The 72,089-nt window shown below is 47.3% G+C and overlaps 2 protein-coding genes across 2 annotated transcripts; one reads left to right on the top strand and one right to left on the bottom strand.

The window, feature by feature from the left end:
- Nucleotides 1-5,267: 5,267 nt before the first annotated feature.
- Nucleotides 5,268-7,212, top strand: LOC144134521 (solute carrier family 22 member 7-like). The gene has a single exon (XM_077667429.1). It carries the CDS (start codon nucleotides 5,284-5,286, stop codon nucleotides 6,991-6,993), a length of 1,710 nt encoding a protein of 569 aa, XP_077523555.1. The 5' UTR covers nucleotides 5,268-5,283; the 3' UTR covers nucleotides 6,994-7,212.
- Nucleotides 7,213-12,233: 5,021 nt separating this feature from the next.
- Nucleotides 12,234-71,733, bottom strand: LOC144133434 (uncharacterized). Its single transcript, XM_077666527.1, has 3 exons — nucleotides 70,433-71,733; nucleotides 16,557-16,816; nucleotides 12,234-15,387 (listed from the first exon to the last, which is right to left on the bottom strand). Exons 2-3 carry the CDS (start codon nucleotides 16,812-16,814, stop codon nucleotides 14,413-14,415), a joined length of 1,233 nt encoding a protein of 410 aa, XP_077522653.1. The 5' UTR covers nucleotides 16,815-16,816; nucleotides 70,433-71,733; the 3' UTR covers nucleotides 12,234-14,412.
- Nucleotides 71,734-72,089: the final 356 nt, after the last annotated feature.

Genomic DNA, 72,089 nt, shown 5'->3' with positions numbered 1-72,089 from the left:
CTGACCCTTAGAACCTACGTCTCTATAGAAAATGGAGTGCCTCTAAGTTATGATGCTCATGATATTCGTATTTTTTTCTATACTTCGTCTCTGTCGGAACGTTTACATGAACTCGACAACGTCGGGTCGGGTCGGTTTTTCGGAATGAAATTCGCCTGTCGAGTTCTTGTAAACGCTAGCGGGTCGGGCTCAGTCAGCCCAACTGCAAGAGATGGGTCACTCCTTCGTAGATGGCAATTAATTCTTTTCAAGCTTGGGAGCAGAATTATATTCAACGGAGAACTGAAGAGGGAGCAGGTTTCCTATTCGCGCCGTCGCGCCTACGAGGGCGTGTTGCAGATGACTTGACTCGCTGGTGTCGCATTCATGTGAACGTGCGGTCGTCGAGTCGGGGGGACCTTGCTCAGCCCGACGTCTGGCTCGACCTCCGAAGCTTGTGACTTTCAGTCCGTTGTTCAGCACATTACCTTCAGTTCATCCATTGCTTTGTATTAACGACGCCTGGTATGGCACTTTATTAACCTCGGACGCAAAATGGCGAAAGGTGTGGTGTGGTTGCGGCTGGTTATTGGCCTCACAAGGAAAATTACTTAAACCAGCAAGTGAGATTGATTAGCAACATCAAGTAATCCTTCTAGTGGAGAGATTATAATGTGGAAATGAGATTTGAGTTTTCTGAAGTAACAAGTCATTGACCAGAAAAGAGGTATTCGGAGTGGACAAATAAGAAAAAATTAAACGAAACGAACAGGATACTTTGTCATGTGTTTGCACCTTTTTATTTTCTTTTTTTGCTCTTGTAGAGCAGATACGTGTCTCCAGCAATACAAGGTATATCAGAAGAAGCAAGAAGAAACATGAATGCTACATTGTTTCATTTTATCTTATATGTTTCAGTGTTTTTAATTTCCTTCGTAGTAATGATTACAGCGTATGCAATTGACCTTGATCTGCCTTCGCTCGTTTTTCCTTGTCTCTTGTACTGGGCTTGCTACAACGGAAAACCATGCACCGAGGCACACGCGTATTCCCGCTCCGGTCACGTGATAACCGTGAGAGGTGCACGGCACGCCATCCACACCCATCTGTCGTGGCACTGACGAGGATCTATCTCACCCGCTCTCTCCCAAACCCTTCATCTCGGCAAACAGGTGTGTGCAAGTTGTCTTTCACCGCAGCAACCGACAACGCTGACCACGTCGTCAGTGGCTAGACAGGGCGCTATCCCTGAGTCTGTTTGAAGGACGAAGGCATCTAAGAAACTAGGGTGCCCATTAAAACACCGCAAAAGACACGGACGCAGACAGAAGGGAAGGACACAGGGTGCCTCAACGCGCGCCGCTACCATCCGCCGCCGTGAGGAGGCGCGCACGTCGAGACGCGCGGGCAGCGCCTCCTGCGCGCAGCGGGAGACCTCACGATTGCACGTCGTCGGCCTTGTCACACGCGTCGCGCACGCCGCGTGACGTCCTGAGGAGAAGGCAGGCTAGTGAAGGAGGGGGAGGAGGACACACGTTCTTGTGTCGGCGCGCACGACGCGGATGTGTACGGGCGCCGACAGCGTCGGCATGGAGCTCTTGAGTCTCCTCTATTTGGTCCACGCTGTCGACCAAGCCTACTCCTCCGCGCCCGCCAACATCTGTGCGTTGATCGCTTCCGAGGGCGGAGCATGTGAGGTACAGTCGGCCAAATCTGTAGGTGGCTTGCGCGACGGCCGCTTTTTCTGCGCTCCTGCGCTTTACGACGAAGCAAACTCGCGGAAAGCTCAATATTAAGAACAGGCTTAGTGATCATATGCTTAGATTTGATTTTTTCGCAAGGTTGCTCAGTCATAAGCTGCAGGAGCACGGAAAACGCTGCCGTCACGCACGCCAGCTAAAGATTTGGCTGGTAGCGAGGTGATGGAAGTGGTAAAGCAATATATCTACTTAGGGCAGGTAGTGACCGCTGATCCGGATCATGAGAGGGAAGTAACTAGAAGATTAAGAATGGTTTGGAGGGCATATGGCAGGTTCTCTAAGATCATGAATAGAAGTTTACCAGTATCCCTCAAGAGAAAAGTATACAACACCTGTATCCTACCGGTACTCACCTACGGGGCAGAAGCATGGAGGCTAACGAAAAGGGTTCGGCTTAAGTTAAGGACAACACAGCAAGCTATGAAAAGGAAAATGATCGGTGTAACGTTAAGAGACCGGAGGCGGGCAGAGTGGGTGAGGGAACAAACGCGGGTTAATGACATCCTAGTCGAAATCAAGAGGAAGAAATGAGCTTGGGCAGGGCATGTAATGCGAAGGCAAGACAACCACTGGTGCTTAAAGGTAACGGAGTGGATTGCAAAAGAAGGCAAGCGTAGCAGGAGGCGTCAGAAAGCTAGGTGGGCGGATGAGATTAAGAACTTTGCGGGCATACAGTGGACGCAGCTGGTAAAGGAAAGGATTAATTGGAGAGACATGGAGAGGCCTTTGACCTGCAGTAAGCGTAGTCAGGCTGATGATGACGCCGGAAGATCCATGATGGCTTCCTATGCATAGCCCGTCTGTCTTGTCCGGAAACAGTACGGAATTTTCGCTAGCATTGCTAGCTGTCTGGGCAAATGAAATGGAAAAGGTAGTGACCAGCACAGTGTGTTGTCATGATTTGCTGGTTTTGCAATGACAGGCACTGCTGATGCGAGAAAAATCAGGGGTCGAATTCGCAACTCTGTTCTCGCATTCGAACAGTGCGTGTGGTTTTGATTCTTTGGAGGCAGCTGCATAGGTTCCCGGCGAAAAAAAAGTCAGTTTGACTATGCGTGCAGGTTAGTTAGTGTATCAATAACACATCTGTTGGGCCTAGTTGGTGCATGGTGATACAGATGAACGATGTGCGCAAACTGTAGTGTATAGTATATAGTATATAGTGTATAGTATGGCGAACACAACTGGGAACGCGAAGTAAAGGTTGGTACAATATAACAATTCCTTTATTTCGATTTTGTTTTGTTCTAATCGTGTGCTGCAGCGGCTGACGGATCCCGGGAGGTAGCGCGGGCGTGACGACGCTTGAGTCGAGGAAGAAGGGCTAAAAGAATAGAGAAATGAATACAATAGAAATTGAATATACTCATAACTGCGGACCCTAGGCTACTTTGATCTATACGTGTTTTTTTAGTGTTATATATTTTATAAAGGCAGGTATAGATCAAGTAAGCTCAGGCTGTGCAATTATGAGAAGTTATGTTATATAGTCATTCCATTACAATTATATTCTTTTTCGATGCCTTGCGCTGATTTCAGTTCGCTGCAGCAAAAAATGAGGCGCTCCGCCCCCAAAACTGTTCGTTAGAACGGTCCACGGTTGCAAGGTTTCTTGGTCTCCTTATTCCGTATACTCATTGTTACCATGATTTTCCCCCCAAAAAGTTCCGAAAACATATTAAAGAATTTGCGCTTTCACCGGAAGACAGCATAGCCAACATGAAGTAGCGGTCAATCTTGAACGAAAAAAGTAATCGCACCATAAATTCCAAGCACAAGCATTATGCGCCGTATTAGTACTCACGGCCATTTTATTAAACGAAAAAATAAACACAAAATGACGAAATAAAGCCTGAATTTGCCTTTAGAGGTATTGATACAGTCAGTTAGGTCTATATACTGGTCTACGTCTATATACAATACGTGCACTGTATCTCATTCCATATCACCGAAGAAGTGAACTGCTTATGAAATTTTTAGGGGTACACTTACTTATCTCGACATTAAAAAGTGGCAGCTAATAAATTTCACCGCACATATAGCAATATAAAACGCCAAGTGCCCTGAAGATATGTCTTAGGGCTTATACAGTTTTCTATTTGATCTGAATGAGCACCCTTGTGCTGTTGCTTTCTGCTAGATTTCCATGTATGCACATGAAACCGTCCTCCCATTTGTAGATAATTCGGCTTCTGTAATGGAAATAATACGAGGAAAGATTGATTGGCCGCTTTCAACTGGTTCTCTAACAATAATTAACGCTAAATTATGCATAAAATTAATACGTCATCTTCCACAGAAGAAACGCTGATTGTGCTCAAATTATTATTTCTTAAAATAACAAAATCGTTGAATCTGCAGTTTTTTTTAAATATCTTGGGGTTATTTTTGATAAAAACTTGAACTAGAAGGATAAGGTTAACATTGTCTATAGTGAAGCTGCGTTTAATTGCTATGCCCTTATTAAGGCTAAGGAACACTTCCCTCGGAACATTAATATTAAACGGTTTTTATTTTTCATTTACTCATTGTCACAATTAATCTTAGTGAGTTATGGGAGCATACTTAACTTATCTGGTACATCTACAACGCTTAAAGAAACGAGTATTCAGGGTAACGTTAACTTCCCCAGGTCATCCAAGCAACAGGCTATTTTGAAAACGTTATTTGCTAAAATTTTCTCTGCTTAACTATAAAATTTACCATCTGAAATATACTAGTATAACAACGAACTTTCCACTACCTCTGAGCTCATTGATTTTGCCCGTTCGAAAAAGAAGGCATGCTGCCAGCGGTAATTTTAACCTTCCAAACCATATATGCATACAGTGGGAGTTAATTGAATTCGTTGGAGCAAAAGTCCGGAATTCACTGCCAATTAATCAAAATTTTCAATTAAGCTGCCTCCGAAGTTATTTTTCTCATGCAATAATATTAGGATGCAATTTCGCTGTTTCACTGCCTGTTTGCATTTTGTTGAACTGGCGGTTTGCCCATTCTTATTAAAGGGTTGCCAAAATGCCTCGTTTTGTATCGAATCGAATATAGCCCTGTAAACTACATCTGTCCATCCTTGAATGAGAAAAATATTCTTTTGATTCAAGTTGAGTTTTGATGTTGCAGGATGTGACACTGACGAGCCAGGTAGGTTCTGGTTTGCGCAATCTTAAAGAGACGACGAAGAAGTGGAGAGGAAGAAGGATTTAAGAGAAAGAAGGATGACTAATTCTTTTAATATTCTTCGAGCTCTTCTTTTTTAACCAAAATTCTGTCTATTATTTAACTTTAAATATTCTTCTGTCGTTTTTATTGATGCATTTTTCAAAATTCACGCTTGGTGCTAAAATTTTGTCGTAATCTCCTATGGAAATTTTTGTTTATGCCACTGCGCCTTGGCCAATCCCCCCGCGTGGGTATGTGCCATGTTTACTGAGGTAAAGAAGAAGAAGAAGAACAGCCACGTGGGCCTCGTGACCATTCCTCGCGAACCGAGCTCGATGAGAACCGTTCAGAAGACCGTCCTCCGCTTAAGACTTCACAATCTATGGACTCGACGTATGGTTCACCGCTGTCCCTCCGCCGCATCGATGGTCAGAGACTCAGGACGCTGTTGGAGCAGACCGCGCCCAAGTCGGTCCTAATCTTCGGCACCGGGCCGTTCCAGAGGCGCGTGCTGCTCTGTACTCACCTCTGCCTGCTGTCGGCCGCTCTGCACCGCATGGCGTTGACGGTGCTGGCGCGACCCGTGGACCACTGGTGCCGGCGACCGCCCGAGTACGAGTACGTGCCGATCGAGACCTGGAAGAATGTGAGCCTCCCGCGCCGCCCCGAGGACGGCGGGCCATGTCACTGCACCCGCTACGATCCGCCTCTGGCCGACGCTACTACCAACAGAACCGAGGTGACCTGCGAGGCCTGGGAGTACGACCTGAGCATAGGCGGACCGACCATCGTCAGCAAGTGGGACCTGGTCTGCCAACGGCGCTGGCTTCTGGTCGTGCTGATGGGGTCCTACCTCCTGGGCGGCGTGGTCGCCATGCCTCTGGCAGGATTGGGCGCTGACCGGCTCGGGCGCCGTCCAGTCCTCTACGGCGCGGTCCTCCTGCTCATGGTGTCCAGCATGGCCACTTGCGTGGCGAGCACCCTGTACGCGTTCGCCATGCTCAGGATCGTGACGTCAGCTGCGGCCAGCGTGGCCGAGATTAGCACCACGCTCATCTTATTCGAGGTCACGCCTCGCGGTGGCCGCACGGGCTTCCTGGCGCTCGCCGTGTGCGGGGCGTCCGTGCTGAGCCCGTTCTGGCTGTCCATGAGCGCCCGCTTCACGTACAACTGGAGCGTGGTGCAGGCGAGCATCATGGTGTCCACCCTACTCCTGGTCCCGGCCACCTACTGGTTGGAGGAGTCGCCGCGCTGGCTCGTCGTCACCTGGCAGTTCTCCGAGGCCGAGCGCGTGGTCTTCTGGGCGGCGCGCGTCAACGGACTCAACGTGGCCGACATGCGGCCGCTCTTCAGGGGCGTGGTGGAGAACGTGAAGAGTCGCCAGCGCCACTGCCACGCGCCGTCCACCGTCTGGGACTTGGTGCGGTCCAGGGCCATACGTGCGCGGAGCCTCATCGTGTTCGGCTGCTGGTTCTTCGTGCTCAGCACTGTCATGACACTGCGGCCCGGAAGCCGGCTTCGGGGTTCCACGAAGTGCGAAGTGGCGGTCATGTACTGCATGGGTCCGCTGCTCGTCGTCCATTACCTGCTCATGCAGGGCTGGGGACGCCGCCGGACGCTGGCACTCGGCATGGCTCTGCTATCGGGCCACACCACGGCGCTCGCTGTCCTGAGGCTCCTGGAGATCGGGCTTCTATCCCCAATGCTGATTTGTGCCTCGGTGCCCCTGCTGCTGTGCGTCTTCTGCACGCTGTTCGTCTACACGGCCGAGGTGTTTCCGACGGTGGTGCGCGGAATGGGATTCGCCTTGTCGACCATGAGCGGCCGGCTTGGAGCCCTAGCGGCGTTAGTCCTTGGAAATGTGACGAACCTGGACGCGGTTTACTCGGACACCTTGACGCTCCTGCTGGTTTCGCTCGGTACGCTAGGGTTTGGCTTGCTCGCACTGCTCCTACCGGAGACGAACGTGCTACGAGTGGCAGACACCATCCAGGAGGCCGAGCAGGAGGAGCCCGTCCGAGTGAACTCGCTGTTCCAGATACTGCTGCGACGGCGCGGCCCGAACACCCCATCGGCTTCGGTCAGGCGATGAGAAGCCGTCCGGAAAGCCTTTCACGATGACGAATTTGAATGACGGCCATTGAGGGAGGTTTGCTGTGGAACCACACGCTCATGCTTTAGGTGTCGGAGGACATGATGTTTAGGTGCCAGTCCCAACTGATGCCTTCTTGCCACTTCTTTTCCTGTTTGTATATTAGCGTTTTTTTCTGCAGAATCATTTGGAGTTTCACTCACGCATTCGTTATCTAGTAGATTCATTCGTCGTACGGCCATGAAGTATCCAAGTTGTTTTCTCAAGGTTTCCGCGGCCCATAGACAGTGCTGCTGACAATCACGTCCCAACTGCTGGGGAACATTATGGTGCGGTTTATTTCTGTGTTGCGCCCTTAGCGTCTTTCCCGATCGGATTTACTAAAATATACAGCCGCTGGTGCTCCTCAGTGCAAGTGGTGAAAGCCAATCAGTATGGCAGCAGAGTGGAATTTGCCAGACATGTTCACATTGATGCCGATACTAATAGACACCTGACACCAACACCTGACACTTGGTGCCACTTAGAACCTCCATGCAACTCTGGGAAACCCCACCGATGACTATCGGTAGATTGTCGTACGTCTGCTCTGCGCATGCACGCCCGTCCTCTGCCCCCTCCTGAACTCAACTGGAGCTGCGTTTACATGAATGCGACAGAAGTTGACTCTCAATCCCCTTTTTAAGGGAAAGTGCAAAAACTTCGAGGAAGAGAGTAGAGCACGAGTCGAGCTTTTCCTTCTAAAAACCTGCTCTTTTCCTTAAAAAGGGGACTAGAGTCGATTTCTGTCACATTCATGTAAACGTGGCTCGGGTGAACATAAACGTCCAGCTTGCACCGAGTTTGCGCAGTTCATGTCGATGACAGGCGCCAGAGACGTGGCGACTGCTGCAGTCATTCACCTGCCTCTTAACATCCGCAGTTGGCGCCTCTCTGAAAGCGGATTGTGCCTCCGTAACCCCGTGCGTCTGACGAAGTTTACTTCGTCAGCAAGATTTTAAGGTTACTACCAGGGATAGTTTGGCAGTGCAAACAGGGGACGTGTTACCAAGGTGCTCGCATCGGAGACATTCTGGGGCTACAGCCTTTGTTTCCTAGTTAGGTGTCGGGGAGAGAACGAATGCACTACTTCGCAAAAGCTTCCAGCGACTACAGGTGCAAACGTTTGTGCTCGCACCCATGGTGTCGCAGCTATACCACTCTTGATATCAGTTCCACATCACCATCGTCTCCACAAAAGTTGTGTAATCAAATTTAGAGTGTATCTGTTGCGTAACTCACATATAGGTATATTTTTGTCAGCATGTGTTTTAGATCTATTCCTTTAAGGCATTTTGTGCAAGTATAGTGAACAGTCGGGGCCAAAAGTCTCTAGACCGCTTTCTGTTCCTTAAACGAAGCTCATAGCTCTGCTATCAGCCGGCGGCTGGAAACCACACTAGTAGAGGTGAAAGAGGAAATTTCGTTCTTTGATCTCCACGAGTGTGGTCTCCAGCAGCCGGTTAATAGTATAGCTATCGGCTTCGTTTGAGGAATGCGTGGTCCAGAGACTTTGACCCCGACTGTACATCTATTGTGAACCATCAGCTTTTTATTAGTGGGCTCTAGCTAGCGCTGATTTCTTCTTATCGTTCGAATTTAACACCTTTCACTTTGCAAATAGGACGCTTTTTTATGCCAACTGGCTAATACAGCAAGGAATATTTCACAAAGCAGCCAGTTTTGAGTACATACGTCTTCCGCCATTTTCTTGCTGACAGATTTTCCCGCCTGTACTAATGTTTACTTTATTTCCTGTACTACTTTCGTCAAATGAACACTTCGGCTTGTGGAGCATCACCATCCTGCTTGGTTCGCGAATTTCACGTGGGCGCCACGTGGCTTAGGACTAGCGCGACACTGGAGCGCCCGCCCCGGCTGACTGGCCCAAGTAAGCGCTGCTCGCCGGTTATGTCGCAAAAAGTCTGTAGAAACGGATTTTTTTTAAGGTTTTGGTGCTAGTCATAAAACTCATGCGTGAAGCTTTGAGAAAGTGATATTTATTTATTTGTTATTGTCAAGCGTAAGGCCGTTACAGTGTGGATGCAGACAACTGAAGTAGTACACAGCCACAAGTATGAAATTTATACATACTTAGATGAAACCGACAGTCATCATGACACAATCATCTTGCCACGTATAGATACAGCCACAAGTGCAGCAGACAGGGCGATTCTTAATAGTGTGCTCGGTTTCAGACCACCGATGATCGGAACCATATTTAAGGACAAAATGAATGATAGCAATAGCAAAGTCTTTCTATGTGACCTCAGATATCAGAGAGTTTGGCGCCATTCAATGCACACACGACCTCGGAGATCATCGACGTTTTGTGATCCTGTAGAAAACGCGCAAACGTCATGAGAAGGCGCTAAAATTGTGCCTCAATTAGGCCTTATTTGTCTGCAAAATTATTGATTAATCAGTTACGCTGAATTAGGCGTTCCACTTTAGAGTTAAGTTAAACTGACGCATTCTTTTGTTACTGCAATCCACCTGCATGTGCAAGTATTCTTTCATGAGAGTACGGCAGGTCGCTGCACTCCGACTCCAGCGCCTCTCGTGGCAGCTGTTCCGGCACCTGCTCAAAACTTCAGGGGAAGCGTCATGACAAGTAAAAGGTGCCAAATTACACTGGCACATGGTTCATTCCCTAGCTTCGCCGCCAGTCTGTGACTTTCAGTTTTGTTTTTTATTCCCGGTGATCACCGTCGAAACATCTATTTACTTGTTTAGTTTTTGAGGGACAGCGAAACATTGGGTGAAATCCGGCTGGCTCTGGCCGGATACTTTTTGGGCTCAGAAAATATAGCCGCCAGTTGTGCAAGCATTGTGTGCAAGTACTCTGGCAACGACTCAAATCGTGCTTCGCAGCCAGCTTTTCATGGGTGCACAACGAAGCTCTTGCGTTGTTTTCTGTGGAGAAGCCACATTGTAGGGGCATACCAGAAGAATCCATTTATTACAAGAATCAATAACCCAACCACTCAGGACTGAGAGGCGGCGCTGTCCAGCTCGCATTCAACCAGCTTTCGTTGGTCAACGGGGCAATAGCGGCGGCAAAAAACAATGGGCTCCTATTGAATGAGGGCCCACCCAATTATTTCCTCTACGCATCAAACGTCTCTCTCTCTCTCTCGCACACGTGCAACCTTCCTCGCTATTTGTCTTGAAAGTAAATGAACACTTTGGTTAATATCGGAATCGTTCCGGAAGGAAAAGTTTTCTAGAACTGTGTTCTAGAACTACCCACTCGCTCGTTCTGCCATGCACCTCTACGCGCTAAATCGCGAGGTTTGCTTGCTTTTTAATTTTTTTAACCGTTCTAATTTTCTTTTCTTCTTTTGAATGGAGAGCTCGTACCACTGTAAACAACAACAACTCTGAACACGCGTCAGCTTCGCTCCGGAGCCGCTAGAGGCGCAGCTTTGCACGTCTCGGAAATCCGGATCCGTTCCATACTCACAGAATCCCCGCAGCATCGGCTGGTCGCTCCGAGGCTTGCTCGACGCTTGATCGATACAAAAGGCTCAGTGAAAAGGGAAGATAGTGTCTTTATTGACTTCTGTTTGTGAGGCGGGTTGTGCAGCTGGCCATGTATTTTGCAGTCAGGGCGCAGCACAGCATCGCACCTCATTAAAAGCTCGACGCAACCAAGGCGTGTTTTCGACGGCGTTAAGCCACGCAGATTGGAAAGCGAACTCGTTGTGATGCACGTGCAACTGTGCACAGGAGAGTGTAAGCACGTTGCAGCCTAAAGAAATTAATGAGTCTGTCTTCCGGCTTCAAGGGTGCACGAAACTGTTCTGACATCCAAGTGCAATGGCACGAGACCTTGATGAGTGTAGTAAACATATTCGCCAATACACGTGCGTTTCCATGTCATATATATTTTTGCGCAAACATATATTGCTGACAATTCGGGGCTAGTATGTTGAATCGCGCAGCGGTAACTGGGACAATTTTGGACGAAGGACAGAAAACACAAACAGGACAAAATTTAAAAACTAAATGTGCCTTTCCCGGCCCCAGCAGTGTATCTAGGCTTCGTCGAAAGCGCATGGGTTTTGTGCTGCTTTGCAGCAGTAGCTGCTTGTGTCTCCATCATTCGGGATCGGTGGGCGATCCGGAAGCTCAGATGACTTACAGAGCAGTAGAATAAATATTCACTCTGTTTCACTCGGTCACCAGAAGCGCAGCTACGCGGTAGCGTGCATACTTTTCACGAAAACTGTATGCACCGAATGACGTCTTTAATGAACGCGATGCTGAATCAATAATGTTTTTGAAATAGTGCTTGGACAAAGAATGCCTTTGGTTGTTGTTTTTTGATGCCTTCTGTCTAAAAACACAAATTCATTATGTGCAAATATGGCGAAATTCGTGCCAATGACTTGTCTCTGATGTGAACTATTTTTTTTTTTGCTCCTGCTTAGATCGTTCACTTAGTATTTCATATAAAAAAAAACATTTGTACGCGCTTCTCAGAAATCATGGCATATCTTTACAAATTACTAAAATATGCCTTCACTATTCAGAGCACTAACTTGCCGTGTTTGTCTCTTGTTCTTTTTTCCGCTGTCCTGCGCTGTTGAAAATCTCGTTATGGATTGTGAACGGGATTATGAATGGGTTATGAACGACAAACTAGGCCAGTCTGTCGTTCTTCTACCTGTTGTAGACGCTGAGCTTTACTTGTGAAATGTCTTTTGACGGTAATCGCGACATAAATAGACATAACAATACAGGGCCACATGCCCTAAGTGAATACAGATACCTGCACATGACGAAGAGCTGCACAAGTCTTTTTCAGCGCAAGAATGACAATGAATGATGCGACAATGCGCCAATAAGTTAAGTGACAATAAGTTTTGTGACCACGTTGTTGCCTGCAACAGTTGTCGGTCGCATGTGTAAGAAACGTGTACATATATACGTCAGCGACATTGGTCCACGCACAGGGGTAATGATGGAGGCCCGTGTCACCATTTACAAATATGCATTGCTAATCACGCAAACTAAACTCACGAATTTCATCGCAAGACTGATTCTCAATGTTCCCTGTCTATATCAGGAACCGAAAGCGGGTTGCTTGGTGAATGACCTCATCGGCGCTGTATACGCTGGCTTTTGTAGACAACTATGTTTGTGAACTCCGAAGTGCAGGGCGTGAATGCTACGGCTGTTATCTTTTTTTTTTTACCAACTGGGAAGATGAGCGAATACTATGCCATCAGGAAAATGCATTACGGTGCACTCTCATGTCTCCAAATTGTGGCCTTCATAATGCGATGACTGGTTTTGTTAAAACGCAATAACTACATTCGTTGTTTATATATCGTCGTAACTTTTATTGTAAATGCAATTCACGTGCTGCGCTAGAAATTCATGTGATTAAAAAGCAAGCCCTGGCATTTCTCTGAGCTGAACTGTGCAGTGGATATACATCTATATGAGAGAGCATCACGTCCTAGACCTCGTCATCACGGAGAGCACATGTGTCATGCAGCGCTGACACCTTTACTCTTTCATGACCATGAAATGCTTTTAGGGGCACCGTGATGAACGCTCGCTTGCGTTGACTCCCGCTTATTTCGAAGGCATATATCATGCGTGCTCTAATCACTCTCTCTACTAATTTTCCACTGCCTTGCAGCTCACTCAACTTGCACAGCTTTTTGTCAGAGTGGCGACAATTAGGGAGATTTTTTTTTTCATGCATGGCCGTATATCACGGCCTGGCAGAGTGTATCGCGCTCGTTTGACCTTTACAAAGGCGTTTGCTTCATAATGCTCCCAAGCCGAAAAAAAAAAGGGCAGAATCATGTAAAAAATACGACAGATTTTTTTTTGTTCTGTAGTACTTTTTGTTGTACTGCAGTTTTTTCTGTTGTGCGTACTTTTCGGTAGCCTCTTTTCTGTAGTAACGACACAGAATTTGCTGTTATTAAAATAATTTTTGTTGTTACACTGTCATGGGTGAAAACATTACAAAAAATTTGTTGTGAGGACAGAAAATTCCGTACATCTCGACTGGGCTGCTTATGACTTGACTATACGACTGCTGTTCTTTCCATTTGCAAGAGCACCAGCTTTGTACCATATTTTGCGTCTCGTGATTTTTGTATTTTAAGTAATTCTACCATTTAATTATGTTACTTTCAGTGCTTTTTTCTTCATTTTGATAGTGCAGAAGTGTTTTGAATGTACACGATCTGTGACGTGCCTTTCTGCTGTCATTTAGACTGCACTTTTTAGTTATTTTGTTTATGGTCACTGCGTTGCCGTATTGCCATGAATTTGCCTTGCTGAGTGGACTTCCATGTCGCTGTTACTTTTGGTATTTGGTTTCTTTTCTTGCGGTTTGCCTTTTAGTCCAGGTATTTTGCATGCTGTTATGGAGTGCTTATCGTGCGGCTTGTGCTGTGGTTTGTATTATCACTTGTGCCTCTCTTCTCTGTTTATAAATTTTTCTCCGAACCTCAAAATGGCTGCTCTGATTTAATCCAAATGTTGAGAATATCATAGTTTAGATTCAGAGCATGACTGAAATATATTTAGCTGCGTTCAAAACATTTAGACCTGTGCCGGCAATGGTCGGATATGTATAAAATCGCGAAATTTTTGAAGAACAGAAGAAAATTTGGGTCCCTTCTCTTCTCAGATGAGCACTCATGTGTATGGCTTCCACTCTTACGGTTGCTAATAAGTGTTTATATATTTTTAACACGATTAGAATGCTGGTATGCGCAGGAGAAAAAATTTATAATGTTACACGACGTGAAATGGAATACATTTAAGCAAAGTCATTCAACTGGTTTACGCGGGCCTACCAGAATCACAGGTTTAAAATAACCAACATAACCAACAAACGACGAAGAAAAAAAATGACGCGGTGTTTAGAGCTTATTTCCAAGGCAGAGTGGCGAGCATTGGCCGCTAGACTTGTTTTTAAAGTGTTGAAGTAGACTGAGGATGATCTGCACAGTGCGGTATCGGCGTTAGTGACCACGATCACCGTGGTCCCGGGTTCCACGCATGCGTAGTTAGCCGTTCCGGTGAGGCAGAATCTCCGGTACGCTATTGCTTTCTACGGAGTAACAAGGCGTACATTCAAATAATTTAGTGCTGAATATGAGTTTCCTTTCATGCCACTGGCCACTGCACGTTAACACGTGGATCGCACAATGAAGCTCTTCCTGTGCGGGTTTATAATGGCAGTTCTTCCTCTCAGTCAACTAAAAAAGAGGAGGTGCTGTTACACTCGGGATAGGTCGCACATAAAAACGCGGGGACATGCTGCTTGTTGGCAACACTGTCTCGATCGTGCCGCACAGTAGGAGCCTCTGTATTGTCCTTGCCACAAACACACACGAGCTTTCACACGAACAGCAGAGCTGTGAGGAGGAAGGCTGCCAGCATCGTCGGCAGCACGGCCATGACACGTCCGATGTTCTGGAACATGGACAGCGATCCGGTGGGAAACTTCTGCACCAGGTTGCCAATGGGGCCCAGTATTCCCGGCATGGAGCCGATGGGGGCCATAAGGCTGGACGAAGGCGGCGACGTGGTGCTGCTCATGGGCTTGTGCTGGAGCGCCCAGGCCGGCAACGGCTCCGTGGCCGGTGGCCTGATCGGCGCTGAAGGGGACGAGGAGGCCTCGGTGGACTCCGTCATCGCCTCTGTTGTGGTCCCGTACTCGTCATCCTCCATGTAAGGCGTGGAGGACGTGGTCGTCTGATACGCCGGCGGTGACGAGGCGTGCGTCGGCTTGGACAGAGTGATGATGTTGGAATGGACGATGGTCGTGTTGGCCACCGTGTCGTACACCGAGAGTGGCATCGAGGCGATGGTGCCCTGTGAAGGGTAGACGGCCGTAGTCGAAGACGGCGCCGTGGTCAGCGGGTAGATGTGGATGGCCGTGACGCCCGGGAAAGGCCTCTTGAACGCCGACGCTGACGCCGAAGGAGGTCGGTGGTTGTTCATGAGCACGGCGTGAGAGACGCCATAACCGGAAGGAATGGCAGTGCCCGCCCAGAAGGGTGGCGGTCTTCTGTCCCTGATGATGGGAGGCTGCGAGTGGCTTGAAGCTGGAGGACGAAGCGTGGATGGACGTCGGGGCCGGTTCTTGACCACGAGGACGTCATGAACCACGCGGGTATTGTCGCGCTCTCCGTGGGTGTTGCCGTCCAGGACCATGATGGGCGGAGAGATGTAGAGGCCGGAGTAGTCCCTGGTGGTCATCGGTGGTGGCGAGGTCGTGGGTGGAGACGCCGTGGGCTCTTCCATTGTCCAGTGTCTCGACTTCTGGTCGGTAGAACTTCCAGCCATGCTGGCATTGACCTTTTTCTTGGCCTGTGTGGATAAAAGACGAGGCGGGCGTACATTGTAAGTATACAAATGAATGGCTTATCAGTGCTCAGCTTCTAAACGATTGTAGATGGTAGCAAATGCCTTTCAGCCTCGTGAGGACGACGAGCCGTGTTTTAGAAAGTGGTGGCAATATTGTCACTAGTCACGTTAACGATCCTTCCTAGGGTACACAAATATAGAGCAGCTGATTTCAAAATGACCTCGCTGAAAGAATGAACGTGTGCCCTCACAAAATTAAGTTTAATTATTTTGACGTGAAGTACGACTACGCCAGGAAGCTGGTGAGGGTTGATTAAAAGTTCAAGCACTCTGTGTTAACTTACCACTATTTCATTCAAGCGATTATTTTGACTCTAAATGCCCTCTGACAGCATACAGGCATTGCGAATCCATAAACACGTTGCACAAACACGAGCACTTTAGAGAGGGGGAACGGTGAATTATATGAGCTGGTAGGGTAGGGGCACGGGTATAGATCAACAGAAACCAAGACACATTCTTGGCTTTTTGCTGTCCTGTCCACCGCTATAATCTTCTCTCTCTTTTTAAATGGGAGGGTTTGCCTTATTTGACATTAAAGAAGCTGGATAAAGATGTGTAAGTGTGTTTCGCTGAAATGGCGTAAAATACACTTTGAGGACTTAACGCATCAATAGATAGCCATTGTCCTATATTTGCTCATGTTTCACTCCGAGCCGTCTGAACAGCTTTTACCCATGGCATTCAGGAAACTAAGGACCTGAAGCGAAATGGAGCAATGCGCAAGTTGATTAAAAAAAGCGCTAAAGGTCATGAGGTTAGACGAAGAAGAGTGCGCACACCTTCTGGCTCAATCATTGCACCATTTCCTTTCCTCAATAACTACCAATCTCTCAAGGCATAGGATGAATCCTATGCCTTGGGGCCGAGGTGCGTCCTCAGTCATAAATTTCACCCACTTAGTTGAGGAAAGTGACATCAGCTAACCAGAAGTGACCTAACTTCCGGGAAAGTCAATCGCATTGCCAAGACATAATTAAATTAGGAGTTCCTGTGATTTTCTTGTTGTCCTCGTTTTCCGTGCCCGCAACCTCCCCGTACCAGCTCGCTCACTTCGACGTTCTCTTTGTCATCCTGGGTTACATAGTCGGTGAAGTGGCAAGCACACGCACCTCTTTCGGCACCTTGGTTCCTTCCTGAGGCATCGGTGTACCAGTCACCGTTTTGTGCTTGCGCGAGAAGTACAGAGTGCTCCACGGCCCGCGGGCATCGCGGAACTCGGCACGCAGGGCGCTGCGGACACCAGATGCCTTGGGTACTCCTTGCCTCGCGGCAGCCGATGTTGGCAGCGGAAAGGCCGGTCCCGGAAACAGGGCCAGAAGAAGCAACAGTCTGTGCAATCCCATCAGCCGGTGTTGGTGCGCGGCCATGCCTGTACGCATGAAAAGAAAAAGAACACACATAAATAAAAAAGATGAAAAAGTTGACTGACATTTATGTATTTTCACTTCATTTTATTCCAACATCAACATTACGGATGCGGAGGACCGTGAACAAAAAGCCTCTAACCGGGCTTGGCGATGCTCGCGGCCTCTAAACAAGACATTGGCAACAAACGAGGATACAAAAACAACGTATAAAACACGGCCGGATTTGGTACAAAATCAAGACATAAGCAAGGATAATTACAACATAAACGAAGAGCTTAGTGAAGTGTAAAGGGTATGGTGAAATGCAGAAAAAGGCATACAAATGCAGGCATTGTGGCTACGATAAACCATAGGGATCCCCTGGCATACCCTTTCGCCGACATCGACACACTTGTTGTCATCCCATACTGTTTATTCAATAATAATAATAATAATAATAATAATAATAATAATAATAATAATAATAATAATAATAATAATAATAATAATAATAATAATAATAATAATAATAATAATAATAATAAGTTGGTTATTTCCGTCAGTGATGAGGAAATTGCGGGTAAAATTCGCTGAACCCCATAGTCTCCTTTACAAAGCAGGCAGCGAAACGTGCTGATGGTTGGTGGTGTGTGACGAAGGCCGTGCTCAAGTGCTTATGCGAAACAGGCCTGGATACTAGTGTGTGACCGCCTGTGCGCTGCCTACACGGTTTACACAGTTTACACGGTTTATGGTCTGACATGCGTGAGAGTGCACATTTGTGTTTTCAAGGGGCCCCTACTCCAGTATGTGTTAATGACACATGTGTGTTCAAGACATGAATTTCAAGTGCGTCTACTCACCGCGATGCGAGTGCCAGCCAGTATGTGTGTGTGTGGACATCACCCCATGAAATTCATTGTGTTATGCAATCAACCTTCATTCGCTCTTTCCCCTTCCTTCCCTTCCCTTTTCCCCAGTGTGGAGTAGCAGGCCAGGGTGATGTCACCACCGGCCGACCTCTCCTCCTTCCCTCTCATTAAAATTCATTTCGCTCTCTCTCTCTCGCTGTCATCGTTCATATTAATCAGTGGTGCTAATCACTGACTGCTGAAAGTAATGTTCAACAGTGTCGGAACGGAACAGCTGCACACGATTGGTAGCGAGGCACTGGAACCAATGAAGGAATGCGTCTACTTATGGCAGGTAGTGACCGCAGATCCGGATCACGAGAGTGAAATAACTAGAAGAATAAGAATGGAGTGGAGCACATTTGGCAGGTTCTCCCAGATCCTGAGTGACAGTTTACCAATATTTCTCGAGAAAAAGTATATAACCGCTTTACCTTACCTACTCACCTACGGGGCAGAAACGTGGAGGCTAACGAAAAGGGTTCAGCTTAAGGAAAACGCAGCGAGCTACGGAAAGAAAAATGATAGGTGTAACGTTAAGAGACCGGAAGAGGGCAGAGTGGGTGAGGGAAGAAACGGGTTAATGACCTCCTTGTCGAAATCAAGAGGAACAAATAGGCTTGGGCAGGGCATGTAATGAGAAGGCCGGATAACCGCTGGTCCTTAAGGGTAACGGAGTGGATTCCAAGAGAAGATAAGCGCAGCAAGGGGACGGCAGAAAGTCAGGTGGGCGGATGAGATTAAGAAGTTCGCGGGGATAAGGCGGCCGCTCTTGGCACAGCGCAGGGTTAACTGAAGAGATATTAAAGAGGCTTTTGTCCTGCAGTGTCAATACGAAGGTCATCATCTTTGTGCCGGCTGACCAAAACCAAGTTTTTTTTAGTCGTGTGATGATCTGTCATTCGCCGAAAAATGCGGCGACTAAGAATGCAGGCACACCATCTATTATCCCATAAGTTTTGTTTAGGCTTCTTGCAAATGGCAGCATGGTAGAACACTTTGTCCGAGTAGGTTTGCACTAAAGTGAGCGCCTTCGTATTATTTCCGATGAAGAGTGGCGCAGGTTCTTCACGTAAACGCTGCAACGATAAATGAAAACTGTTTCGGGGTTATTTTAGCGCGGAAAAAGCATCGGCGCAAAAGTTCATCTAAGATTCGTTTCTGCCATGCTAATCACTAAATCACTGATCACGTCATGCCAATCAAGGAAACCAAGGGTGTCGATCTTGATCTATAACAATATCGTGTGGCACGTTTTAACGCGATAGCATAAAGGCCCCAGTTGTCCAGAAAATCCCGTGTCGACGTTGTGAGCGATAAATCACCTGCAGGGACCTGGCTGGTGGTGCCCAGAGAGCAACGTTGGACGCAGGTTGGCCACCTGGGTCACGTGACCTTGCGCCGTCATCACAACCTGCCCACCGTGGCAGGTGACAGCTAAATTAATGCTTGGTCGCTCGGGATGAGCAACCTGGGTCTCACAAGGCCCACCGGTGGCAGCACCTGCCTTTGCAGGGCAGTGGCGCATCGCTTAAACGCTGCACCACTGCGCCAGGAGGGGGTTTGAGGACTCCCAGGGATCTGTGAATGCCAAGTGTAGAGAATGACCTTCTGCATTTAAGGGAATTAACCCACTACGCTATCCCGTCATACCGTTAAGGCGGATACTGGGTGTCCCCTGAAATTTTGTACCTACACTGCTGATTTGGCACGTAGCAAATCCATTAACGTATTATCACTAGCAACATATATCGTTAAAGAAAAGTAAAAGCAGGTTATAATTATAATTGTTTTTTTTTTGAGGGGGGAGGGGAAGGAAATGGCGCACTATCTGTCTCATATATCGTTGGACACCTGAACCGCGCCGTAAGGGAAGGGATAAAGGAGGGAGTGAAAGAAGAAAGGAAGGAAGAGGTGCCGTAGTGGAAGGCTCCGGAATAATTTCGACCACCTGGGGATCTTTAACGTGCACTGACATCGCACAGCACACGGGTGCCTTAGCGTTTTGCCTCCATAAAAACGCAGCCGCCGCGGTCGGGTTCGAACCCGGGAACTCCACGGAAAAGCAGGTCCTGAATCGAAAGCGTCGCCTGATGTGAGTCTGTCGTGGCAAACCAGCCTTTCTTTTGAAATTGCATGAATCGCAGGCTTGGACAGTTTTTTGGCGGTACATCGGGTGCTTCCTGGATTTGCAAGTATAACGTCACAAGCGCCGCAGGTCAGGCCGTGCAACGGGCACCCTCCCAGCGGAAGGAAGTCGACCGCGAGTTTATGACGCGCGGGCTTAGAGCACCCAAGCATGGGAGGCGTGGTTGGCCGCGCGGCCGCTGAACCGTGCGACGTTCGAACGACCCCTGGAGAACCCGGAATGTAAGCACGATCTCTTAATACGAGGCCAAGGCTGAGAGTGGCTCCGAAAGTATTCGTAATGAACAAAAAAGGAGAGAGTTAAGTCGGAGGGCGGGAGGTTCTGAGGGGCCTTGCCGTAACGAGGGACCAGCCGTGTACACTCTCCCGCTTAAGGGGATAACCCGCTATTTTAGCTCAATGCTCGAGTCCAGCGGCTAAGCTTCAGACTGACTAGATCCCTTCGTTTTCAGGCTTTACGCGATAGAGTGTACAGCTCGTTCGGTCGAAAAGCCGTCGGCGTAGTCGGCCGCGTGTCGGAAGTAATCAAGGGCTGCGTAAAAAAAAATCGTATCATGCTAATCAGTGGTTTCAGTGATCGCTGATTGATTGGTATGTGATAGGCGATGACGAGTTAATTAAATAATTCCAATTGATTAATTGATTGACTAAAGAAATTGAATAATGAAAAATTGTAAAAAGGCGGGTTCAAAAGTGTCGAAATGTTCAGAATAAAAAGACAATGCTTAATGATGATAATTAAAAAAATAGATTGTGCGATTGATCAATTAGTTATTCAAAACAATTGAAAAAAATGAAAAAATGCGTTCAAAGGTGTCAGACTTCACAGAATGGAAAACCTAACCCACTGCGCTGTCGCGTCGAATTCTCTTAAGGCGGAGATTAAGTGTCCTCTCCAATTTTTATTTTCAATGCAATACTATTCAAAGCATGCCAGGGGAAAAAAAAACTTGTCGTCAGTCATAAATTCGCTCATTGGCTAGACGGAAGTGACGTCACCGGACAAAAAAGATGATGCCACTTCCGGCAAAGGATTCAATAGCAACTAATGCTGTCGCATTGCCGAGACACCGTCAAGGGTGTGACATTCCCGTAGAGCCAATGGGGACGATTTTGAAATGCGACGGTGGCGGTGCCTGGGAGTTGGCGGTAAAAACATAAATTGCTCAAAACTTTGCTCGCTATGCTTGCGCCGGTCGCTGTCGTCTGCTGCCACTGCGCTGCAGCGTTGCCCGCGGCGGCACTGGCGGCGCAGACGCGTTGTGTCATTGACTCCAGCCGCGTTTGCTGCCAGATACCAGGATCGCTGCAATCGTTCCGACCGTGGCGACACTTATGGCGCGGACGCGCAACTTGCAACATGCCACAGCACTGACACCGTGCATTGGCAAAGCTGCCAGTGTAGAATCCTGTCCGTGTCGGTGGTTGATCATTCTTGAAACAGCGCAAAGACACGGACGCAGAGAAGAGACATACGCACGAGAGCAGACTTACAACTGAGGTCTTATTGCGAAGAGACCGACCTTTTAAAGGCGGCCTGCGCAACAAACAGGCGAATATGAGAAAATACACGACAGGGTAACAAAAAAAGGTGGTTAATAAAAGCAGCAGAAAAAAAAAACCACTTCGTCGTGGTTTCTTCTGCTTTTATTAACCTCTCATTGATGAAAACTAGAAATAAAAGAGGCATCCCTTATGCTCCTTGGTTTCTGTGACTGTTGAGTTCCGTCATGTATGTCACAACGATCACATATTTTCATTCCCTTGTCACCCGAGAATATTTTGTCCTTCCCGTAACCAAAACTATCTCATCAAAATGTTTTGCCACCATTTTTATTTACAGGACTAGTGTAAGCCTCCCATTTTGGTTCTTGTACTTGTTGACCACTGGTGTTCATCTGTTGATTACTATAGCTGCCATTGTTTGTTTGCTTTAACGCGATACCGTTAAGGAGTTTGTATCGAAGAACACCCGGCGTTGTCATCGACATCGTCGGCGTCGTTGACCATGAGCGAAAAATACACGAAAAATCTGCACAGAAGCAACCTACGATGCAGGTGGGCCACCTAGGTCACGTGGTCATCACAACCTACCCACTGGATTGTGAGCAAACGGCGCACCTTGGCAGGTGACAGGTAAAATAATGATTGGTCGCGAGAGGCTGTTCGGGAATAGCAACCTGGGTCACGCAAGCTCCACTGGTGGCAACACCTGCCATCCGAGATAGGTGGCGCATCGCTTAACCGCTGCTGCGCCAAGAGTGGACTCCCAGGTATCTATGAATGTCAAGTAGAGAATGACCCATTCTGCATACATATATGAGGATTAACCCATTAAAACTATCGTGTCACCCTTAAGGCGGAGCTTAAGTCCATGCCCCCGCCCCCTCCGCAATTCCGTTAAGCCTTTTTTAGGGCGAAAGCACCATTCCGATGCATAAACCTCGAACAAATCTTGCGATGTTTGTGGGTTGGTGCCAAGTGAAATAAAAATAGAAATAAATAGCCGTGACTGGGATTCGAACCTGCGGCGCCGCCAACGAAGCAGGTTCACTGGCCACTGCGCGAGAACACTTGGCTCTGGCCGCAGCCGAACACGCTTCGCGAATTGTTAACTGTAACACGCTTCTTCTTCTTCTTCTTCTCCTCAAGCAATAACACGCTGACGCTTCTTCTTCTTTTTCTCCTGAAGTAATATGACGCTGTACATTGCACATCGTCTTCCTTATCAACTAATACTACTATCAAACTAATATTCGCGCTTTGAGCTATTTGGCGGTAGTGACAGCGTTGGCGTGGACAAAGCGGTGGTAGAAACACGTCGCTAGAGCAATACGCGTTGGCGGTGACAACATTAATGCAGAAACTTAGATAAGAGCATATGCCGTCGGCGTACATTGGGTGAATTGGCATTGACTAAAAAGTTGAAGACGCGTCCAACCACTCCCTGGGTCAGTGAACACCTCAATCGCGCCTTCAGGTACGTGGCGGTGGTGTCCACTTGCAAAAACTGTGCTTTCGCAGAATATTTCGTGCTTTGCAGTGCTAAACCGCCAGCCATTTTTATGTTTTGGTTCTATATTATTATTAATATATAGAATATAATATTATTAATGTACAGTGCCGCCGCGGTGGCTCAGTGGTTATGGCGCTCGGCTGCTGACCCGAAAGACGCGGGCTCGATCCCGGCCGCGGCGGTCGAATTTCGATGGAGGCGAAATTCTAGAGGCCCGTGTACTGTCCGATGTCAGTGCACGTTAAAGAACCCCAGGTGATCGAAATTTTTGGAGCCCTTCACTACGGCGTCCCTCATAGCCTGAGTCGCCTCCAATGGGACGTTAAACCCCATAAACCATAAACCTATTGATATATAGAGCATATTAATCTATATTCATGTATGACTTGCTGTCTTGCCAACTTGTAAGGGTAGGGACCTCGCCAAGCTACTCGAGCTTTTAGTCCCGCACGTCCCCTTTTCAAAGGAAGCAAAGTTCAGTGATTAATTAATTAATTAATTGGTTGGCTGATTGACTGATTGATTGATCGATCGATCGATATTTGTTTGGCTTGCTGCTGCCGGTTACACGACAAAAGGCCACGCTGCTGATAGATGAAAAAGTTTTGCTCATGTCAAAGTCAGAGTTTATTCAGGCAACGTGTGGTACAGTTGCCAAGGGAATAGGTGGTTTCGGAACATGCCGTGGCATCCCGGCGTGTCAAGTTTCACGTACAAGTTCCCGCTGCCTTTTCAACGGATTAAGAGGGCGCTGATCTGTGTGGAATGGGCGAGAGCCAGGAAGAAAGCGTCCCTCGCACTGCGCCATGTGCTGCGAACTTCAGCAAAGAAAAAAAGAAATGGAATAAATTAAACACCGCCTGGCACTCAACCATTTCTCGCGAAAATTGTAATCCTGACATGGTGATTTTGCATTTCTCCCCGCATTTTCTCAGAACGATTGCATTCCAGAACATGACCTCACAAAAAAAGAGGCTTACATATGGAATGGTATACAGTATAGCACAGGGCAGTGCGATCTTGTAACGGGGAAACGAGGAAGTTTTTCGTAATTCATAGCGCCTGTGCATGTGCCATGCGACTGCAAGAACAACCATTTCGGTTTTCCGCGTCCTTTTAATGCGAACAGTCGTTCTCGTCCGTGACGAGAATCCGAATGCCTGTTTGCACAAACTGCACCTCATTAAATGCCTCTGTAAGGGGCTCTAAATAAAGTTGCGGTGTGCCTATGATGTTAAAGGACGCCGCTTTACAAATATCATCCAGGAAGAATTTTTTTGATGCCGCGTTTCGTGGAAGCTGAGTTACATGCAGTAAAAAATTGAATTTCCGCATCTTCGCGCATTTCCCTTTCCTCTCGTCATGTTTCGCACTCTGATTGCCTGCGCCGGACCCACCCACTCGCCCCCCCCCCCCCCCCCCGCTACCTCGGCCAGCCCGCCGACGCACGCGGGAATTCCCCGAGGGGGTGGAGCTTTCTGACTAGCCGGAGTGGCCATGGCCATGGTAGCTGCGTGGCATCTGAAAGAGTTGACGCGACGGACCAATGATAACCCCCGGCTGCTGACGTCACTTGCACGACATGACGTCGCATGCCAGGTTTCGCGCGAAAGCCGCTGCTGATCGACGCGAGGGGCGACAGCGGGAAGTTTTAAAAATCTATTGTAAATTTTTCGCTCGCTTTTGAGGTCTCGTACACGGCATGAACGCTCGGTGGTCTGTACTCTACGTAATGCAAGCATTTTATAGCCAACCTTGAATATAGTTTCCAGGGACCCTTGAGTGCACTGGCGCTGGCATTCGTACCACTACATATGCCAGGGTCTTCTGCACCCGCCCATTCTCTCCACTAACTTTGTAACGGCCCTCAGCATCGAACCCTGCTGGAATTCTGAAAATAGACAGGCCTGAACCTCTCTAGTCTACGCCGTTCAACTTACATGCATAGAAATATGCTCGTCCTGACAAGTAATCGATTTGGTACTCTTCATAGTCGCTTTTAACAGCCGTTAGTTTCCCAGGTATGTTTGCCTTGCTAATCATTGCTATTAGCACCTCGCAATGGACGATTCGGCTCATCTGTGGAATCTATGAAGAGATCCTCCCCTATCCAAAATTCACGAGATCACTGACTCCGGGACCATTCGGCAGGAATACCCATTCAAAGGTATGCCGTTGCACGATGTCGTATCAGAGAGAAGGAAGCATATGGAACCCAAAAAAAGGGGGAGTGGTGAGGTGGGGGGGGGGGGGGGGATGTGGATCTACTTCGCACGCATGGATGGTCGGCCCCCAAGGTCAAGTTCCGCGCTCCATCGCTTCCGGCAGAATGGCGGCGGAGCGGTTTCGCGGTGGAAATCACCAAGGCGATCGTGCGCTAATTCGTGCGGAGGATCTCCGGAGTCATGCTGGCATGCGAATTCTAGGTACACCGCGGAACTGAAGTTAAAGTACATTGCCGCCGCTGGGTTATAAGCCCGCCCCCTCTAGGTTATTTTGATGAAGAAAAAATAATAATAATCATTGGTTTTGGGGGAAAAGAAATGGCGCAGTATCTGTCTAACATATCGGCGGACACCTGAACCGCGCCGTAAGGGAAGGGATAAAGGAGGGAATGAAAGAAGAAAGAAAGTAATAGGTGCCGTAGTGGAAGACTCCGGAATAATTTCGACCACGTGGGGATCTTTAACGTGCTCTGATATCGCACAGCACACGGGCGCCTTAGCGTTTCGCCTCCATCGAAACGCAGCCGCCGCGGTCGGGTTCGAACCCGGGTACTCCGGATCAGTAGCCGAGCGCGTTAACCACTGAGCCACCATGGCGGGTAAAGATGAAGCGAATATTTCGGAAATGTGGGCAAAGGACTGGCATAATACGGAAGAAAAAAAATGTAAATGAAAATTGATTTTTATGGAAAGGAAGTGACGCAGCAACTGTCTCACATCTCGGAGGACACCTGAACCGTAAGGAAAGAGATAAAGGAGGTAGTGAAAGAAGAAAGGAAGAATGAGGTGCCGTAGTGGAGGGCTTCGGAATAATTTCGACCACCTGTTCGAACCCGACCGTGGCGGCTGCGTTTTTATGGAGGAAAAACGCTAAGGCGCCCGTGTGCTGTGCGATGTCAGTGCACGTTAAAGATCCCCAGGTGGTCGAAATTATTCCGGAGCCCTCCACTACGGGACCTCATTCTTCCTTTCTTCTTTCACTCCCTCCTTTATTCCTTCCCTTACGGTGCGGTTCAGGTGTCCAACGATATATGAGACAGATACTGCGCCATTTCATTTCCCCCAAAAAACCAATTATTTATTTATTTATCTTTAACGTGCACTGACATCGCATAGCACACGGGCGCCTTAGCGTTTCGCCTGCATCGAAACGCAGCGACTTTCGCACTTTACTATACATAATGCGCGCTGATGACAATAATGATGATGTCGGGCAGCGTACCTAGAGCGTTCGCCGTCAGTTCAACCCGCAGCACGTTTGTGGCTTTGTCCACCCCATGCGTGCAGCGTTCCGAGCGCGTCTAGGCTGTGTTTGCGGGCAGCGTCCCGATTCCGTTCACCCTCGATCATGTGACCCGGAACCCACGAAAACGAGAGATTTCTCTTAATTACGTTTAACTACAAGATTTCTCAACGCTGTTTGGCTCAGAGAAAACCCTTCATAATTTATTTTATTAATGAGAAAGCATTACTTGGCTATGTCGACGAGTGTGTGTCCGCAAAACGTGTCGGCAGCCGTTGTGTCGTGCTCAGAAGAGTTAGGGTCAAGCGAACGATTCCGATCGATAGAGGATGATGTGAGGGTGATGTACGTGCGACAAAATTTGGTGTCGATAGGATGATCAGTTAATTAATTAGAGACAAAAATGTCGAACAACCATCGAAATAGCGTAGAGGTCGTTAAAATGAGTGGACGGGAAAGGAACCGTGGTCGGGAGTAGAACCGTGGACGGCATAGCAGCGGGAAAATAGGCAAAGGAGTGAAAATAAAGTTTGAAACGAATTTAAATGTGTTTTATGAGTGATAATTAATCAAGCAGAGTTTAATTGACAGAAATTAATTAGTTATTTAGAAGCAGAAGTCGTCGGATGGCCGAATAGGCTGGACGGGAATATAGTAGGTGAACGGGAAATGCAGCAATGGGCGCCAAACTTGAAAAAAAAAAAAAATCCTTTCGCATTCCTCCACGTAGGAAGACAAGTGGGCACAGATTTTTTTATTCATCGTAGATCAGAGACCCTAACGTGAGGGCTTTATACCACACCAGAGGCCTACATTGCTGTAACACGCATGCAAACATCGGTATCCCGGGTGAGACATACAGGGCGCAGTCAACGAGTGCTCCTAAGAAAGTGGTCGTGCCAAGGGGCGGAGCGATTGCGCTGAGAAATAAAAAAAAGGAGCGGCTGTTTTTCGGCGCGCCTCCTCGCAGTGTCGGCGTCTGATGCATGCGCCGGTCAAGCGCCCAACGCACCGGCGGCGCTTTGTCGGACACGCCCGAGCGCCGCTATCGAGCGGCTGGGCGCGTAGCGGTCACGTCCGGTGCACCGGCCTCCACGGCCGCCGCACCTCCCCCCCCCCCCCTCCCTCCCCCCCTCCACCGGCGCCCTTCGCTGTGCGTCGTTATGTACCCTGACCACTGTGGGAGTCCATCGCCGCTCGGCGGATTGTGGAAGCCCGTCGCCACTCACGTGTGCGTTGTCACTATATAAGAGCCCAAGCTCCGAGAAAAAACACGTCCATTCTGTGGAACTGTCATCTACGTAACTGTCGCCGTCTTAGCCAAAGTAATCGTGTTCGTTGTCGTCATGTCATCGTCATGACTCACACCATCATTGCTTTTATAACTTCGCCATCACACCTCCACCGTCATCGAATCATCGTCGTCGTAATAAAAAAAGGTTTTGAATATTGGAAAAATGAAGGACCTGCCGCGGTGGCTCAGTGGTCAGGGCGCTCGGCTAATGATCCGGAGTACCCGGGTTCGAAACCGAACGCGCCGGCTGCGTTTCGATGGAGGCGAAACGCTAAGGCGCCCGTGTGTTGTGCAATGTAAGTGCACGTTGAAGATCCGCAGGTGGTCTAAATTATTCCGGAGCCCTCCACTACGGCACCTCTTTCTTCCTTTGTTCTCTTAGTCCCTCATTTATCGCTTCCCTTACGGCGCGGTTCAGGTGTCCGCCGATATGTTCAGGTTCAGGTATCCACCTCACCTCTTAAAGTGGGAGACAGATACTGCGCCATTTCCTTTCCGCCAAAACCAATTTTCAATTTCAGTTATCTTTTTTCTCCCCGACCGCGGCGGCTGCGTTTTTATGGAGGCAAAGCGCTAAGGCGCCCGTGTGCTGTGCGACGTCAGTGCACGTTAAAGATCCCCAGGTGGTCGAAATTATTCCGGAGCCCTCCACTGCGGCACCTCATTGTTACTTTCTTCTTTCACTCCCTCCCTTATCCCTTCCCTCAAGGCGCGGTTCATGTGTCCAACGATATATGAGACAGATACTGCGCCATTTCCTTTCCCTAAAAAAAAACAATTATTATAATATTTTTTTTTCAACTGTAAGGTACTAGTATAGAAATATTGAAGATAATGGTTCATCCTTGAGATATGTAGCAAAATCTTCCCTTTAAAGTTTTGCACCGCTCGCATCGAGCAGTAAATACAGCCATAGAAAACCAATGGGGAATGCTTTTCACGACAGCAAATATATTAATAGCAAAAAAATTCAAGCCTGCCGCCAGGATTCAGATTCAGCTTCAGAATAACTTTTAATGTTTGAACCGCCCCCCTCCCCCCCCCCCCCCCCCCCCCCCACCCCCAACCTACCCTCTCCGGCACGGCACGCAGGCCTCCGGGAAAGGAGTTAGGGGTTTTAATTCGCCGGTTCGCGTCCTGCCGACAGGAGATCTGCGGATGTATTGACTGTTATAAAGAAATCTTACAAAATATGAAAATTTTTGCGCTCGTAAGCTCTTTCCTGTTCAAAAATGCTTTTTGTCTATATTTGTTGGGTATACGCAATATCATGGTAAACCTCAGCCCACGCGAAGAAAAAAAAAGTGGCGGGATTTTAACGTATTTAAAATTTTGTTTGCTCGATTTTCATTCCGATTCATGCAACGTCTCTCAAAATTCGTCATTTGTTTCCACAGATTCCTTTATTTTTATTTATGAGCAGCTTGAGATGAACGCGGATGAATTTTCTCCTGTTTGGATCTGGACCAAACCCTGGCCAATCCCCCACCGTGGGTATGTGCCATCGTTTTTGAGGCAACAACAACAACAACAACAACAACAACAACAACAACAACAACAACAACAACAACAACAACAACAACAACAACAACAACAACAACAACAACAACAACAACAACAACAACAACAACAACAACAACAACAACAACAACAACAACAACGTAGTCAAACCGAGTAGACGTGCGAAAGCATGTGTTTAGCCTTAATGGCCTCATGGTTTTGTTTTGCTGGGTCATCGGCACGTCTGGCGACGATATTAAGACTCAGGTTAAGCTCTGATCGATGTTAAGCCGACCAGATCTGTTCGCGCCACAGACGGAAGTTGATGAATACGACCATGTGTAATGCACATAGTGAGTGTCGGTTGCAGTTTAACACGAGATGTGATCAGCTTCGGCGATAGCATGTTGCTCTCGTGCAGTGGCCAGCGATGTTGTTGTGTTCATGCCGCTGTGGGTTCGAAACTCAGACGCGGCAATATTTCTGCACCCTCAAGGTCAGGGTCGCCACAAGATTCTTGGTTGGTTTTGACCACATGAAGTAGTTCTTTTGCACAACACAAGGCACGTGCCGAGAGAGCGGACATATAAGACGACGATAGCGCGATTTACGTGTGATGCTGGTTTAGGTTTGGTTTATGTGGGTTTAAAGTCCCAATGAGACTTAGGCTATGATGGACGCCGTAGTGGAAGGCTCCGGAATAATTTCGGCCACCTGGGGATCTTTAACGTGCACTGACATCGCACAGTACGCGGGCCTCTAGAATTTCGCCTCCATCAAAATTCGACTGCCGCGGCCGTGTGCATGCATGCGTCCTTTGTTTGAGGAGGGATAAAGAGGCGATAGAGATATTTATGTCTATTTGTCTCCTTTCTGGCTTGGTATGTGTGATGCTGCGCAAATTATGACAAACAAAAACGGTTCTTGCCCGGCCAGTGCCGGGCTAAATCATCGGGATTGGCCAGAATACGCGCGAGGGAGCCAATCAAGAACTGTTGTGACTCGAGAGCGTCTTTGCCTTGCTCTATAGCTTCCATATCGTTGCATGGTTTTTGTGCTTGGATGGAGAGGGCGGGATCATCATCATCATCATCATCATCATCAGCTTGACTACGCCCACTGCTGGGCAAAGGCCTCTCCCATGTCTCTCCAACTGACTCTTTTCTGTGCCAGCTGCGGCCACCGCAAAAGGCTTCGTACACTTGTTCTTCGGCTGGTGGCAGCATCGCCTTTGTTCCTACAACGCGGCATTCGCAGACCACGCGGCACACCCAGGCCGGCACGGTGAGTTTTTGCCTTCAGAAGCAGCACTAGTGACATGCACGCCTCCTCGTGTTGGTTCCAGGCACACTGAGTGCTTTCTCTGGTTAGTCCGGACTCGCTTCGTGTGAAAGCCCTTTCCGGTTCTGCTACGGTGGGAGTTATTCCCCGGGAGAAGGTGTCGGTAGCAAACACGAGGTGCTCCCAACTCTCTTCGCAGGGGAAACTTGTCGCCGAAGCTCTTGCCTCTTATGGTTGCGTCGAAATTCTTCATTATTTCATAGTTCATTAATTCGCGGCCTGTGCCATAGATTAATAATTAAAGAATTCTAATGGATTGTTTACCTAGCTTTTCTGTGCACGCATTCCGCAGAGGGCTGTCGACTATGGGACATCCTTTTATATGTAGCTATTTGTAATCAACCTTGAAATCACTAATAGAATTCTGACTCTAATCCTGGAACCCATATATCAGCGCCACACAAGTTATCTAGCCATCCTTGACGTCGTAGTCCTTTTCTATATACACAGCACCGCGTCATGCGGTCATTTTGACTAGCTTGTATCCTGAAACGCAGCGAAGTTTTTTTCACAACTAGCTCTAAAGTATTCGCTCCCACAGTAGCGTAATATTTACTGTCCGAGCAAGTAGCGGTTGATTTTTTTTTTCGACAACCATCCATGCTAAATTTAACACGTGGACCCGACATTCACGGGCAGGTGCAGATTCTGCAGGCAGTATGCTGACCTGTACCACATGGTGCGGGCCTGCCAGTACAATACACATATAGCCGTTATAAGTCAGCCAACTAGTCGAGCTCGGACCTGGAGGCCCAGGGGGCCCCGGTCCAGAAAGCACGGGCAGCGGCGGCGGCCAATGACGTCCCAGAATAGAGACTGCCACCCAGCGCAACGACCATCCCTACCTCTTTTTCCAAATTCAGTACAGTGCTGTAATAAATGTTTTCTCCTCCTCCTCAACATCACAAAGCTCGAGACAAGGTAGCCGCATCGAGCTGGTTTCGAATGGGCGCTATCATTGCTATTGGGAATAGTTGATGTTTGCCTGACAGTATTGGGATTCGAACCCGACACTTCACTGGCACGAGGCAGATGCTCCATCACTTGAGTGCGATGAGGTAGCGCACTGCGTAGATGTTCCGGACAGATGAAGGCATACAAAATGTAAAATTAGCTTGGAAGAACACAAAAGCGTTGATCCATAACAGCTCGACAGGAGGGACAGAGAAGACAGGACGCAACACAGAGCGCTGACTCACAACTAAACGTTTATTGTGTCCTCTCTTCTCTGTCCCGTCTGTCGCGCTGTTATGGATCATCGTAAGCACCAACTCGCCCAACAAATGGTATTGTCGAACAAAAACGTACAAAACATATCCTACTCGATTGACCTCAGTAAATAAAAAAAGAACTAAAACGCGCCAGGATGGGAAAAGTGCAGTCTACTGCTCTTGAACAGCACGGCAGGCTTTCAGCCTCGGCTTCTTGGCTATGCGTTCCACGATTTGCAAACAACGCAGTTATGCTCGCTCACCGCATCGTTTCTTACACTGCTTCGTTTCCTACCTTAGTTAACCCGGTTTTTGTGTTCGGTAGCGCTTGCTAATATTTTTCCTTGGAATCCTTTTTCGTTTCAAGACTACAACTCAAACGCCGTGGTGGTAAATATAATGAAACTGCGCGGTTCTTTGATTATCCTGGTCTTTCAATTGTTCTTTCCTGTTTTTCTGGTCACTGTTGCTTTATTTTATGCTGCTGTGGCCTCCAGTATTCTAAATATTGCTCTGTGAGTTCTAGCTGAGTCGATATTTGGCCAAAATTGCTTACATGGACACTGGGCCGTGCCGGGCGCATGTGCTTGCCTTTAGTAAGCGAAGTCCACATAGAGAACTGGATTTTCAGGTTATTGTATAATTACGATGACATGCAGAAACAGCCATTATTTTAAAATGAATTTCTTTCTGTTGTTGGCGATATACGGTACACGGCAGAAAAAAAAGGACATATGTGCAGCACAGGCGAAGTAGTCGGATATTACGCTGTTTTTTCACCGTAACTCGCCTTGAATAGGTCTAAGCTATTTTGGATCCTTAAAAGCTCGGACCTGTCTGGCTCTAGCAAAGAAAGGTGAAGACACGAACATAATCTTCGTCATAACATTGAAAATTTCAGAATTGTCCTCAAAATTCACATCTGAAAGTTTTGCCGGAACAGTTGGGTGTGATGATGATGACTACGTGGAGTAACCGTTCCTCTATAAGCACATCGATTGACTCACGACAACTGTTTTCATTGCCCAGCTAATAATGTACTCCTACAGACGTGTTCCTAAACTGGCTCCGATAGTTCACAACCAGTTTACTTTCTAGCTGTTCCCTCTGCCTTTGTTTTTATTTTTGTATTTTTCTGGCGTGTAAAATTTGTGTTAGGTAAAAAGAAAATCACGTAAATATAATCAGCTGGGTGCCCTAAAATCGTTTCTCTCAGAGCCCTAATCCCAGGACGTGAAGAACATTATAGGCCCACCGTCTCGTCCTTGCTGATCGACGGAAGGACTTTATGTTTAAAACGGTCCGCGTTTCATTCTTTGGCTGCCAGAACGTTTTTAGATTTGTCCGCTAGAGAAATAATATAGGCGCAGAGCCTTCTTAAAAACGGCCGTCATTCTGTCCTAGAAACTACCAGAGCTCTAGAAGGACGTCCGAAGCTTCACAAGCTCAACCATTGTTCCTGATCCCATTCACAAACAGGCCTGCAAGCGTCTGAAGAAAACCATGCATATCTAATCTAACACTCCGTCATCGTTATCCCACCCCAACTCTCACCTTCTGTCGACCCTAATTAGTCGCCCTTCACTGCAAAGTATGCAGGCATGTTCCTTCAGTAGGCCTCTCCATCTTCCGGTCGCTACAGCATTCGTTCCCACTAGATCAAGAAATGCACGCCTACGCGAGCTCTCCGAGACAGTTCGAGTTTAACGCAGCTTAACCTAACTAAGCGGTGATAAAAGAGGAAGACAGAGCACACCCGTACCCACGCAACCGGGTGTCTACGCAACACAGGAGCGGGCGGATGCGCCCGGCGGGCTCACGTAGTCCGGACGTGCCGGGCAAGCGACGCCGCTTCTCTTTGTCTTGCCTCTGAGACTCCATCGCAACACGCGCGTTTTTCTGCCCCCCCCCCCCCCCCCCCCCCAGCGACACCTGCTGAAACACTCAAAAGAACCAAGTACAACAGAAACAGCCTTGGTGCTATCACAGTGGTGCAGTCGCTCACTGCAGCCTTCGCAAAAAAAGAAATCTCGTAGTTTACGTGTTCCCCCAGGCCGCAGAAGTGACTTCTTGTGGCTATGTGGGGGGGAATGTGCTCGATTTCTGCCACCCATATCGCGGGGGCACAGCTTGGAGACAGCGATAGCTTTAGGTAGCGACATACAGCGCCAACAGTACCGACAACGGGCGCCATTTGCCTCGAAGAGTGTCCCTCACAGAGCGTTGCGTATTAAGGCGAAAGCCTTTAATGGCTCGTGCTCGCGACGCTGTCCGTCCGTCCGTTACGCTCTTCCGCTGGATAATAAAAAAAATTATTTGTGCACGATGGAATCCGAACCACCATCCTTTTTTTCCACAGCCGATTGTGCTAACGACTACGCTGTTTCCTGCCAAGGCATATGTAGTTCTCCTTGTCTAGGACGCTGGAGAGTGTTTGCGGAAAGGCGTCGAATAAGACGGATGCTTCCCAAACGCCCTCCAGTGTCTCCAGAATTTAAGATTCACACACAATTGTGTACTTCATTAACATCTTAACCACACATCAGTGACGCAAGCAGCAACAGCGCGCTAAAGGCTTTCGCCTCACCACACTTTGGGTCAACAAAGTGCCCCCCTGAATTTTTAAGAGATAGAAAAAAAAAACTTTATTTGGTCCATTAAGTGTTTAGCGTTCGGTCTTCGTCTGCATCGCTGCAGACTCTAGACCTTCAAAGCAGGGTTGGGCCCCTAGTCCAGGGCTCCACTGAGTCGCGCTGCTTCGCTTGCGTGCTGCACCATTGCCCTTTGGGCGGCGAGCTCGCAGCTGGTGAGCCGGCTCTCCCACTGCTCCGCACTCGGGGTTTTGTGTTGGTGGAAAGTGTAGTTTCGCTTACACTCCCAGGTTATATGGTAAAGCGTGGGGGTTGCCCCGCACCACGGGCATGTGTTCCTATACTGTGTAGGATACATCTTGCTAAGTATGTATAGGTTAAATAATGTTCCCGTTTGCAGCCTCCGTCAACTAGCTGCTTCTTGTTGTGTTAATTAGGCCCTTATGTGGCGGGAAGTATCTAATTCTCCTGCCTCTTTGATTACCTATTCTGAAAATCTGATTTCCACGGTGAAGCAGAGATAGAACACTTTTTCAAGGTCAAATAAGTAATTAGATATGCTGTATTTCTAGGAGGACGCATTCAAAAGAGAAAGGAGGAAGAACAGAGTAGTATGTCCTGTAGTACACACCGATTTTTGTAGAAGGGTGTGCACTAGACCACAGCCTACCCCCTTTTTGCTCCCATTTAGGCGCATTAATGTTTAGAGCGTAGGAGTAACCACGTGAAATGTGGACGGTTATTAGTTTCTAGAAATTACACCCTCACAATGAGTGTCGCATTCTCGCAAGGGGGGTCGGCATCTGTTAGGCCCGTTCACTGCGTGTTCATCGAAAGCCGTGTTCTCTTTGTCCAAACGAAGTTCAAGCATTGTCCTTTCTTACTCGACACACGCCAGGTGTATGCTTCGCACCGACATATGTTTGCTACGAGTGCTCTGGAAGTTCTGATGACTCAGTCATGGATGTAGCAAACAAGCGATGCGAAGCAATGTGTCGCGCAGTACCATGATTCAAATTAGAGTTCTTGAAACCGCAGTGGAGAACAACACGGAACATGTTCGTCCTGATTGGACTCGGAGAGTCTGTAGATAAATCTATACGTTGCACCGCAAGTACGAGTGTTGTTTGGTCGAAATATCAGTCGAGCTAAGTGGTTGTTTATTTTATGAAAATGTATGACAAAACTGCGTGAATACCGGGTTGGTACTTCCTTGTGATCACTTGGCGTGGAATAATTTCATTCTAGCGTGCAAGGTCTTTGTGTCTAGACTAGCTGAGCACCGTTCTTAACCCCTTCGTTACCTGATTGCCATTGCAGAACCGTTTTTTAAACGAAACTGTCGATGATTTTGGCCCATTCTCACTTCAGCACTTGTCGTGTATCGCGCAGTTAAACGCCTGTCCCACAGCACTAGCCCAGAACGCGATGACATCGATGCCAATCTTTTAAAAATAACCTGCCGGAACTCAGCTTTCTTTCAGTCTCTCATCTTCCAGCAGTGACTTGATTCAGGATGCCTCCCGGAAGATTGGAAATCTGCTCATGTTAATCCGGTACTTAAATCTCGAGACAACTTTGTTCCTAATAATTACAGGTCTATCTCGTTGACTTCATTGCGCTGCAAGATTCTTGAACACTTCATACACACACACACACACACACACACACACACACACACACACACACATCATGACTCGTGCAAACCTGAATAACTTTGCACCATAACAACCAGCATGGCCTCTGTAGAAACTTATCGCGTCAGGCATAATTATTTCAGTTAATAACAGACCTTCATCAAGAGCTAGATTCAACCCTGTACATTGACGCCGTTTTATTGATTTTTCGGACGCATCTGATCGAGTGTTTCGTAGTCGCCTATTGCTAGAAATTCAAAACCTTCAACTCAAACAAAGGACAACGCAGTGGAGTGATACGTTTCTCACGAATTGCTTTCGATCAGTCCAGCTGCGGAATTGCATATTATGTCGTAAACGCGTTAACTCAGGAGCCCATCAGGGTTCGGTGCTGTTGTTGTTATTAGTGGCTATTTATTAATAAAATAACAATGGAAGTACAAGATGTTGCTAGTCACGGCATCTGCCATCTAAACCTGAAGCACTTGAGTTGCGACTATCGGGAATAAAACGACAGGGGGAGAACAAGGAGAGGGAAGTAAGGGGGGAGTGATAGTAAGGAAGGATAGGGGAAGGCGACAATATATACTATGTACAAATACAGAATAAGAAATAAATGATGGGTGCTGCACCGCGCATGATAGGAGTCCGTTACATTTTAAACCTATGTCAACGACATTACACCTCACATAAACTCAATGATAAGATTATTTGCGGTGACTGCGTAATTTACAGGCAAGGACCTAACCCTACATTGATGTCATTGATTTGGAGACTGACCTCGAGGAGTTCACACAATTGTGCGGAAGGTGGAGAATGGTAATTAACGTAGATGAAACAAAACATCTGCAATTAACTTTCTTTACAAACACGAGCCCCAATGCTTACCAGTAAACAACGTTTTAACTGAAGCTATTGCATCTTAAATATCTTTGGGTCAATTTTAGCATTTAAATTACCTTGGGCCACTCATAATGAACTCGCCACTTCAGAAGCATTAAAAGCACTCGCACTTCTTAATTGGCAATAGCATCTTGACAACCGGGAGATAAGACTAAATGCATTAAATACTCTAATCGGACCTTCTTTAGAATACGCACCTGTCATTTGGAATCTTCACCCAGTCTATCTTGTTAACATTTTGGAAGCGGTGGCGAACAATGCTAACAAAGACAGCAAATTGTAACCGCGTTGAAGACATCACTAAATTTTCCGCCACTAGCCATTAGCATAAAGTTGGGCCGTTTACGTTTTTTTTTTTCACGCTCTCTATTAGGGTAAAAACTGCCTTTGCAGCCTCGCATAAGCCCCGCCGCGGTGGCTCAGTGGTTAGGGCGCTCGACTACTGATCCGGAGTTCCCGGGTTCGAACCCGACCTCGGCGGCTGCGTTTTTATGGAGGAAAAACGCTAAGGCGCCCGTGTGCTATGCGATGTCAGTGCACGTTAAAGATCCCCAGGTGGTCGAAATTATTCCGGAGCCCTCCACTACGGCACCTCTCTCTTCCTTTCTCCTTTCACTCTCTCCTTTATCCCTTCCCTTACGGCGCGGTTCAGGTGTCCAACGATATATGAGACAGATACTGCGCCATTTCCTTTCCACCAAAAACCAATTATTATTAGCCTCGCATACCTTTCCAGCAATTCACATCTCGGCTTGTGTCCATGAAGCCACTAATAGTGCCTCCATTTTCGCTCGGACGGAGACACCTATACTGACATTTGGTGCTGTCTATATAAAAGAGTGGAACTCGCTCCCGTCTTGCACTGTCATTATTTCGGAATCATCATCCTTTCAGGCAGCCCTCCAGTCATATTTAGAAGATTCTTCTACAATCCAGTGATGTGTGCTTATCTTTAGTTTACTATTTTCCTGTGTCGGCATTTATGTGCTTTGAAGGTTAGTTTTGTTGGGGCGGTCTTTATGTGCTTTTCAAAGTTTACACTTTTCACATGTTCTGTGACATCCGATTGTGTGATTCGTGCTAACCTTCCCAAACTTCTGTTGTATTTGCTTATCTTGTTGCATATGTATGGTTCTCGATTTCCTGCACCTGTTTTCCCCGATTTCTCTTTTTATTCATACGTAGAGGAGAGTGAGGCAAAACGCAACATTTTGTCGCTTAGCGCTTCCTGGATTTTAATTGTGCCAACTTATTAACTTGACATTTAACTGACATCGCACAGCACACGGGCGCCTTAGCCTTTCGCCTCAATCGAAACGCATAGGTGCCCGTGTGTTGTGCGATGCCAGGGAACGTTAAATATGCCCGGGTGGTCGTGATTATTCCGCAGCCCTCCACTACGGCACCTCTTTCTTCCTTTCTTCTTTCACTCCCTCCTTTATCGCTACCGTTGGGGCGCGGTTCAGGTGTCCGCCGATATGTGAGACACTGTGCCATTTCCTTTCCCCCAAAACCAATTTTCATTTTCATTTAGCTGATCTGACCCGCCACTTATCTCTACAATGTAGCTTAATGGTGACCAGATTGGCTTTTTCTAAACAGAGAAAAAAAATGGTGCAACGAGTCTAGGCGAACGAGAAAGCGATGAATAAGGTGCGTACTTCTATAAACGCCAAATTTTGCGAAACAGTGCAGCTCACTTTGCCTATTAACGCAATTGTTTAGACATCACTTTCGGTCATTGGTTTCTTCTTATATAAAGTAAAATAATTTTTTGCGCCTCTGGTTCTTAAGAGAGAATCATTTTAGCAGCATGCTAAACGTGTAAAACTCCATATTCTGGTGATCTGAAGAAACAAAGTAAAGATAACGGTTTTATTGTTTTCTTTAAAGCTTTACCTTTGTTTTCCTGCTCTCTAGGATAGTCAGAACGGATAGAAAAAAAAAAGACACTGAATGCCGACTAGAGCACATAAGACATGAAGAAAGCTCTAGAGAGACTCAAGCAGCACCGGCACCATCAAGCGTTTTGATGTTCCCAAAAGCACCCACCACAAAACGTGAAAAAAAATTGAGAGAATATGAAAGGCAAGAACTGCTTAAAAAGTCTTGCGAACCACGGCGTCATATTCCGTCCGGCGGGCAAGGAGAGCTACTTGTACAACGCATTCACACAACGGATGAAGCTCTGTTTGATCGGGTCTACAATCGCGATCAAAACCTCGTGTTCGCGCATTGCGAATCGAGCCAAATAGCATGTCCATTCGACAGGGATACAACTGTGACTCTAAAAGAAAAAAAAACAAATTGCGACAAAGGCAGGAAATTAAAAAAAAATCATAGCCAAGCTACGCGACTGCGTAGAACCGAGGAGAAGGATTTGGCCTCTCAGTCGCTCCGACGTGCACAAGCCCAGAAGCAGAGCAGTCCCCTACTTCTTCGACCTCGGCTGTCGGCACCAAAACGTGCGTCACGAAGCCAGCTTCTTGCAGCAATGCAATATATTGGATAACCTTGACGTTGGCATAGTTGGCTGTTCTTCCTCCGGCTTGCTCCTTGAACGCCCTGGATTGCACCAAATTCTGCTGTTTTATTCCACCATAGTTCTAACCTATGGGAAAGGTATCTGCCCTGAAGTGGCTTTAACTGTTGAAAATATGTGTAGTGATAATGACAATCTTCTTGTCCTGGGCAAAGTCTTTATACCATGAAATGTATTGCTTAAGAAGATGTAAGCCAGACCGAAGCGGAATTCGTCTAGGAGGTCGCTGCGGCCCGTGAGTACACTTTTTGACCTCAGAGTGAGTAGGGTGCATTAGGTTTTCCGTCAAGGACACTTCAGCGGTGCACTGCAGAGACACCAAATGTGCAGTGCAGCATTAAATATGCCTGGTTCGTGGCACGGTTCCCGTGCTTGGGCACCAGCTGTATAGAAGCCTAGGTGGTCGTCAGTCGTGCATTATAACAACGCCCCGACAGCTCAATTCATGCTCAATTGAAATGTTTATTTGCAGAATCCTGTACACCCGTGTGTGGTCTCCCCGAGAGTCTCAGTTAGCAACTTCACTGGGTGCAGGCGCCGTTATACAAGGCATCAGCGTACGTTTGCTATGAAACGAAAATTTCAGGAAGAGCAGCAACACAGCAGTCATGAAAGGTATTAAAATCATGGCGAGAGTGATGAGTTATTTTTATGCTCATTTACAGGCCAGAAAAGTGCCTTCGTAGCAGCTTTCCATAAAGAAAAATGTACGTTTGAACTTATTCGGTTGAAAAGATACTTTATGTTTTTTACGATTTTAATTTTTATCGAGCGCGATAATGCAGTACAAACAGTTTCCACAAAATTTAGTTGCAGCCTGAGGGATTGCAAACCAGAAACGATGACACAGCCGTGGTGAGCTCGATAATCATTCCTAAAAAACATTAACATGGGTCACAAGCGCTATTCATACCAATGAACAAACTGAATTGGGCTGTACAGCATGTAAGCGAACCTTTTGACCCGAGTACTATGGCCAGACATCGCTTTGTTCATAGCGCAAAGCAGCGTTCCCGTGCACTCTATATAGACAGACCTCTACGAACACAGAGCAGCGTTCAGGCCATATCCACATTTGACATTGACTGATCGAAGTCAAAGACCGTGCAACGGACTTCGACTCTAGCCGTCTCACATTATATCCCCGCGTTATCCGCTCCCACAGGCCCCAAAATGCCGCTGCACCCTTTTCACATCGGACTCTGCCGCCGACAATACCGGCCCGGTTCGTTCAACTCATCGAAATCTCTAGCGCCCCATCCCCGCCTCCCGCCAACGTGCTGCCTCTCCTATGACGTAATGATGTGCAGCGGCTCTCTTTTGAAATAAGTTACGTCTTGATCGTTTTTGCTGTGCTCAACAATGGGAGAGATGGAGGGGGGGGGGGGGGGGGTAGCCCATCCTCTTTTCCATGACCGACATAAGCCACGTGCAGTGCAGGCAGGCGTCTGACCGTCCCAATTACACCTCATATATCGGCCACTGCGTACGACGTTCTCTCACACTCCAAATATTGCCCAGCGCCGAGCGAGGCAGACGACGTTGTCCACAGCACCGTATCCGCCGGAACAGCCAGCCAGCCAGCCAGCCAGCCGGGCGGGCTTTTTCCCTCCACAACGCTGCTTACTGCCCCCTCCTCCCCCTTGCCATGGGCGCTTCACATTCGCTTGGCTGCGCCTGCAAATGGAAGAAGACGGGGGTGCCTCGTTGGAGGCCGTTTTGTCGGCCACACATTGCAACCGACGGGGCGTCTTCTCGGCCGATACGCTTCGTGGGATAGGACGCGGCGCGCTAGACGGGGCTCGCTTCGCGTCTTTTCGCACATTTTTGTTTTGTGTCTTTACAGTGAGACTTTCTTCTTGCGTTTTTTTGTTTTGCTTTTGGGTTTTCTTCTGTTTATCATTGGATTTGAGGCTTGGTTTTCTTTCATTCGCTTCTTCCAGTGAGCGTACTACTTTTGCGGATACTCATTGAAGGTTCTTCCTTCAGATGCGTGACCAAGCAAAAGATACAGCTAGAGCTTACTAAAGGCTAGATATATACTATATTGTGCGTATGTATATATACACGAAAATGCAAAAACAGAGTGCATGTGTAATAAGTAGGCATCCTTACATAGAGCTTGAACTATGGGTTTATATCAGAGCACAATTCTTGTAGAGGTGACATAATCTGACAACGATACACAAAGAATAAACGGCATACGAATGTCTTACAATCAGATATTTTCATAATTAATTTCTGACGACAACCTTCCCACAGAAACTCCGAAAGACGGGTACTGAAATCAGTATTGTTTCCTAAATTGCTTAACAGAACATGGATTTGATAATTTACGCGTACTATTCTATAGTGGGAATTCGTAGCTTTTGTAGTCACCCTGTGCTGACAATACTGACCTCCTTCCTTCCTTCCTTCCTTCCTTCCTTCCTTCCTTCCTTCCTTCCTTCCTTCCTTCCTTCCTTCCTTCCTTCCTTCCTTCCTTCCTTCCTTCCTTCCTTCCTTCCTTCCTTCCTTCCTTTTACTTTCTTCTTTTACAACTCCATTGTTTTTTTCTGCCTGCCTTTACTTCTTGCAAACTGCACATCATCGTTCACACCGCCACACCCCGACTGCCCTCTTGTTTGCTCCTGGAACGCGGGCTGTAGTACCAAGCTTCCGAGTGACATACAAAGTGCACACTTGCGCCAACGAGGGGCGCTTCACTCGTTTCTTAAGATGGCGCATCCCTCTAGTGGCTATGGTGTGTGCGCCCGACCGTCGTTGACTGCGTTGTTTGTTTTGGCGCGGCTTCACGCTCCTTCGTGCAAGCACGGCCCCCCTTATACGCTCTATGACCGGTTCCGACCATTTTCCTTTTTCCTTGGGCGCGGCGCCGAAAGCGGCGGCTGTTACTTTGAGTGGAGCCGACATGTATTATTTATTCGCTTGGCGCCCCAGAGGTCTTGGGGGGTTGAATGTTGGTGCTTCAGTGTTTCGTATTTAGCCAGAGAGTGAGTTTCGCCTGGCGTGAGGCTGCGTCATCGTGAACAAGATACTGCGGTTTCTGCTCAAGAAGGAAATAGACACAAACAACACCACTGTATATAGTTCAGTCACGACGAACAACGATGTCGTTGTTCCGCTCCAGCACATTGTTGTTCTCTGCGTAGTTCAAGTGCCAGCAACTGTCCTGGTCTTTTTCTCATGTGCGCTGTGCTACGTTTGAAGGTTGCTCGGCAAACAGGTCACGGAAAACAGTCAAGATCAGACTCGCCATTGTGGACAATGAGGATGCTTGTTAGAAGAAGGCGGCATGCTGGAACACGGTGGGGGAAAATTTAACCTTGTTTCACTAAGGTTCCACGATGTTGTAACCGTTATCAGGGATCTGGGGCACCTCCTAGCTAGCGCCACTAATATTACCCAGTGGCCTATGCCGCTTCGGTTGGAGAAGCGTTTCTTGGTATAACTGTTTGAGTATTCGCGCAGATAACGGACTGAGTTTTTTTCACAGGACTTTGGTCCTGGGTTGTCTCCCGCATATGCCAAAGGCAACGAAGTCTCTCTTCCTCGCCTGAAGTTTGTCCCAAAACCATTCAAAGTTTAAACAATGGGCGTCTAAGGAAACAACGAAAAATCAGAGTCCTCTTGAGTGGTAAAGACAAGGTGTCCGAAGAATCTACAGGTTCAACCGTTTGTTTTTTCCCCAACTACGTCAGATAAAACAGGCACTGGGCTTTTCCGCAATTTTCGTTAGACAGGAAAATTGCGCCAAGTTTTCGTTTTCCCAACTTTATTATCACGTTATCAGGCTGCAGGGGTATAAGCCAGTGAGTCAACGCGGATTTATACGTCACACCATGGCCAAGTGTTCAAAGGTTACACCGCAAAGATAAAACGGTTTTGAGATCAACCGTTAGCTTCCTGCATATATTCATTTTATACTTAAAAGATACAGACGTTAGGTTGTTGTCAGCTGAATTCGTTGTAACACTTTCGCAATTTTTTAATAGTCAGCTTTAGCATAGCGGAGACGTGCTAATGTTGTCGTATACCGGATTATCACACACTGGCTACGCGCAGTGACTACACCTGGCAGACCTCATGCCACTGCGCAGACGCAGGCGTCGTCCAATAATCCGGTATACGTCAACACTAGTACGTCTCCGCTATGCTAAAGCTGCTTAATAAGCGACTCGTATAAACGCTGGGCGTCGTTGCCGGCGCGCGTTTTAAATATTCACACTACTGCAAGCATTCCAGCCGTTGGGCGGACTGACAATGCAGTTACTAACCACATAGCCTCATTGGCTGGTTTACAGCGCCGAGCCACTAATATACCCACTAGAAATCTGGATGTATGGGAAATTCCTCATTTCTGTACATTTTACAGGTGCCAATCTTTGGCTCACAATCTTCCAGTATTGCTTAACAAATTCATACACATAGCAGGCTTGCATCGAAGAGAGTTCAGGTCTTTGTTTTTCGAACTGTAGGAAGCATTATGTTGTCTTATGTGTGTTGACTGTTAATAATGCAGTTGATTTTTTTCATTTTTTTCTTTTATAATGCTCAATGTTACTAAGGTTTTTTTACCTCTAATAAGCATTATGTTGTCGCGTGTGTTGACTGTTTTAAGATGTAATTACTAGATTTTTGATCGAGTTGTTTTCTTTTGTATTGTCCAATGTTTATTTCACGTTTTGAGTTATTTTTGAGCCCCGCCGCGGTGGCTCAGTGGTTAGGGCGCTCGACTACTGATCCGGAGTTCCCGGTTTCGAACCCGACCGCGGCGGCTGCGTTTTTATGGAGGAAAAACGCTAAGGCGCCCGTGTGCTGTGCGATGTCAGTGCACGTTAAAGATCCCCAGGTGGTCGAAATTATACCGGAGCCCTCCACTACGGCACCTCTCTCTTCCTTTCTTCTTTCACTCCCTCCTTTACCCTTCCCTTACGGCGCGGTTCAGGTGTCCAACGATATATGAGACAGATACTGCGCCATTTCCTTTCTCCCTAAAAACCAATATAAATTATTTTTTAACTCAATATGTGATGATTATTGGTGTTATATCTTTTGGTGCTATAGCTGCGCCTTCTGTTTGACTGCTACTGTCTTGTAATGGTCTCAGCTTTTAGCCCAGGAGACCATCCAGCTTCTTTTCTGGAAAAATAAAGTTGATTGATTGGTTGGTTGGTTGAACACGCACCTCTGTAAACCCCCCCCCCCCCCCCCCTTCCCCCGATGATTTAGCTTGCTGACCTATGTCACGTCTTAAACCCGAGAACCTTGCTCTAATTACGCCATCCCGGTAAGCGCAAACAGGAGGGGGAACGCTTCAATGAAGATCAGTAAAACCAAGAATGGATAGCAATAGCTTCCATAGTTTCTATGAGATGTGTTGAAACTCTACTTTAAATTCTCCACGCAAAGAAAGCCGGCCAATGTTTCCTTCTCATCGTACTCGTCCGACATTTATGGCGCCGAGACTGCGCACTGATTCTAGTCTATATTTATTCATTCTGCCTTCGCCACGCATTATTTCTAAAAATGACTGCGATATTTTTCTGACCACCACCCGGGTTCAGCGGAAGGAGCGTTACGTTCGCGGCCTCCAGGGTGTTGTGCTCGTCTAGTAATGGCAGTCACTGCACTGGGAGATTAGAGAGATGTCAGAATGCACGCATTAGCAGATTGACCCTCGCGTCGCAGGCACGCTGTAGCCACGCAGACGAACAGAGCATCGCGAAAACTACGTCGAACCTATCAGGGCCCGTTACTTTTTGGGCGGCAGTAAACGTGATGCTTGGCTCTGTTTTATGTTTATTTCTGTTTCATTGGTAGCGCTGTGTCTAAACAACTGGTCATCTTCCACGTTGGGTCATATACAGGATAACGGACGGTGAAACATGCAAACAGGCGGACGGCAGCCTTTGAACCTCAATAGCTGAACAGCGGCGTATGAAATACAAACCCTTTCATTTTCAGGCATGTAACCTTCTCCCCAGCAGTAGTGGAGACTAATTTGCATCTTTAACCCCCCCCCCCCTTTTTTTTTTCAGTGAAAGCTGTTTGCATGTTTACATTGCTGGAACATTATGCGCCCAAGTTATCAGCATCATCAACGCTAGCATCAGCTGTGGGGTTGGAAGAGCTGTCGGGCAGTAATTGCGATTTTACAGGGCTTAGCGAGCGAGTATTAGGAATGGCAAGCGGTATGTGGGGTTTTGACACCCATGACTATTTTCACCACGCACGTGATACGATCGCTCAGCTAACTCCTCTCTAATTCGCTTACACTTTGGCTTTAGTTCGGTATACGTGCAAATGTAATTTACCATTCTGGTGAGGTGAGCTTAAAACTGCGTCGAATGCAAACGCAGTGCGGAGCAAAAAAAAAAAAACGCCAAACGTCGTCACGATATCGTCTTCTCCAAGCAGATACCACTGGTGGGAGCCCGCGCCTACCGGTGGCTTCTGAAAATGGCTCACGTGACCGCGACGTCATTTCCGGTTGGGGTGGAGGCCACGGCCTGTCAGCGCGACAGTCCAGGACTCGTTAATCGAAGACAACCAACCATCATGGAACTGTGTCAACACGACAACCACGTGCTAAACGTGCATACGAACCGGCAGAGGATATATATATACCCCCATGACTGATGGACGTCAGACACAGCCGCTATTATATCCGGTACATATCCAAACAAGGCTGACAGGGCTTTCTAGGTCACGGTCACTATCCTTTTACGTGTCGCAATAGTAAAAAAAAAATAAGAAAGCAGGAACAATCAGCGTTCACGGTCTCTTCCGGGCAACGGCTACACCCAACGCGGACCCATTAAGTGGACAAAAGATTGTCGCTTCCCGCCTTAATCAGTGCCCTTGGCTTAGCAGAAAAACACCACCCGCCTACTGTACACACATACGTATGTCCCGCATACGCACATTATGCGCGCAGATATTTTTGGGAATGTACCACGGCAGGCAGCGCGCTGTCCTGCGTTCAGCGGCTTCACGCGGACAGTGGTAGGCGGTGGGGACTCATTCTAATGAGCCAGGCGGCTCGAATGACAAGAGAACTGGCCGCGCCAGAGAGAATTATGGCGGCAGACAAGCTGTCAGCGCTCTCAGCAGAGGGCGCGCGCTTTTGCCGCTGTTTCCTTTGTCTCGCCGCCCGAGTGAAGCGCTGTTCGCTTGAGCGCCTATGTGGGCCCCGCGCCATCGCGGCCTCCTCGGAATTCGGCACTGAGTTGAGGAAGCGAAAGACAGGGAGACCGTGGTTTAATGAACGGCAGTTAAGCGCTGATTTATGTCCGTGAACAAAGCGTAATTAGTGCTGATCGCATTATCGCATTACCATCGTGTCTGCTAATTCATCCGTTAATTTTCACGCCCATTTTATGCGCATTATGTAGTTGGATGCACTTATGCTTAGCGCGCTTCTCTGTTATTGTTGTTGCCGTTTTATTTTTATTTTTTTTGCGACAGCAAGTTGATCGCTATTACTGCTCTTTTTTTTTTTTCTCACCGTAGACGAGAACATTTTCAAAGAGGTCTTGGATCATATCTACGTGATAATGTGAATTTGCTCAGAAAGTTATATCGTGTTTAGTTGTGTATAAGCAGCTATGGCCATCGCGCGCCGAAGGCAGACGTAAAGCAGACTTTTTTTTTTTCTACGTTAAAAACATTTCTGGGCACGTCAAAATTGTTATTATTCTCTCCGAGCAATAGGAGATGACAAAGAATATTTTCTTTGTAAAAATGTGAAAAATATGGTTCCTTTAGGTGTTCAAGCTTCCCGCATGAAAATGACATGTGTTTAACTGCGACAAGGTATATAAGTGACATGTACCGTCAAATGTGATTATATTTTAAAAGCTTTTGAAGGAAACACACAGTTGTTTCATTAGTTCCCAGGAAGAGTGTCATCCCACTTTACCCGGAACAGTTGCTTCGTTTCACACCAGAAACGAAGGTGCTGTTACAATATACCTAAAAAGAAATATATACCTAAATATTAAGAACCATAAAAGTTTAAAAACTGGATAATAAAGTGGATAATGCTGGCGGAAAGAATAATCAAACTTCACAAGGCACTTACCTTAATTAGGAACCAAACGAGGCAGGAACGTCTCATCGGGACTTACGGTGCGAAATACATTTTGTAAACAGTCGACCAAGGCTGAACGATTTCAGATAGGTTTAACGGAAAAGATAAACCATACCAAAACCAGACCAAGCAATGCAGAACCAGACTTCAAAGCAAAGCACGCCTTGCGAAATTTAACCGATCAGATACAGGAAAAAGGTGAACTAAGCAGCAACAAAATCAGATAAAAAAGAACGCCACTTACTCTATTAACGACATTTTAATTGTTGTTTGTTTACCTCGCTAACCGCAGACCCGTTAACTAAAATGGAGGAAAGACGGAAGGAGCCTATTACTGATATGGCCTTGGACCGAATACTTTCTTTTTTCCCCTTCCTTTTCTGTCTTTGTGTATTTTTAAATCGCGACGTCAAACGATCGGGGAGTGCTTAGAGCCGATGGAGCTTAAGCTGGTATTAGAGCCCGAATATGCGGCTTCCTATCGGCCAACGGGTCTAATGCCGTCACTTGCTTAGTTACTTGCTTACTTAGCCCTCAGAGACCACAGGCACTGGCGGAGAAATTGTCGGTACAGGAATACATAGAATACAGCATGAATAACCAATCCTACAGCATGCATAAAATGGATGAACAAGCCGCACAACGGACAGTAATAGCACAGAGGTTACGGCGATGCTTGCTACGGGAGTGTGCAGGTGGTCAATGGTTAAGTTCACTCATTATGAAGAACAAGAGGCGCGAAAAGAGACGGGACAGAGGCAGGCGACAGCACAGGGAGGTACTAAAGGCTGAACATGTGTTGAAGGAACACCTTGACTTATATATGGATCAATCGCCCGTGTAATCTGGCAGACAGGATCGACCGGGTTTCTTTTCAAACCTTCCGCTTGTTGAATGTTGTCATGCTTGCCACGGAATTGTTTTGTCATGCCTTCACTCTCACTTCGCGATTGTTTGCAGATTACGCGCGCGATTGATCCATATGACCAACGGCGTTTCTTCAAGAAATGTTCAGCTGTTATAGTACCGCCCTGTGTTGTCGCCTGCCTCTCTCCCGTCTCTTTTTACATTTTTTGTTCTTTAAAATGCAGTAGTATTGCCAATTGGCCTGCAATTATGCCCTCCAAAGTTCATTCATGGTGTAATATTCTTGTGATGATTGTTTTGCACGCAAATGGCTTAAGTGGCATAACGAACATAAAAACGCAGCCGCCGCGGTTCGAACCCGACAGCGGCGGCTGCGTTTTTATGGAGGAGAAACGCTAAGGCGCCCGTGTGCTGTGCGATGTCAGTGCACGTTAAAGTTCCCCAGGTGGTCGAAATTATTCCGGAGTCCTCCACTACGGCACCTCCTTCTTCCCTTCTTCTTTCACTCCCTCCTTTATCCCTTCCCTTACGGCGCGGTTCAGGTGTCCAACGACATATGAGACAGATACTGTGCCATTTCCTTTCCCCAAAAACCAATTATATTATTATAACGCCAGACCACCGCTCCCTGTATTGGTCAATACGCGTGGTCACCTTAAATCGTTCGAAATTCAACCACGGCTACCAATGTTGCGAGAGCATCCAGTCGGCTGTGTGTATTGGAGGTGGTATGGAGAGTGAAATTTAACTGAGTATACTGAGGGGCCTGTTGGTCAGACATATTACATACAAAAACGTAGCATATGGACGGGACGAAGAAGGGCGGAGACAGGACGGTTGCTGCACTTACAACTGAAATGAATGAAATGCGATAGTAAACCACACCCCATCCCACACCTCTCCTCTCCGTTGTGGGTCTGTGTACATTGGGCAGACGGGCAGGTGTATAAACGCGAGGCTGGGTGAACATGCCTCTTCACTTTGCCAACAAACTGGGAACACGTACCAGTGCATTGCAAGAAGTGCAATGGTTGTTTTCCCGTGCTTAGTCGTACCAAGATAGTAGGGCGTGGTAAAGACTAATTGGCTAGGGAAATCTTGGAAGCCCAGGAAATTTCGATATGCAGTGAATGCACGTGCATTAGTACCCCATCTGTGTATCTGATGGAGAAGGAATTGAAGTTTTTAAAACGCACTTGAGTTTTCTTAGCACCTTTTATTATCTATCGCTCTTTCTCTTTTCTCTTTTTTTTGCTATTTTTCGACACGTTTTAAGATTATCTGTTTTTACCTTGTTTCATGTCATGCGCATGCGTGTTGTTGCTCTGGGATGTGGTGTGGTTTCCTTATCGCATTTCATTCTATTCGGTAGCAACCGTCCTGTCTTCGCCTTTCTTCGTCCCGTCCATATGCTACGTTTTTTGTTTGTAATATGGTATGGAGAGTGGCTCACAACCGCAACGCTGTGACGTGTATCGAACGTAACAAGCGTGCGAATCCGCGGAGGGCTTAGCGGACAACCCGTATACCGGGGAAAAAGCGCTTACGCTGCAATCAGGGCGGGGACCCTGCGCTCCGCTTAACTATTCGGGCGTCACTGATCATCGTTCGCGGTGGGCGGCAACCGCCGTGGTCCGGCGGTCGTTACGGCCCACCGAGCCTTTGCTATTGCGGCAAGCCCGTACAGGTGGCGCTGGGTTTCCTCGTTCTGCGCGTACCTTCTCGGAGGCGGTTCCTGTTTCTCGATTAGCCTTGCTGGCCCCGCTGTATTAAGGGAGGATACAAAAGCGTCCTCGCGTCTAAACCCAGCATTCAGCTCGCTGGATTTCCGTGGGGAGACAAATTCCTTGTCGTGATTTTAAAAAGGAGTTCGAAAATTTCTCTTCGCAGAAAAAAAAACAAAATTTCCTTATGTAGGTAATATTTCCCTTTCTTTCTTCCTTTCCATTTTTCTTTTCATCTACTTTCCTGCCATCGGACTTACAGGCGAACTGTCCACGAATACTGCACGCAGCAAAAATGGACTTAGCTGATTTACCACCACCACACCCAATCTTATCGATCCGCCCTTACAAAAATGGTTTATAGACTGTCTATAGACTTCTTATAGACTCTATTGGCTTCCTATAGACATTTATTTTTGTCTATTCGTAGTTTCTAGACTGTATATAGACAAATGTCTACTAAAGCTGTATGGCCATAATGGCACTAACTCTATAGATTGTCTGCAGACTGTCTATAGGATTTGCATTGCCTATAGACTGTTTTCTAAAGTTAGTCTATAGAGATTCTATAAACTTTATAGACAGAAGTCTATAGAGAGTCTATGAATTGTCTAAAAAATTTTTGTAAGGGCATGAAGCTGGCATTCCTCGCCGAATACAATTTAATCTCCTCCATACAACAGCCAAACTTTATTTGTACCGGTACACTTCTACCACTCACTGTTTAAACTGTCCACACACACATGCAGATATACTATAACACTGCCTTACACAGCGCCACTCGGCCTTCCAGTGCCCCGCCTCTCCTTTCCCACCATCCCCACAGTGGCCCATCTGGCTCGATTCCCGGGACCTGAGCCTGCAACGCGCCCTCATCACCTTAGTCCAAGTTCCGTTAAACGCCTTATATATAAAGGCTGTTTTAATAAATGTGTTGCACCATCACAACATTTGTTGCTTTCCTACTTTCCTTCCTTCTTTCTTACTTTTTCCCTGGTTTGCATGTTTGTTCCTTCCTTACTTCCTTCGTTTCTTCGTTTCTTCGTTCCTTCCTTCTTTCCGTCATTCCTTCCTTCCTTCCGTCATTCCTTCCTTCCTTCCTTCCTTCCTTCCTTCCTTCCTTCCTTCCTTCCTTCCTTCCTTCCTTCCTTGCTTTCTTTCTTTGTTCCTTCCTGCCTTCCTTCCTTCCTTCCTTTCTTCCTTCCTTCCTTCCTTCCTTGCTTTCTTCCTTCCTTCCTTCCTTCCTTCCCTCCTTCCTCCCCCCTTCCTTCCTTCCTTCCTTCCTTCCTTCCTTCCTTCCTTCCTTCCTTCCTTCCTTCCTTCCTTCCTTCCTTCCTTCCTTCCTTCCTTCCTTCCTTCCTTCCTTCCTTCCTTCCTTTCTTCCTTTCTTTCTTTCTTTCTTCCTTCCTTCCTTTAATTTAATTTAAAGAGATATCAGAATTGAAGGGGTAAACTCAGCGCCGCGCACAATTATAGATATGTACGCGAAGAAACCGTAGAACAACGCAGCCATAAAAGCGCACAAAGTTGCTAAAAAGCAAGGAAACAACCTCGCGATACACCTGTAACCAAGCTGTTTACATTTGCATTAACAAAATATTTCGGATAGTTGTAGAAAAAAGGAATCGCGGTTTACATTTCTCAACTGTAAGTTAGGGCGCGGACACTGGTGCACGACGTTGGTCACTGCTGTGCAAAAATACACTGAAAAAGCGATATCACTCCCCCATATTGTCGAAATCATTCACTCTGCGTAAGGTAAGGTAAGAGCGGTATTGAGTCCAACCAAAAAGAATCGTTACAGTGATATACCTGCCTAGTTGCCGTAATGATGTTTTTATCTGACCAGGATCAGTTTCGCTGGCCAGTGCACGAGAGCAATACGCTCTCGCCGCAGCTGATCACGCCTCGGGCTAAACTACAACACACTGTATGCATTGTACCTCGTCGTATTCATCAACTTCCATCTGTGCTCAAGTCTCGAAAGCAAAGGAAACGCGTTTTCAATCACGCTTTCAGCTACATACGCGGCGTTGGTTTCCACCCGAAAAAAAAAAAAACATGCTGTGACTATATTTCGTACCTAGCAGTGCCTAACCGAAGGCAATTGTTTCTTCTCTGTCATGTTAGAATTTTCGCTAAGGGATACTGTACCTGAGTTTTCGTCGCGGAAACCGCTCGGGATGATGAACATAAAAATTAATTGCGCATAACCGTGTTTTTTTTTTTTTAAGAATAGGGCTGCAGTTCCGTGAGCATGGAAGTGTGCGCCGTGCGTTCATTCTTGATGTTTTTGAGCCATTCATGTTATTCTTGTGAAACAACGGGTTCCAAATATGCGCAAACAAATTTTCAGATTTCTCTCGTTAGTACAACATAACGGGTACCTGAAGCGGTCAACCTCCTCACAGTTATTCAGGCTTTACAACAGGGAACTTGGTGTGTCAGTAGATACTTTTTTTTTCTCCCTCACACTTTTCCTTGCAGGAACGGAGCTGAGTAATCAGCGCCGAGGCGACCGTAAAGGCGTGCCCGTGAGGTCCATTCCTGCAAGTATGGCACCACTTCTTTATGCCGGTGAGGATGAATATTTTCACAGCCTCTTTCAAGAAACTAGGCATGGGACAAGCGAATCTCGCTTTTGAACTGCACGCCGAATGTAAGGCCATAAACGCCAAGTAGTTTTTATGTTCTAATTGTAGACTGCTGGCATCAGCACATAACAGCTGCATTTTAAAGAGGCGCACCCGCGCCCAGTGTGACGTCACCCGTTCGCGGTAACCAATGCGCGCCAGGAGTCCGCGGGGTCCGTGCGGAGAGATAAAGTCGCGATTTTTTTTCTTCCTCTGAGCGATTCTTGCGGGCAAGAAAATCAGATTAGAATTAAGTTAGTTATTTAGTTTATATTTAAAACGAAGATTCTGCACCCTTCTGTACAGGAAAAAAATGGCTGGTGGTTTAGCATTTTTAAGCACGAAATATTGTCCGAAAGCACAGTTTTTGGCCGGTGATCGACACCCCCGCCACGTATCTGAGAGCGCGATTGAGGTGTCCGCTGACCCAGGGTGCCAGTTATGCGCGTCTTCAACTTTTTCGTCTTTATAGTGCCAATTTACCCATTGTACGCCGGAGGCCTATGCTTCAGTGCCCCGTTTCTGCCACAACGTTGTCCACGCCAACGCATGCAGCGCACATCTCTCTGTCACTACCGCCACATAGCTCAAAGTGGGGATATTAGTTTGAGAGTAGTATTAGGTGACGAAGAAGACGATGTGCAATGCACACCGCGAGAGTGTTGCAGTTTACCGCGAGGCGTGATCTGCTTTAGGCGATAGCATAGTTGTCGAAACAGGCAACAAAGACAAAAAAAATCGGCGATAGCATAGTGCTCTCGTGCAGTGGCCAGTGAAGCTGATCTGTTCGCGCCGCCGCTGGTTCGAATCCCAGTCGCGGCAATATTTATCTTATTTATATACGATTTGCCCAAGGTCACCCTCAAGGTCAAAATTCAAATTAAATTTGAAAATTCGAATGAAGAGAAGCCCCTTAAATAACTTGACCCTAAAAATAAATGGATGCAGTTTGAACTGGTGGTACATAGTTCCCAAGCAACGCATCCTCAATTTAGATGCACGCTTGTTAAGCCGACGGGGTCATTCGCGCCAGACAACGATAAGAGGATCCGATTTCAGTCGTGGCATGTTTTAGAAAGACGAGGTGCAGAAAGCCGGCGGCATTGACTGCGCGTGTGAGCGCGCGCGCACACACACACGCACACACTCATACGCGTAAACGTAGCAAGAACAAACAAGTACCCGTGTAGCACGAAATGAACATACGCACGTGTAGCGAGGAGTAGGACCGGTGGGAAAGGGGTCTCGGCCTCTACGAACCACCTGATAGCGCGTGCTGGCTCATACCCCCACCTCCCCTTCCCTCAACCTCTGTATTTAGCTGCTTGTCTCACAGCCCCGCATTTACATGTCGACTACAATGGAAGCCACGACCCCGCTCCTACAGCGGCGAAGGCAGAAGCACTCTGCAAAGAGGAGCGCTGGGAAAGAGGACGATTCGCTCCTCATTCGAGGCACAACTGAATCTCTCTTTGAGCAGGAAGGAGACGTGGTAATGTGTTTGCTCTCGTCATAGGCGTTTTATCAAGAGCGGCTGCAATACGTGTACACAACGACCTTCAATGGGCTCGTTGTCCCACGTCCCAGCGCGCCTTCTAGATAGTCTTTCATTTGGCGCACTGCTGCTCGCTGTACGAGAGAGCCATTCACACTGACCTGTCACTCTTTGCGTGCAATGAGAAGATGAAGGTTTGTAGAGTGATTGTATTGGATCGATCAAAGATTAACGGAGTTGTTGTCAGGTCGCAGTAATGGATGGGGCTGAAGTTCTGTATACGAAGAAGAGCTTTGCGGATACATACGAGAGAAGCTGCCGTCGGAACTGCACGAGAAATGTACCTACCCCAACTGCACACAGAAGAAGCGCCTCTGTTAAATCTGCATGCTGTCTCCTTAGTCGGCTACTGCTTCGTGCAGTTGTTCATACCCAGATATACTGGACAAGCGCATATTTCCACGGCAAATAGTTTATGAACTCGATTTCTTACATAAATCATAAGATTATCCTGTAACAATCAATATATCCGTACATTTCCCGGCAACAGGCTTGCTTTTTTTGTTATTAACGTTTACGCTATATATCGTCCAAAACGTTCCCCATTTGGTTTGCTATGGCAGTTACTTTAACTATACTCGATGCAAGCGATGGGCAAACTTTGAAAGAAATATTTTCCTACACACAAGAAAAATGGGCCATTACCTTCAATAAATTCACAACAGTAGCTTACAATAGTCCGTACTTGCCTCACAATTCAATTTGACGTCCACGAATTCTTGTAGGTTGTGGTCGGCCATATGTTGAATAGGCACATACTGACGGTGAGGGAGTGGCCAGGGTTTGATGCAGACCGCAGACAAGAGATGGAATTTCTGCGCCCGTGTGCTGTGCGATGTCAGTGCACCTCTTTCCTTCTTTCATTCCCACCTTTATCCCTTCCCTCACGGCGCGGTTCACGTGTCCGCCAAGATATGCGAAACAGTTACTGCGTCGTTTCCTTTCCTCAAAACCAATTTTCAAAACCAATTTTTTATTCCTGCTATCAGCTAAGTCGAACCATCGCGAGATAGATCGCCCATGAAGCTGGCAACATGTTTCATTGTCTTCGAAAGAAGTGTTGAAGCGTTATGAATAATAATTTGGACGAAAAGTTTAGAAAGGAATCTCAGTTTCAATGGTATAAACTATGCAGATACTCGAACGTCGATTTCCTGGCATGTCCCGTGATATTCGCACCGCAGGAGAAGAGGACAGGGATAGAAATATAGAGCATAAATAGAGAGAGCGTAATCTCCAACACCCTAGATCTGAGGAGCAAACCGCCGGCAGGAAATAATGCAGTGATGTAGGTAGGGTGCCTGGATGCCCGCTCCCCTCTGCTTCCAGGGTGGGGACACCCTTTGTACTACCCCGCGCCGCCATTTCCCCCTCGCGGCGGCATGTTGGGTCGCACACGCGGGTCGCGTACAGTGCGCTATGCGTGTGGCGTGGTTTGTGTGTGATTGCGTCGCGACTGAAATGATACGACTGAACTGCAGACAGGCACTAATAGCTGTTTCGGTCGTGGCATTAATACTCTGGCACTTTTGAGTGTGTATTATGCATGGTGCAGTCGCTATAACTACACGGCAATCGAAAACTTATCACGGGCTGCTGTGTTTCCCAGTCACTGGCTGCACTGAAAAACGACAGCGGTTATTTCGTACCCGCCGCGGTGGCTCAGTGGTTAAGGCGCTCGACTACTGATCCGGAGTCCGGGTTCTAACCCGACCGCGGCGGCTGCGTTTTTATGGAGGAAAAACGCTAAGGCGCCCGTGTGCTGTGCGATGTCAGTGCACGTTAAAGATCCCCAGGTGGTCGAAATTATTCTGGAGCCCTCTACTACGGCACCTCTTTCTTCCTTTCTTCTTTCACTCGCTTCCTTATTCCTTCCCTTACGGCGCGGTTCAGGTGTCCAACGATATATGAGACAGATACTGCGCCATTTCCTTTCCCCCCAAAAACCAATTATTATTATTTCGTCTTCCTTTGTAGTCGTAATTTAGAGTATCAGGGTCGCCGAATTCAGTAGAATTATGCTGAATTTGTGGTTCGTCAGTAAGGACTGTTCACAAAACGCCAATTTTCTCGGTTATGCCGGCAGCCGGAGGATGACCAGCTAAATATTGTCACGAAGTGGTGAGTGCAATGTGGGGATTAGAACGACAACGAAAGTGGCTTCTAAACAAAACCCTTTATTTGGGCTGACTTGCGCCACCAATGGACTGAATCACTCGGCGGCGGCGTAGCAACGAGCGTGCTCGGCGGGCGTCGAACAGAATGCCCGCCGCTGTCGGCAGTGCTCAATTTAAAGCTGTTAGCGAACTTCCGAGATAAAGCGTGCAAAGCTACTAGAACATTCTGGAACATGGCAGAATCAACTCCGCCTGGATGCGATAAATGGAGATAAATCTGGTCGCGTCTTGCATCGCAAACACAGAAATAAAGCGGCGTGCCGGCAGCTTTGAAGAATGGACAAACAAACACTGCAAATATTCGCGGCAATATAACTATTTCTGCGTGGTTAACACCCGCGTGAGTAACACTTTCTCTAGTATCCCTTTATCTTATTACTGCATCATATGTGAAAATTTTCACACGGTAATTATTAATAATAATAATAATTGGTTTTCTGGGGAAAGGAAATGGCGCAGTATCTGTCTCATATATCGTTGGACACCTGAACCGCGCCGTTAGGGAAGGGATAAGGGAGGGAGTGAAATAAGAAAGGAAGAAGGAGGTGCCGTATTGGAGGGCTCAGGAATAATTTCGACCACCTGGGGATCTTTAACGTGCACTGACATCGCACAGGACACGGGCGCCTTAGCGTTTCTCCTCCATAAAAACGCAGCCGCCGCGGTCGGGTTCGAACCAAATTTCTCTTTCAAACGGTCCGTCGCCACACTGCTCTGGAGTGTACAGCTCTGACACATCTAAAACTTAATTGACATACTTTCTCAACTGGGTCCCTCAGTGGCTTGCACCGCAAAAAAAAAAAAATCATGCAGACGGTTGAGTTTCCCTCTGAACGGTGTTGACTGCATGGAGATTGATACTACGATGCGACAACGTTTTGCTGATTCGTAGTTGCTAAGTGACCTTATTCGGGGACAAATTTAACTGATACGCGTTTATATTTTCTTTTCAAAACTCGAAGAAAAAAGTAATCAGAAACGACTGATTCACAAAGAAACCTCACAAAATCCGCCCCTGATAACCACTTACTTTGAATCCCATTATCATATTGCCAAGCTAGACAAACAAAGGGGAGTCAGAGCAACGCGGCCCGCCTCTCTCGCTTCTGCGAAAACCGTCTGCTCCACATTCCAAAGACACTGGCTTGTCGCCTCACTCAGTAGTAGTCGGGCAAGGCAATAGAAACCCCGTTTGACGTAAAGCGCGCAGAAAAGACATGGACGAGTCAGCACAGTAGACAAGGTCTCATCCCCGCAGCTGTTTATCAAGTGATGAAAAAAAAGGTAAACTCTAGGAAATGTTCCCCAAAACACGCGTGACGAATTCTACAGATGTGGCTGCATGACGCCGACGAAAGGAGCCTTTTTTTCCCTTGAAATTTGTTGGCGTCACGCAGCCATTACTTCTTTGCTTACTGACGCGCAGATTACGGTGCCAGGATATTCATAGCGAGCTGGCTCAGATAGGTAGAGGGGGAGGTGGGAGGGATTTAGAATGTCTTGTGACATAAAGATAAATGAACTGAGCAAAATGCAGGACGAAAGCTCACATACTCGCTTACCGGAGAGAGCGCTCCTAAGTATTATCGGTGCCTTACTGGGAAACGTCTCTGTCGTCAGGTTCTCTAGAAAGTTGTCTGGCTAGTTTTAACCCCTGCCTCGCCTTGGCGCGACCAACTGCCGGACGAATACAGCTTTTGCTGCCTACGTCATTGGCGCACGTGGTACTGGTCTGGTGGACAAAACATGCGACTTCTGGCAGCGTGGTGCAACAGGTGCGTGTGCTCTGAGTTAATGGGGAGAATAAGGGCTGCAGCGCGCGAAACATGCAAAATCGAGGAGAAAGTAGGCAATTTCGACCATTGAGCAACGCCTTTTCTCTTGAAGTGTGCTCGTGTTATGTGCGTTGTTGCAGCAGTCGGAGATCAAGATATGAAGGGCTGTTGTGTTCCCAGGTGTTCTGCTTACGCCAGGAAAGGACAGTGAGGATTTCGCTTTGTTCCGGACAGCGCGCGCAGACACAAGAGGGAATCGCAGGTCAAGCGACACGGCTGGAAACCGACAGAACTGCAAAGTATGCGAGACAAGGCATGCGATATGCTTGCACTATATAACAGTTTTTGCTGGTGGGACGGAGGCAGAATGCGTGCTTTAACGTTCCATCCTCTAAAACTGAAATTAGCGGCCGTCAAACGTGACTTGTCGCACTTGACTTCACAGCGAACGAGAAGCTGTTTGAATGGCACTCTTTGGAGAGCATGAAAATGCAGCTCGAAAGAAGTAATCCTGTTTGTTTGAAAAGTTATGAATTGGAAAGTATCCGCGTCAACAAATTCCACTGCAGTATGCTACGCCCATTGTGAGAATGCAACGACTGTTCACAGGGCGCCGAGTTTCTCGGCAGATTAGCTGCCGAAGAATACACATTTCTGCGTAACTAACTCTGATTCACTTTCTAAACGATGTATGCCATCACCCTGTCTTGGGAGAACACCAGATTTGCGGAATATAACGCGGTAGAGGCACTTTTCTCTTCGAAACGGGCCGCCGCCGCATTGCGCTCAATGCGTTGTGCGTAGTGTATATCACCCCCTACAGCTATACTTTCTTAATATCGCTCCCCCTTTATTTCCCTCCCCCTGTCCTTTTATTCCCGCTAGTCGCAGCTCAGGTGCTTCAGATTCCGATGGCAGATGCCGCGACTAGCAAAATCTTTTCCTTCCATTGTTATTTTATTAATAAGTAGCCACTAACAACAAAAACTTAACGGGAGAGTGGGACCCAACATGCCGCCGCATAGAGAGCGGTGTCTTCACCCTGAAAGCGGCGGTGGCCATCGAGACACCCCATTCTAGGGATTCAACTTCAGCGCATGGTTCGCAAAGCTTCAACGGTGTGAATTCCGAACGACATAAATAAAAATGTAGGCGTGGAATTCTGCAACACAGGAGTGCCATCGATAGCGTGGACAAGTATCATTCTTCCACTGCGGTCAAATAAGCAGTGTGTGCCATACTCCATGCACTACGCAGTCATCATCATCATCACCAGCCTGACTACGCCCACTGCAAGGCAAAGGCCTCTCCCATGTCTCTCCAACTAACCCTGTCCTTTGCCAGCTGCATCCACCCTTTGCCTGAATACTTCTTAATCTCATCCGCCCACCTAACCTCCTGCCGGCCCCAGCTACGCTTACTTTCTCTTGGAATCCACTCCGTTACCCTTAAGGACCAGCGGTTATCTTGCTTTCGCATTACATGCCCTGCCCAAGCCGATTTCTTCCTCTTGATTCCGACTAGGATGTCATTAACCCGCGTTTGTTCCCTCACCCACTCTGCCCGCTTCCGGTCTCTTAACGTTACACCCATCATTTTCCTTTCCATGGCTCGCTGTGTTGTCCATAACTTAAGCTGAACCCTTTTCGTTAGCCTCCACGTATATGCCCCGTAGGTGAGTATCGGTAAGATACAGCTGTTGTGCACTTTTCTCTTGAAGGATATTGGTAAACTGACATTCATGATCTGAGAGAACCTGCCATATGCGCTCCAGCCCGCTTTTATTCTTCTAGTTAGTTCCCTCTCTTTTTTTACCCAAGGGAACGGAGCAGCGCAAAAACAAGCAATCACACAAGAAGGACAAGACACGACACGAGCGCTCGTGTCGTGTCTTGTCCTTCTTGTGTGATTGCTTGTTTTTGCGCTGCTCCGTTCCCTTGGGTAAAAAATGCACCAACTAGCCTAAATATAAGTTTTACTGTAGCTCCCTCTCATGATGCGTGTTACTTATTGTCATCCAGGTAAATCCAGCGAGGCGCACGCAACATTGGGTGAGCGAGAGCGCGGCGTGCATTTCAGAGTGTATATTTGTGGGTGGAGATGAGGGCGGAAATGGGTTGCAGAAGGTAAAAAACAAAACAAAAAGAAGGTAGAAGAGAGAAAGAGAGAAAAAAACTATACACGCGTAAAATCACACGCTCGCAAGCGCATTTATACAGGACGTGTACTCAACTGCACGCACACACGTCTCCTAAAACTAATATATACAAAGAGAGTTCTCTGGAAAACACGCTCGTGTAGCATCCTGCCACTGTTCACAAACTGCGACGCTTTGTTGTGGGCCTAAACGGGGCACTGATATACGGGGTTCTTGAAGTAGCCGTGCACTTTACTGATTCACTTAGACGTGGTTTGAGGAGATGTTAGCATTCGCAGTCAGAGCCAACAGTTGTCTCTCGTAATGTGATGAGCGCATAAGGAAGGATGAATGTGGGTAAAAGTAAACGTTACCACAGCTTCAAAGAGGAAGAATTGGGGTGCCATCAAGACCTTCCGTGCAAACAAAGATTTTTACACACAATGTATATGTCGCTGGTATCGCACACAATGCATGAATCCATGACATGCAGAGATGTGCAGATAACACTTGGTGCTTTGCATCTCGTACGCGCACACACGCCAGAATACAAAAACAAACTCAGAACAAGCTCATGGGCGCGGAATTCACATAGGGATAGATGCACAGATCACGCCGAGTATTTCGGCACGCAAATACAAAGAAATCAGTGCACTTCTTTGCACAGCTTTGCCCCTGCGGTGGGGACTTTTGGAGTCCAGGAAGGCAAACAGCCAGCACGTGCGGGACACCGTGATGGAAGTCCTGAGCTCTCGATATTTTGCCGGTCATAATCATCATCACAATCTAGGTTGTGCTCAGTGCAGGTCAAATACCTCTTTCATCGATCTCCTACGTAAGCGTTGTCCTGTGCCACAAGTAGCCACTCTATATCAGCATATCTTCTAATCCCATCACTCACCCGGACTCCCGACCGGTTATCTGCACTTCACATTGCCTACCCCGCGAAGGACCATTTATTCTTCTACGTTGCAACAGGATATATACATCTTGTGTTTGTTGCGATGCACGTTGCTGTAATCGACAGTCCATCATCATCATCACCAGCCTAACTGCGTCCACTGCAGGGCAAAGGCCTCTACCATATCCTCCCAATTAACCCGGTTCTGTGATAGTCGCGGCCACCCTAGACACATAAACTTCTTAACGCCTAACTTTATCACACCCCCTGCTACGCTTGCCGTCTCTTGGTATCCACTCCGTTACCCTTAAGGACCAGCGGTTGTTTTGCCTTCGCATCACATGCCCTGCCCAAGCCCATTTCTTCCTCTTGATTTCTAGTAAGGCTAAGACGTCATTAACCCGCGTTTGTTCCCTAACCCATTCTGCTCTCTTCCTCGCTTGCTTCGTTGTTCTCAATTTAAGTTCAACCCATTTCGTTACCCTTCACGTTTCTACCCCGTAGGTTGAGCACCGGTAAGGTACAGCTGTTATATACTTCCCTCCCGAAAGGATATCGGTAAACTGCCATTCATGATCTGAGAGCACCTGGCCACTCCATTCCATTCTTATTCTCCTGATTATTTTACTGTCGTGATTCGGGTCTGTGGTAACCACGCGCCCTAAGTTGATGCATTTCCTTGTCACTTCCAGCGCTTCGCTCTCTACCAAAAACTGCTGTATGCTTTAGCAGTCAATCATATCTGGGCACATTTTCTTCTTCTCAATTCATCATCATCATTTATTTACCCTTAAAGGCCCTCGGCTTAGGGCATTACATAAGATGGGGGAGGAGGAAGCAGTCTTTACGTATTACAGTGGTCGGTACCACCAACAAGAAATACAAGGTACAGGGTTCATTAACATTATCACTATTATCAAAGTATCGACATTAAGAAAGACACAGCGGGTCAACAACAACTTGGAGAATAAAAACCAGATGCACACACTCAAAAACACGGCAAAAATAGTTCGGCCCTTGAAATGTGCTGTTAATAACTGCCTGAATTTATTAGGTTCTATTTTAGTAACTATGAAATCGGGTAGGTCATTCCACAATGTAATGGAGCTAGGTAAAAAAGATTTATTAAATGAGTTTGTGGAGCCGTGTATGCGCTGCAAACTTAAAGAGTTAAAAAGTCGGCGTGAGGCGCGAAGCGGCGGGTGCAATACAGAGTTTCTTACCTGTAGGATGGTTTAGTATAATTTGTGAAATGAACAAAGCTGTGAAATTTTACGCCGAAGGGCCAGGGGTCGAAGATCAAGAGATGCCTTGATAAGAATTACTCTGTGTCGTCTGTCGTGCTGCGATGTGATAAAACGAGCCGGACGATTTTGGATGGCTTCAAGCTGATCGATTAGATACTTCTGATGGGGATTCCAAATCGCCGAGGCATATTCGAGTTTGGAACGGATAAATGTTACGTAGGCAAGTTGACGGACAGAATGGGGTGAAAAAGCGAGGGATCGTCTGGTAAACCCAAGCAACTTGGAAGCATCTGCACAAAGTTTTTTGCAGTGTGCTCAGACCAGGTTAGCTTGTTGTTCACGATGATTCCAAGATACCTGTATGATTCTGTCTCGGAGAGTGGTGTAGAATTTAATGAATACGGATAGCCGAGGTTATTCGGCTTTCTCGATACATGCATAAACTTACATTTGGAAACATTCAGTTGCATAAGCCATGACGTACACCAGGTTTCTATGAGATTTAAGTCGCGTTGAAGCAGAGTCTGATCATTGGGAGTAGATATGCGTCGGTAAAGGACACAATCATCTGCGAAGAGGCGGATACATTTTGACGATGCAGTCGTGATTCTCCTCTTCCCTTGTACAAGACATACCGCCTGTCGTTGCATTTTGTAATCGATGAAGAAACAGAACCGGTGATGACGCAACAGATGTGTTGAAGATGAGCGGCTAAGAATTGAAAGAAGCACTCTGAAGTGCCGACGGACTGTGTCTCCTGACCAGCTTTTAGAGGTGCTTCCTATTATACTGGAGCGGACAGTATGCGTAATTTACTGCACTGTCTTCCGTCGAGGAAGTGGCGGCGGACCTGCAGAGCTGACGACTCGGTAGTTGTTGCATTCCCAGAAAGACACTGCACGTTTTACCGCGTGCAGTGTTACATTTTTTGAGGCGGGATTCTTTTAAGTAGCATCGCACGGTTTCTTACGAGACGGCGTGCAGACAGCGGCCCGGTGGTGCTGAATTGGGGTCGAGACCTGGGCGGCATATCACTTCGTCTGCGCCGTAACCCTCCTCTTTCCCAACTCAACGACTGGGGCCTTTCTGTTGTCGAGGCCCTCTCCGCATTTCCGCGTCGCTTTGCGTCCTAAACAAGAAAAAAACAGAAAAGAGAGGGCAAAGAGAGGAGGAAAGTGGCCGAGGAGGTAGAGGTGTCATGGCGGGGCGCTTACAGGGGGGCACTTAAATTTAGGCGCAGATCGCTTCCACGCAGAGCAACACAAAGGGTGTTCTTGCCGCTGCTGCGTCTTGGTCCGCCGTGACTTCAGGGTGCGCGCCACAAACACTGTGGGAAGAATACAGGTGTTTGCGGCGCCTCTGTTACAGCGTGCGCGTGCCACTTGTGTGGGGTCTTTCTTTCTTTCTTTCTTTCTTTCTTTCTTTCTTTATTTCTTTCTTTCTTTCTTTATTTATTTATTTATTTATTTATTTATTTATTTATTTATTTATTTATTTATTTATTTATTTCCATCTTTGCTTCCTTACGTCTTCCTTTATTTCTTTGTTTATTTCGTTCCTTTTCTGTCCTTTCTGTATTTCCTTCTTCCTATCTTTCTGCCTTAATTCCTTTTTCTTCTTTTCTTTCATTTCGTCCTTCCTTCTTTTATTTAATTCCTTCGTTCGTTTCTTTCCCTTCTTTCTTGCTTCCTTCCTTCGCTTTTTCTCTCTCTCCTTCTATCTTCCATTTTCTTCTTTATTTCCTATATTTTATGTTCAATGGCTTCTTTTATTTCTGAACTTCACTGTTTTCCCCTTAAACTTCTTCGTTTCGTTCGCTCTTCCCTTTCTGTTCATTTCGTTCCTTGATTTGACGATATTGAGGAAGATACTGCGTCATTTACTTTCCCCAAAAACCAATTTTCATTTTTTTTTCCCGGGTTTGAACCCGACCGCGGCGGCTGCGTTTTTATGGAGGCAAAGCGCAAAAAGCGCCCGTGTGCTGTGCGATGTCAGTGCACGTTAAAGATCCCCATGTGGTCGAAATTATTCCGGAGCCCTCCACTATGGCACCTCTTTCTTCCTTTCTTCTTTCACTCCCTCCTTTATCCATTCCCTTACGGCGCAGTTCAGGTGTCCGCCAAGATGTCAGACAGGTACTGCGCCATTTTCTTTTCCCCAAAACCATTTTTGTTCACTTCTTCCTCTTTTTCTTTCCGCATCTTTCTCTCTCTGCCCTTCGTTCTTTCCCATTCTCCATCCCGGCTCGTCTCTTCTGTCTCTTTCTTTTCTAACCTCCGCCATTCGCTGCCGTGAACTTGGAAGCGGGACGCGCGCAGCGCGAGAAGTTTCCCCTTGGAAATTGCGGCGGCGGCCGTGCGAGTTGTTACGTGACCAGAGTTACGCAACTCACGACGGCGGTTATTTCTTCGCTCGTTCACTCACCCGCTTCTTCATTCATTCGTTCATTTCTGCCGAGGCGGCAGCGGCGTCTAGCAAGCGGCCCCCTTCCAGGCGCCCCAAGCACGCGCAAAACGCAACAGGGTGCCGCATGCTGCCGACAAGTGGCGAAGAAACACGTGTCCCTAAGCGGAAATGCGTTGTTTTTTTACATTTTCTGAGCTCTTTTTGTTTCTCTCACGTTCTCATACGAGTCTGCCGCTTACTGCGGGAGGGGGGGTCACACTATGGCCCGTGGTGAAAGAATACGGCGGGCGTCGTTGACCTCTGCTCTCAGCGGCGGCTTTCGTTTGCTTTTTTATTTGTATTACTTGCTCTCTTTTTATTTTTGTTTCCTCCATTTTGCACGCTCTCTGCCTATCGGCACCTTTTTTCGTTCTTCTGGCTGCTGTCCACCACGAATGCTCTCGCGGCGGGCTTGCAGCAAGGTACAGTCGTGAGCAATATTAAAGGGAACAAGCGCATTCCACAAAATTGCAGATTTTTTGGTTATTTCTTCCCAAAATTTGAGGATGACTTTTGGATATCGTATATGCCGAGAGGGAAACTAGCTAGGAAACATAAAAAAATGTGCTTGTCGTTCATAACTACGGAGTAATCAATGAATGAATGCCCAAACTTTGTTCCCTTTTACACTGCTCACGACTGTACGTTTCATGATTGTTCTTCACATCTTTAGTGTTTTTGCCTTTTATTGAATTTTAAATTCCAGAAGAAGATGTGCTTTAAGTCGCGGCAAAAGCTCTTGAGACGAATTTAGGGTAACACATGACAGGCGAGATAACAAAAGATGACCGAGCTAGTGAATCCATTTGTGAGTTACGGGTGCTGACAACGGCAAGCAACTGTAAAATCGTTGGAGGTTTTGCGTGTAATGTCTGCAAATAAAAGGTATGCAGTTTTATGCCAGAAAAATATTCATTTGCAGTCGTAAATGTATGAGTTGACGCATGGTAGAAAATAATTAAAATGAATAAAAGGTGCCTGCGCATGAAGTTCTACTATAAGGGTACTTCATAGCCGATTTCATTGCTTTTCACACTGCAGCACGTTGGTGAGCAGACTCAACACGTTCGAGCAGACGAATGAAGACTGCGAGGCGCCTCAGCTGTTTGATCGATTAATCGCACGAACATGCACCGACAGCTTTGTTTGAGCTAAAGTTAGTTTAATAACAGCCACGGACAACTGCGTTGGTAGCGGAGGCCTGTGCCCCATGACCGCTCTACGCCCACTTCGTCGTCTCCATTTCTATAAATAATAATAATAATAATAATAATAATAATAATAATAATAATAATAATAATAATAATAATAATAATAATAATAATTGGTTTTGGGGGAAAGGAAATGGCGCAATATCTGTCTCATGTATCGTTGGACACCTGAACCGCGCTGTAAGGGAAGGGATAAAGGAAGGAGTGAAGGAAGATAGAGGTACCGTAGTGGAGGGCTCCGGAATAATTTCGACCACCTGGGGATCTCTAACGTGCACTGACATCGCACAGCACACGGGCGCCTTAGCGTTTTTCCTCCATAAAAACGCAGCCGCCGCGGTCGGGTTCGAACCCGGGAACTCCGGATCAGTAGCCGAGCGCTCTAACCACTGAGCCACCGCGGCGGGTCTATACATCATCTCCACCGCAGTTTTGCGGGCCTCATTCTTCAGCGTGCCTACTAATTACATTATAAACAAACAAACAAACAAACAAACAAACGAACAAACCAAAACAATAAAATAAGCAAGATCTCGGACGACTCTTGAGGTTGAATGTAGCAGCCTCGTCCCACGCAGCGCCGCCGGTTCCCATGCTGTGGCGGGTCCTAAATTTATTGAGGCAGGCAACGAAAGGAGGTGGAAGAGGGGGGGGGGGGGGGGCGCTGCCGTGCGCACCCGCCGTCGCGTCCCGGGCACGCTGTAGTGTATTTGCACAAAGCGCTCCCACCCTCCTCTCCCCATTCCTCGGCGCGCACCGTGTCGTGCTGGTCGTGTATGCATGCCTTGTCCCGGGCGCCCGTGCTTTACAAAAGGAGTCTCCCGCGGACGACAAGCCCGGCTGCATTTGCATTGCAAGGCGGCGCCCACGGAAAAAGAAACACGCCGAGCTGGTGGAATATTTCTCTTTCCTCCGACGGCGGCGGCACAAAGAATAGAAACAGTAATAACGTACAAAAAATAAATAAATAAGATGGAAGATTCGGGCGCTCACACGAGGAGGCCAGTGGGTCCCGACGACGAGACACGTTTCGTGCACGACTCACGGAGTGTTTCGTGTGGCCCTGCCTTTCCTGTGTGTCGCGGCATGTGTGTTGACTGCATGTCCAATCACTCTGTGAGGAGACTCCATGTCAGCACTCTGCGGAAGCAACACCGACGACTCGTGACTGCACTTCGTAAACATCTTAACCGCCTTCCCTGACTCGTGCAAGCTCCGGACGAGCTGGGAACTGTGCAGAGTGCGCGGTGCCCTCTTCTGCCTGAAGACGTTAAAAACCAGTATTGCTGGTGTCGATTCGCACACATTGCTACTGAATGCAAAGAGGCGTTTTCATCGCTCTGTTCTTGTTGTGCGTACTATGCAAGTTTTTAGGTGTTTACACCGAGCTTGACAAATTTCGATAGCTCGTTAGTAATTGTCACCAAGCCGATATCTATTTGGCTAGCCAATAAAATTTCGAAGGAAGACTTTTCGGACTTCCTCTAAGGTACACTCGCGAGAGTTTTAACACTGGACAGAATTCGAAATGGCAAAAGTTTGAGCTAGATGCGTTTCCAGCTGGTTGAGAGCGACAAGAGGACAATTTGGAACGTAGATCTGAGTCACGAGTGGTTAGCTGTTTTACTTAACATCTTTGTAGTTACACCACTTGGAGAAAAAGCAGTATAACGCAAGACTTATCGTTACGGTAGCTATAGCAACAGTCTCAACGCTAACTTCCGATAAATCATGCTTCCTTCACAAGGCACCGCGTGCGACTTCGGGAATTCATTTTTCCCGCAAGAATTTTACTGTAAAAGAAATCTTTTCAGTTTACATGATGCTAATAGGCCTAAGCTGCAGGTCAAATATAAGTGTTCTTTGCTTCACTGCAGTGCAGCTTTGAGAAGAAGTTTTAGAACATGTGCGCGAAGCAATAGCAACAAATGACTTTCACATATTTTAGACAACACCATGAGGGGACTACCATAGTTAGTGGGGAGTTTCTAAACGAAAATAGGTTTTTTCGTCATTCACCATTAAAAACGAGATCCCATGGTAAATAGATGTCCCACATTGCTGGTTACGGGAACAGACCGGCATTGCATGAGATGAGAGCCTACTGCACTTGCCACCTAGTTATAGCCCTTCACTATAGGACTACTGAACAGTGGGTCTATCTCAGTCTTTACAGTTTCAGAGCCCCGGAAACGCTGCACAGCTTAGGTGCCACCATCAGGCACGCAAACAGTGAGCTCTCATGCATTTCTGACGTCGCCTCAGAAGTTTCTTCAATTCATAAAGACAGAACAGTTTTCTGGAACTGTTTAAGGACTGTTCTCAGCTACCATTTATACTTAGTCATCTCAATTACCCCCACCTTCCCCCCAATTCGCCCCCAGGAACGCATGTCGACATTTCGAAGACCGCTGACTGATTCAAAGCATTCGAAGTTTTATCCCTCAAGACTATTTTAATACTCTTGTTCTTGTTGTGATGGCTCTGCAAGAGACCATACTGACGGCACTCGTATCGAATCGTGTTCATTTTCAGCAGCGATTAAGAAACCAGAGCAAACTGTGACCAAGTTGTTCACTAACCTCCAGGGCATCTCTTCACAATTCTATGTGTACGCTTGAACCGTCATATATTAGTTCGCGCTACGTTACAATGTGGCGAAGGCGGTAACAATGCTTTTATTTGCTTGAATGTCACATCATTATTTATGTTTTCTCTGTAGTTAGCCTGTTGCGTTTTATTGTTACCTTGCAGAGCGTTTGTACGGACAGTAGCAGCCAGAGGGAAGAATGGAGGTATGACCTTTGCAATGGTTTCATATCCCGATGCAGTTTCCTGATACCAAAGCGTTGAAAGCGCCAGGCCGGCGTTGCTTAACCGTTTGGTGCCCAAATTGTGATGAAACGAAAAAAAAAATTTTTTACCCCCCCCCCCCCCCCCCATTATGCTAGCTGTTGTACCATCATCAAGCTTTGTCAGCTCTGCTGAAATGTAAGAAATCGGTATGCCGTCAATTCGGAACAATTAACATTTGGTACATTATGTGCATCAAGTTTGTGCAGCTAGTATGCAGTTTCATAAAAGTTTAATTGGAGAGCCTTGAACCAGATCGAACGTGTAAAGACAGAATATTTCTGTCGAACAAATGCTTTCCAATTTTTCCCAGAACATTTGCCAGAAAATAAGAGATGAATTGTGGAACGCTGGCCGGCAGTCATCCATTCGCTAACAGTTCTTCTAACGCTTCCCTTAAAGTGAGGCTAAACACTTTGCCTGGAAACAGCTGGCTGCTGAGAGCATATTGACGTCAAACTTTGTATGTAACCTCCGCGTACTGTAATAAGTACAGAGTCGATCACACCTGTCTAGTTCTCGCGCGGTTCCGCCCGGTGGAAATGAAGCGAAATTTTAAAGTATGTATTGAATTTCACTTACGATACCTGCGCTGGAGAGCAGCCTAATTGACATGTGAACCGCACAGGCACCAGCGCCTTACGCCAAGAAGAGCGGCCGCGATATGATTTAACTTAATTTTCTCCGCAGCCCACCACTCTAATGCTCTAGAGAAGTGCGATAGACTCTGTACATGACGTGCAAACGGAATGTGGCGAGCTCGCGACACTGGGAATTGAGAGGTTATTACAGCCTGAGCACTGCTTTGCTTTTGTGGCGATATGGAAAGTATAGAGACAATGCTTCTAGTCTTTACAGGACACCTATGCATGCACTACTGAGAGCGCTTAGTTACCATTCGCTCCTTATTGAGGCACGCGTTATAGGCTGGAAAAAAATTGTGTAAATTCACGTGTTAGGTAGCACCAGCTGGTGAGGCAACCGGCAATCACTTCATGCCTCCAAGCATCACCGGCCATTTACGATTTGGTGCAATGCAAGGAAAGGTTTGACAACATGAGCTGATGGAGCTGGCTTTTGTGACCTGTAGTTGTAATGGCACGTATGGTTTTTAGCTGGAATCCCCGAGTATAGCTCGCAAACCACGAATTCACACTCTATTGCCTTCGAAACGTTCGGAGTACCTTCTCAGATACCAGGCAACTGATAACAGATATTTAACTTACTAGTTGGAGTGGAAGTAAACGATTTTGTGAAAGTGAAAGAAAAAAGAAGAAAGCATAAAGCATGCTGTAGCCTCGATGCATCTTTTGGTAGAACATGGACTGGATTAGCTGGTGGCACAAAGTAAAGTCCGAAACTTCTCAATGCAGCTGAAGCGACAACGTAAATTTACGAGTCGGGCTAAGTGCTCTCGCAGAGAAGATTGACCATACAGAAAGATAAATTTGGCTTACCTTATATTCTTCAACGGCAGGGCGCAGCGTTTAAGGGGCAACTGGAGTAAGTCCTCTATTTCAAGAATCAATTTCGGTGTGTTCCGCAAACTTCGTCTGAGTCGTCATCATAGCGCACGGTTAGAGGTCACTGGGATCCGTCACACAACCATGATGAGAATTTGACGATGCTACTTTGCCTACGGGTACACTACACTGTGTGATTTAAGAAAGTACTACACTTGCTTCCGTTTGTTGGATGAGATTTGTCTCGATGAGGATCGTAGCCGAGAGGAGGGACTTCAGGATTTTATATATTTGAGTGACTGTCACCAAGTGCAGTTAGATCCCTCTTTGAAGAGTTCCTCTTATAAAGTCAAACTTTGTAGCGGTATCTGATGACGAGTCAAAGTCAACTGTCAGGCAATTTCGAGGCAGCCGCTACGTAGATCACTCGACGTGCTAACAATTAGTGACAATTATCAAAGCCCTCAGGAAGCCTCCGGCTTCCTAGCAGTCGTGGATGACCATTTCGCCGCCTTCACGAAAACTTTATGAAACTTGCGGGGAGCAATTTGATTTCAATTCTGCTCCGTTTCGCTCTTTGGTGTCGAATTAAAGGAGCACTGAGAAGTATTCTCCTTGGCGCTGCTGGATGTCGTTGCAAGACAAGATGTCACGCACTCTGGTACCGACTTGGCTTCGCAACCTTCTGGAACACTCGCTTACAACTAGTCCATCGTGAGGCGAATCGCCTCCACGCTCATGTTCACTTTCTTCAATGTGCAGCCAAGCATTCACGGCCCATCCTCTGCATCACTGCTTCGCCACACCCCCAGCAGCGTCAATCTTTTCCAGTGTCCAACGGAGGTCCAGGACAGTCCTTCAACAGTGGGCGACGTACCGTTATCTACGTCTTCTGTGCGGTGCTCTACAAAGACTCCGGACACACTCTTCTTAAGTTGAAGTCGGCAAGGACCGATGACATCGAAGCCTGGCAAGCACGCCGTCGAGCAGAGGCCGAGGAGGCCTGCGCGCCCGTCGTCCTTCGGCGAAGACCGCAAACTTCTTGGCGACGACGTGGTCGTCGTTGCGTGCTCACAACTGCTCTTCTTGTTGTCGTCGTCCTCCCCTGTCCCGTACCGGCGTCGCAGTCCTGTGAACCGAAGCGTTTGTCGTACGCGCGCGTGCGTTCGTCACAGGGCTGGCTGGCTTCGTCTCCTCACGGCAGCCGTAGTCGCCACAGGCTGAGCGCTCGACTGACTGACTGGCTTACTGACTCGCGGGCGGCGCGCACCGCGTTGCCGGCACTGGTGCGTGTGCGACGGCTTCCCTTCCCCGTCTTCGTCGTTCCCTTCCTCGCGCCGTCTGAGGAAATGAGTCTCGGAAGGAAGGCGAGGAGGTGAGCGAGAAAGGGGCGAGGAGGATGACGGGGTTTGGGAAGCGCCCGCTCCTGCGGCGCGTAGCCGCCGTACCTGCGCTGCCGCTGCGGTAGTAGAGTGGCTGTGGTAGGAGGAGGCGCGTACTCATCGCCGCAGAACCAGAGAGGAGGCAAAAGAAGCCGCTGTCTTCGCCGCGTTGCCCGCTCGCTCCCGCCGCTCCTTGTTATACAAGTGGAGGGTGCGCGTGTTCGTGGTTGGGGGCCACCGCAAATGCCGCCACGGCCTTTCGGGTCTCT

This window comes from Amblyomma americanum, chromosome 5, assembly GCF_052857255.1.
Source record: "Amblyomma americanum isolate KBUSLIRL-KWMA chromosome 5, ASM5285725v1, whole genome shotgun sequence".
NCBI classification, from domain to species: Eukaryota; Metazoa; Arthropoda; class Arachnida; order Ixodida; family Ixodidae; genus Amblyomma; species Amblyomma americanum.
This window is presented reverse-complemented; position numbering and strand designations above follow the sequence as displayed.

Bases quoted from the DNA above. Each gene is read 5' to 3' on its own strand.
- LOC144134521 (XM_077667429.1), top strand. From the start codon at position 5,284: ATGGACTCGACGTATGGTTCACCGCTGTCCCTCCGCCGCATCGATGGT.
- LOC144133434 (XM_077666527.1), bottom strand. From the start codon at position 16,814: ATGGCCGCGCACCAACACCGGCTGATGGGATTGCACAGACTGTTGCTT. The intron at 15,388-16,556 runs GTGCGTGTGCTT...TTATCCACACAG, and splicing joins GAACCAAGGTGCCGAAAGAG to GCCAAGAAAAAGGTCAATGC.